The following is a 72,089-nucleotide window of genomic DNA, read 5'->3' on the forward strand; positions in this document are numbered from 1 at the left end:
TTTCTCTCTACCTCATAACTTCCCACTGTGTTATGTTTGAATTTAATTTTACTCTGCAAACACCGGGTATATTGACTTGTATTTTCATGTCTTTGAATTGCCAATCATTGCATCCTCATTGATATTCTGGAGCCAGATCATATTAATTTAACCTCATACCATATCATTACGTACTTTGAGGGTCCTCGGTCGCAGAAAGAGATACTCGATGTTTGAGCCTGACACAAAGTGGAGCCATGTGTTTTTTCTCAAACAGAAGTTTCATAGTTATTGAGTCACTTGTTAAAACATCCGGGTTAAACCAGCAAAGTCCATTTCTGATGATCACTCTAATCAAGGTTTCAAACTTGTGCAAGCAAGTAATCATCTGAAAAAGTTATGAAAAACATTCTGTATTCAACTGCCTTTTTTTTTTCCTTCTTCAACCCTCCCTTCAACGGCAGATATACTGAAGAATATCATGTTGATCGAAACCACTTCTTTATCTATTTCATAAAAACAAGACTTGCCAAATGAGAGATCTCTTAAAGTTTGTCACAAAGTTTTGCAATTATAGGGGCCTACCAAGAATTACTTGAGCATCGATTCGAGTTATTATGGACACAAGTTGTAAAGCAGTTTTCCATGCTTGAACTTTTGTGAAATAGTCATCCAAGATGAAGTTGTGTATTGTGTCAGAGTCTTTAGTGCCACCAGAATTTGAAGAGACACATTTTGAAAAACTTTGGAAGCTTTCTGCAAGTTTGAGTAGGATTTCAGTTGTATACAATTTGAGCTCATCGGAATTGGACTGTTTTCTTAATACATCTGTAAATTAAAAAATAAATAAATTTAATATCAAATGCAATAGTCATAGAAATTAAACAATATTTAGAGAAAAAAGTTTTGTTTTTTAAATCTGTTCATATTTCATAAATAGAACCCTGACCAGATTAAAAAAAAAAAAAAAAAAATATTGATCAGATTATCAATATTTAAGATGTCACTCCTATAAATAAATTCTAATCCTAACTAAATTTAAAAGGAAAAAAAAAAGGAAAAATTTTGACTTTGTGTTATTCAGACTATGGTTCTCATCTTGAGTGTTATTCTCGCGTTTCAGCCAATGTAACCTTCAATTTTCTCCAGGTGTATCTTGCCAAATTCAGGAATTCACAGTAGAATGCTCTTGTTCCGACAGCCATGACTGGGTAGAAGTCTTTGAGTAATTTGCATTGCAATTGTATTTTTAGTATCATTTGCACTGAGGATTTAACCTTCAACTTCCAGAAAGACGTAACTTAGAACTGAATTTATACCATAAAATAACTTGCGACTTTTTTTTTTAACCAAAAAAAAAACAAGTCCCACTGGTGCTGCATGTGAGATGACGCAAAAAAAAAAAAAAAAAAAAAAAAAGTGAAGAAATGATGAATGTGAGAAGTGTGAAGGGCCAATGGTGGCTTCACATTTTTGCCAAGTTTCAGAAAAATCTAATGGATAAGGCAAAAGGTATGGGGGCTTCCTAGTACTATACCTTAGCCAGAAAGATTCAATGTCATTTCCTACTCAAAAATGGCAAAGACTCTATCAGACTGTGTTGAGGACGTGTCTGTGACTGGCATGAATATAACCTACTCAGGCTGAAGTATGCGAAGGACTCGGCTATTGATTGAGGGCAAATGTACTCCTGAACTCATTTGGAGCTGACTCAACTCCACACTGCCAGGGTTGAATGCTGTTGCAGTTAAAACATAAACACAAATCATACTTTACTCATCTCATGAAAACATTTTATTAATGCATTTCTAATAAAAACTATACAAAATGTTGTTAGACAATAAAACAATGTATTTTTACATTTTTTAAAAAAATTTTTATAACTCTTGTTCACCCCAAACTAGGCATATTAACACTTGGATGTAAGCGGCTACTATTTTGAGAGCATGTCTACAGGAGACTATGTAAGGAGTTGAGCGAGGTGTCTGTTCACATTAGAATCAAACTTCTGCATGTTAGTACAGGCAGGAAAGCAGAAAACGGAGGGAATTACAAAGTATATACTACACTATACAACTGTACAAGTAGAAGAGTTTCTGGCATCTAGAGACTTCAACAGTAAAGGAGTTGAATTTTGCTGCTAGATGGGTATGTCAGGGGATATGTACATCGAGGAAGTATGTGCTATGAATTTGTAAGAATACATTCCATTCTAGTACTTGCACAGTGATGGGACAGGGGTTGGAGCTTGGTTGATAGTGCAAGACCTATTAGATTGGAGATTCTTTTTAGATCCTTTCTCGGAGGGAGAGACTAATGGTAGATGCACAAACCAAGATGTGGCAATAATACTCCATGCATGGGCAAATACCGGTTTTGTAGTGATACAGGATACTCTCAGGTGCGAGTAATCTAGCATAATAGAGGGAACCCAATTTCTTTGCAGCAACCTTGGTAATATCCTCAGTGTATTTGTTCTAATTTATGTTGCTTTAAATGTAATTAATCATATATATTATATTAATTTTCTGCAAGACTGTTACAAATCAGAGATGGTTGTGGCTAATCACAAAATAATCAGAAATCGAGATGAATTTCCCAACCTGAGGTTTACCAATTTCTTACCATGTGGGGTGGGGGTACATTACTACTAGAAATAAAAACCACCTTTAACCACTCTAATCTAAATTGTTATTTTACAACTGCATCTTCATTTATAGTCCCTACTTATTTGTCTCTCCATAAGAGCAGAACTAAGACACAAGGTTGGTTTTTAATGTGGCGGAAAAATTCAGCATAAAAATTGCTTCCGTTTAGAAGAATCACTCCTTCATCGATAGAGGATAGAAAAGATGAAGTGTAGTATCAGAAGAGATGCTACACTTTGCACCTAGCCCCCCAAAAAAAAACAAACAAGAAAAAATAACTCCAATCAGTTTCAATTGAAAAAGTCAAAATTAAGAGAAAGACACCAGTTTGTGAGGGGAAGGGGTGGAAGAAGACAGGAAATCATTTTTTGCTGAAGTAGAAATCATCTAATTCCTCCCATTGTTTCGAAACTTTAGCTTTTGCAGCAAAATTAATAACATTTTTAGTTTTCATAAATTGTCATAAAAGATAAAGTGAGAGAGAGGAGAAAAGAGAAAGAAAATATAACAAAAAAAATAAATAAATAATAAAGTCAGCCCATAGTAATTTGATAGGAAAAAAATGGATTCAATCAAATACCAATTTAACCAAAAATCCACTTTTTCTGTATTTAAAAATCAAGCAGAATTCTACTAGAAAGCAGAGAACTTGCATTTCATAATTAGTTGTGAGTTACCTTTCAGGCAAAAATACTCTCCAAATTGAGTGAAAATTTCTTTTTGAGAAGGAGATAATACCTTGAAACTTTAATCCCCCCCCAAACCTTTTTATCAAAATATGACACTATATTAAGTTAGTAAATAAAAATATTTAATTGAAAGTTATTAAATCCTTCAATAGTCATTTCATCATTTGACTCATGTGATTTCCTGTCAAATAATGTCTTCAATCCATTGCCTTAAAAAAAAAAAAAATAAAAAAATTTTTTTTTTAATCATCTTTTTACACATGCTATACACTATGCTTCAAGCAAATTACGTCTTTTTAATATTATGGTAATTGCATTGTTTTAATTCTATAATACTGGTCAATTATTTACTCCAACCTTCTTTCCTTTTTTAAAGTCATGTAAATTAAACATTCCACTTATTATGGTAAGTGTCTATACATAAGTAGTAGCGTTTGTGTGTCTGTGCATACAATACTACAGCTCACACCACTGGACTGAGCATGACTAAACCTGGCATGATGGTACATACTATTTTTCAAGGTCAAAGGTTAAGGTCATATTTGGTGCGGCTCTTCATAAACTTCCCCACCTAGGGATGGTTCACACCAAATTGAGGTATCTTTGATAAAAATGTTTGTGATACTAAACAAATGTTAACCATTGTGATTCTTTAAAAATTGTTTCAATTTTTATGTGCAACAATATAAGTATCAACGTTTATATAATCTATTTGCTTTAAAGTTCATAGTAAGATTTCAGTCACTTTAGGGGGTAGTTAAATTTTATACCCTTTAAGCAATAGTTACTCTTACAACATCCACTTACTGTAACGGTGCCCGTAAAACGGGTACCCAAGTGTATGGCAAAGTCCCGTGATAGTTTCTTATATTACATGTTAAAGATACTTATTAATTAGAATGTACTTAACACCAGTGTCATTAAAATTAGGACATTAATTACATCCGCAAAGGAGGTTATATTTTCGGTTGAATTTGCTTGTGCACAGCCTAGTGTTCACATTGCTTGATCAGTTGTCACTTAACTTGATCAAAATATCAGTCCATGTTTAACTTTGAACTGATTTAATTTTGAGCCATCTAGATCCCAAGTCGAGATTACAGTCACAGTGAGAGTCACACATTTGGTAATAAGTCTGATTCTGTTTATTGTAGAGACTCACTATTTGGCCCATATTGTAGCCAATGAAAAGTTTAGTCATAGTCTAAATTTTGACAATTTCAATTTTTTCGAAATTTAATGTTATTTGATAACAGGAACCACCATGTAAAATTTTAACTTGACCATGTAGTTATTGAGAAATAACTTAGGGGAAGGCCCATCTTTACATCGTCAAGTATACGTATGTAGTTCTCAATGTGATAGTTTTGGTTACACACAAAATCTTCATTACACTAAAATATATTTTAAATTGATTGTCGGTTATTACCTGCTTTGTTGATAAGATAATCTGCACATTTTTCTTCCGTTGTGCCTCGACCTGGCAGAACTTTACCATAACGTAAAGCACTGGACACTCTGTGAGAATTCAACCAGAATTCTTGTGCTAATAAATCAAGCCCAGTTTGTGTTGGATGATGAAGCACCAGGGTCTGAAAAAGAATTCATTAATCATCAACATATTCAAAATCTTGTCCAAGTCTCCATAATTTTATTGATAAAATTATGGGGAATGGCGAGGTGGGGGGGGGGAGTGGTGCCCTAAAAGTAATGCGATTAACTAGAAAAAAAAAACTCATAAAATAATCTGAAACCTGAAACCACATATTGCATACATTTTATTTTACTCATTAGGAGTTTTCTCATAGGTTGTTAGTGATTGCAATCTGCCCTACTGAAGAGCTGGCATTATCATACACAGCACAGCACTGATGAAAAAAGCTGAAATATCAAAGAAAAATCCTTGAGTGGAGAAACCAACTTTCATAATTAGATAATTCTGACCAATTACAGATAAACAGAAACAGAATAACACTGTATATAGGATGCAGATGTGTGATAGAGATCTCTGAAGGTCATATTTTACATCCTAAAGCACCAAATGTTACGGTAACAATATGAATTCTGATTGATTGCTCTGTTGTTTTCTGTCTATGCTGTGTTTAAAAAATCTACTGAACTTTGATTTTAATGCTATTTAGTTGGATATTTGGGTAAGTGGTTGATTCAGTTGGCAACCCTAAAATAAGAAAAATTCTCCATTAAATATTTATTGAAATACAATTGTTTAACAATAATTTTTCAAAACAAAAGTTTTGCATTTGTTGGAAAGAAAAGACAAGTCAGGGAATCTCACTGGTGCTATTTTTGGATTGAGGAACTTTAGTATTTTCTTTATGCTTCTGTTCTTTGGATGAGGTTGAATTTACTGTAATCAACTGATGTTACAACAGCAAGATATCAACTAGAAACCTGAAAGAATTGAAGAAACATAAAACTAAAGGAACTGAAACTACCAAAGTAGAGAAGAAGAAGAAGCAGATAACCCCTCTCTCCAAATATATGGTGGCACAGAAAATGGTTGTAAATGATTAGGGAGAATGAAAATACTAAGGAGGTGGCAGGCATCATCTAAATCTTCATTGAGAGGCATAGAGAGTACTTGAATTCAGGGAGGCTTATCGCTATGAACATGCATGAGTCTGTCCACTGCACAGGCTGTGATTAAACCACTTGTTGTGCCAGTTCAAAGTTATTGTTCAATTCAGTTAATGCTGCAACAAAGGAATTCTTCCTCCAAATAAAAACCACAACACCAGTTCAAAATAATTAACAGGGGCTTATATTTTTGGGAGGTGGCTACAAATGGTACTTGTCTTTTTGAACAACAGACTTTTGCCCAACCAAGCCCAACCCGATACCAACAGAAAATCTATTCCTAAGAGCCACTAAAAACCAACTAACTGTCTCAGCTGGAGAGCTGGCTCTAACTGCCTTCTCCTACACATATGTTGGAATATATATTACTTTTGACCCAACATCTTAGATTCTGTTTTTGTCATCACCATTTGACCACCCCAATGTCCACTAGAGATAACAACACAGTATCCACTCAAGAGGGCTTATTTGCAGATAATCTAGGACATTACTTTCTTCAAATAGGTTGCTCTATGAGCCCCCCCCCCCCGTTTAGTAAGGCATTTATTTATTTATCTATTTTTTTTTTACAGAGGAATCACCACTTATCAAGGCCCAGAGATCACTCGAGGATAAGGGTTAATGGGTATACATTAGTCAATGTGATTATAGTGTAGTAAACATAAGTAGTGGAAATTTTGTAAATTGGATTACTTAGGGGGCAGTTCATCAAGAACTTGTTTATGTTGGACTTGAAGACAATCAGATTGTAGTCAGCTGGAAAGCAGGCAATCGGAAGAGAGTTCCACAGGCGTGCAGTTCTAAGAAAGAAGCTTTCTTCATAGAATCTACATTTAACTTTAGGCACAGATAAAGGGTGTGGGAAATTATTGATAGTGATTTTGGCTAGACGAGTGTTTTTCGTGAAAGTTTGGTGAAGGTGAAGCTGAGCACTTGCCATGAAAATAACGATAAAGCAGAGACAGGCTCACAACGTCTCTTCTGTGGGAAAGAGGTTGCAGGGAAGTGAAAAGGGCATCCCCACTAAGCTACGAAGTCTATTTTGAACTCTATCAAGGCAGGATAAGCTACTTCTAGCAGCTCCTGCCCAGATGTGGCAACAGTACTCCATCTATTTTATTTCAAACAAACATTTCTTGGATGGCCTAACTCACAATCAGAGACATTTTCAGTTCCCTCTTTCTCCCTATTAAATATTACTCATTGGCAGCAAGTCTGCCAATCGCATACATGCCATGCTAAACATGCAACTACTTAGTGCATGTTTACATTGCTATTTAGTTTCAGAGAAAAACCAACAACTGTTATTCACAAGAAATTAATGATAAACGTTTGTTGTGAGAACGCAAAGGGATTTGCAATGATTACCGACAGAAACTGCTGGAAATTTGGGGAGACTTGTTTTTCCGACTCCAGAAAACACTGCTTTGTAAGTGGTCATATTATACAGCTTTTATTACTTACTCTGATAATTCTTAAAATCCAAGTATATTTTCTTTGTTAGATAATTGTTTACATTCTTGTCTAGAATTCCCCCTATATTAAAAGAACAAAAATAAAGAAAATTTGTAAGATGTATTTACCTGTCACAAAATGAAAATATCATATTCCAAAGATCATATGAATTGATCAAGTAGTTTTGTTTTTAAATAAGAAAATCAAATTTTATGAGTAACCGAGAAGCAATGGTACTTGCATTGGTATTTTGAAAATAATCTCAAAAACAAAGATCAACTTAATAGGGGCTTATATTTAATTCAAACTTGCAAGATTTTTTGCTGTAATGCCTACAAATCCCCATTAATCACTTAAAAAATGATTTTCTTTATAAAAATAAAATTACTTGATTACTTGATCAATTTACGTAATTTTGGAATATGACATTTTTATTTTATCACAGGTAATTACATCATACAGATTTTTCGTTACTTTTGTTTTTTTTTAATGTGGGGAGAGGATTCTGGACAAAAACCTTCTTTTTTTTTTAATACTATTCCTCCAGAGTTTATAGAATTAGGTTATTCAGAAGAATAAAAATGTCTTAAACAAAATTGAGTCTACCCAAAATTTTGAGACTCTAGACGTCCAAGCACTATATATATCTGGACATCCTGAACAAAGCAGAAGTTACTAATATTACAGCAAAGCGAAATATGAGGTGAAAAAAAAAAATGTTAACTCACCTGGACTTGGCATTGTGGTGCAGACAAGACAATATACAGATTTCTTGAGTGGTGATCTAGTGAAAGAACTTTGTCACTATTCAGATGTTCAAAAAACAATCCAGTTAAAATATTTTTCTGAAACCATAAGATTTAAAAAAAAAAGACATTGGATCAGCTTACATGAGAATATACAGCTTTAAGATTATTATTAAAAATGTAAATTTTGAAAAGCAAGGAAAAAAAATTAATTCCTGCAAATTTGTGCCATGTTTAGTAATGATTTTAATCTACAGGTGAAAAAAAATTGTGTCAGTTTAAAAAAAGATAGAAAAACGATGGACATTTCTCCTTACAGATGAAGAATCAGCTGAAAAAATTCTGATTTCTGACTCAAACTGAAACTTTTCTTAAAAAAACTTTTGTTCACCTGATATAAGGCAATATTGCCATTGAAGCTGAAGGGGTAGGGCCAGATTTATAAAGAGAGAGGAAGGATGGGGCAACCAGAGTTGGGAATTAGCCAGAGTTGGGAATTTGTTCCTATTACATTTGAATTTCTGAAAGTTGCTACAATCAGGGAAACAGAGAGCAGAGATGAATTTACAAAGGCTAGTGGTCCAAGGAATAATGCTATCAGAGTAGAAAGAAAATATTGCAGTAGGGATCTCTACCATAAGGATGAGAAGAGAGAGGATAGTAGCTAGTCAGGTGAGGTAGGGGTATTTTTGTTAAGGAGTAAGTTCATTGGAACATATGCCATGGAAGTACTTTTTTTTAATGAAAACCACTCCAGACAAAGTATGAAGCCACTTGATGTAAAGAGCTAAAACGAAAACAAAATCATACTACAAGGTCAAAAACTAGCCAACAATAAATGTGAGATGGATAGATTCCAACACAGAAAACCGCAATTATTCCCCTTTTGTCAGGAACATCACTCATGAATTGAAGACTAAAGGATGAAATAAAGGAAGCAATAGTTACGAGGCTGTTAAAAATAAAAATAAAATCCACTTTCTACTCTCTGTGGCAATGCGACAGGTACTGGAGTTTGGTAAATAGTGAAAAACATATTAGGTTATAAATTGCCTAATCAAGAGGAAAACATTAGCACTTGGTGTACCAGACCAGATGTAGCAACACTTCCCATTTCTGGTTGAATTGTTGGTCCAGTTCATCAAGAGGTGACAAATATTTAAAAAAGAAAAAAAAAAAAATTTGTAAGCGATAATAGTGGAGGATTAAATACAGGTTTCAGTATAAAATTCCCTGACAGTCATGTGGAAAAAAGACAAAGAGGTAGAGCAGATGATATATTATAGAGACATAAACTAGTTACTTAGAGCCAATCATTTTTTTATGACAGCAAATCATTTCTTGCTTTGCATCTGATTAGATGAGTTATTGGCTCAGAGATGACATGTCAATTTTTGGCAGCCATTTTTTGTTTTCTGTTAGGATGTCACATAATTTTGAAGCTTGCTGTGAGGTCACAGACTGATATTTGATCGTTATCATTAGAGTAGTTTGCGTGAAGAGGTTTGATGTTGCAAGAGGCAAAACCCTTAATTGTCACAGGTTCACATCACTGATAATATGAACATATTTTTTTTAGGTAACTTTTAATACAATTTGTAATAATTTAACAAAGAATAAGTTATGGTGAAATTTACAATAATTGTCTTAAAAGACATTAAATTAATAAATCACTTTTACTTTATTATGTGAGAAAGATTAATTTTTTAAAATTATTGGTTAAAAAATATTGAATTAAATGTGTTTCTAAGTTTTATTTAATGCCAACATTTTTCATTTTCTGCATCATTTAATACTGAAACAATATCTATTGTAAATGATTGATTATATATGACTAGACTTTTTAAGCCATTAAAAGCAAACAAAAGTTATGACCCATTGACTTAAAATGAGTGCTTGATACCAAATTAATGGCTGAATATGGTTAAATTTCTGTTCATTTTTGCATTAAATACTAATCCCTAACTATGCATCGAACAGATACCATAATACTTTATCCACTTCACTATATCATAAAATTTTAGCCAGATCTGCCTAGTAATTTTCCAAGAAAAGTGATATGGGCAGACAAACTGAAAGAAACATAATATTAATACAGATTAAGAAGAAAAACAAACAATAAAAATAAAGGTGTTTCAAAGATTGTTTAAAAGATTCATTAGGCTATGACTCCACAAGCAAGAAGTCGAGTGACAAAGCTAATAAAATCTTCATTTATTTTCCTGAACCACAAAATAGATGTTCTCTCCTCTATGAGGGATGGTTGATGGAAATATCCCAACATATTATTTAACATCAAAGTATACAAGTATATTGTAAAAAAAAACTGAAATAAAAATCCAAAAGGATTGTTAAACCCTTCTTTTTTTCGTTATTATTAATAAGTAGACTTTTTAGCCTGTTAAAAACAGGTAAAAGTTATCACCCGTTGACTTAGAATGAGTGCTTTATGCAAAATTGATAGTTCAATATATTTAAATTTGTGCTCATTTTGCATTAAATATTAATCTCTATTAATTCCTTCCTGCAAGTCAAATAGATATAATAGTTTGCCGTAACTTTTAACAAAAATCCATACAAAATTTCAGGCAGATCGGCTCAGTAGTTTTTGAGAAAAAGTGGAGCACATAAACAGACTAAAAGAAATATAATATAAATTAGCTGAACACAAGTCATTACTTTATCGATAGCCATATACAATGGTATTAGCACATAAAGAAACAAGAGAAATACAATAAGATTTTAACTCAGTATACTAAATTTCATAGTCCGTGACATTTTTTGTTCAGTGGTAATTTAATTTGCAAGAATAAAGTATAAATTGAGATAATGAAACACAGGGTAGAACATTAAATGTTGGGCAGAAATCACCAACCATAGCAATTTTAAATAAAATTAAATAGGAATGAACCAAAAGATAAAAGAAGTTTATTAGGTCAAAATAAAGTTCAGGAAACTGCTGACATTTTGCTACTTTTCATTTGCTGCTAAAATTCACTTTTTTTTTCTTTTAGGAACAAAAAAATGTATCAAATGTTTAATTATCATCTGAGATTAGAGTTTTTGGGTTACTAGATGTAGAACAGTTGAAATAGCAGGCTTAGTTCACAGATGGAAGCCAAAGAAAACATTGGAGAATGTGACAAGGATCAACTTGAGAGAAAGAGCTAAATAAAGATCTGGTCAGAATTCGGTCAGTTTGTTAGTTTTTAAAAGCTGTTTAACACATACCAGACTTCAAACTGGATATTATTATTATTATTGTTATTATTATTATTACATGTATATAGGGAGGAAGGCAAATACTATTGTAGATAGATATATAGATATTTACTTACCTGTGTAGCATCTGTAACATAAACAACAGGTTCAATTCTAACATTTTCATTCAAAGTGGCCAGTGCTTCAATTGCACTTTGTTCTGTATTCTCAAAGACCAAAATTCCATTACAACCCAAAATTTCCTGTAAGTCTTTGTCTACTTTACCACTGGCAACAAGTAAGGTTACCTTCAACTATATATATAAAAAACATTTAAACATTTATTAAAACAATATTTTATTAAGACACTAAAACAAATTTAAAAGAGCATAATTTTTCAATTGAAGTTGTCATTTGCTTGAAACTACGTCTGCATGCAACTATTAGAAAGTAGAAAACCATGATTGGTTTGTAACACTGGGATAGGTGTCAGTCGATAACCATCAGTCAGCCTTATACGAAATATCTCAAGATGCCAACCCATGCACAGAGGGGTAAAGCTTACACTTACATTTAGCAAGATCAATTGTTATAAGTGACGTTTCTGCTGAATCAAAATCTCTGTGATATATAAACTTTTCAAAATACCTCTATAGGTTGTTGGGATGATTAAGTTATGTTTTTTTTTTTGTATCACAGATTTTTGAAGTGGAACTAAATCAGTAGCAAACAAGGAGTCAACATGGAGGTATTAAAAGGTGTGAGGCTCTTATCACAATCTTATATGTATATATTTTAAAACAAAAATAGATGTCATTTTAGCATGCAACCATTTATTCGAGTTCAGTAGCTCAGACTCTGTCAAACAAAACATAACAAAGGGACCAGTCATTAGATTAAGACAGTGTTTTCTTGGACAAAAGCAGAGAGGAAATTTCCAGTTGCATCAATATCAAAGTTTTGTGGATCTTTAGTAGACACACCGTAGGCATAGAACAATGCATATGATCCTTCCACATGGACTATGTTTAGTGCTTTCACACAAAACTCATCATTGTCACTGTTTCCAACACCAACTTTTCTCTGAGCGTTAGTGCACATTCATTGAATGAGACGTATAATCCACTCATCCCCTCCAAGCTTCCTTGTTATCAACTAAATAACTTAGCAAAGTATACAGTCAAAGGCTTTTTGTTTTTTTAAGATCTACAAAAGTCATGTAAAGAGATTTATTGACTGCCAGGTGTTTCTCATGCACAACATAGATGGTATCAGTTGTACCTCTGCTTGATATGTCAAACTGAGAATCATCAATCGGCACCAAATAGACAAACTTTCCTCTTCAAAATTTTCATAATCTGTTCCACTATAATTACCCAGATCAAAAGCATCCTTTTTACCATTGTATAGATTGACAACAAAAGTTTTCCTAGTTAATGGGGACTTATTCATCATGGATTATCGCAGCAACCAGATCTTAAATCATGGAGATGCTGCTATGACCTGATTTGGTTACTGTGTTCATCCAGGAAGAGAATTTCATTTATAATAATATTCCTGGGACAAAAGTGTAGCATAACTTCCATCCTTCTCTTCCGCTTGCTCTAATTTTCTCATCCAACCACCTTTCTTTTTCGCCCAGTCCATTCCTCTCTCTGGACACACTCACAAACTCAAGTCGAGTCTTTGTGAAAAAAAAATTAGTTACTTCCCTTTACATAATCACATTAGAAGATGCATGCACATCTTGATAACATTAAATTATATAGATAGCTATTTAACCTTCAAATAATTAATCTTTTTTTTTTTTTTTAATTTTAGATATAATACATCTGTGGTTATGCCGGTTAAAAAATACCAACTTGTTGGGTGTTTGTTGTGTATTTTCCAAATTTTAGCTGGATAAACAGACATTTGACTTTTATATAATAGATTTATATATTTTTTTTAATTCTTCTTTAGAATATTTATATATATTTAAAATATAAAAGTTTCTTCATAAAATATAATAATTAAAATTAAAAAATATACCTGTTTCAGTATCCATTGAACTTGAGTGATCCACTTGTGCCTTGCTGACATGTTTCCAGAAATAAGATATTCCTCTTTTGTACATGTTTTTTCAACTTTGGCTAATTTTTGGTAGCCAACATGATGAGTATCGTGATACACTGAGGTCTTCACAAGCTGAAATAGAAAGAAAATTATTGAAGAACTTTTGAGATACGGATTGATAATTTGTATTATTTAGAATATTCAGACTACTATTCAAATCTTGGTTGTGATTTTCACAACCTTTCAGCTGATGTAACCTTCAACTTTCTTTGGGTGCATCTTTTTAAACTTAGGATCTTTATGTTGAACTCGGGAATCTATATATAGATTTTCAAACCAAACACTGTTTAATCCACAGGCTAGATTCTTCTCATTTCATCATTTGAAGAGTTGGGAAAATAACAACTTGGACTGCGAATAAAAGCAGTGTTTGTGCCTTCAGAGAGAAACAAATTAGATGTGCTAACACAAATAAACAAGGGCTAGTTGTGAAAGACAAGTTTCTAGTTTGCAATCTAGGAACTGGTTGAACCAGAAGAGTTGCATAGCATAAACAACACGGAAGTGGATAGAACATTTGGTGCAAAATGTTGATCTGCTTATACAACAGGAGGAAATTTAGAAGGTGATCAAGAATTTTGTTTGATGTCAATCAATCAATCAATCCTACTCCGAATATACATAATCCTAGAGAAATTGGGACTGTGAAAAATTGAACAAGATTAATTATCGATATAACACACTATTGTCAATGATTGACTGTGGACCTGGGAAACTGGCAATATGGATGGAGTTGCATCGTTGGCAGCTGCAGAAGAATTGGAGAAGGTGATGCTTGAACAAAGTCTAATAATGAAGGTGATAATAAACAATGACATCATTTTTCACCCAGAACTTCTCCAAAAGGCAAAAAAATGGAATAGTGGGGAGATATAATCAGACAGTGAAGGCAAGAGCTAAGAGAGGAGGGGTATTATCTGAAGAGGTCACATTCCAGTACAACATAATATCCAAGGTCAGACAGAGAGAGAGGGTACAGTGTTGCATTTATCAATTTCTAATTATGAATGGAGGCACCCAAGAATCAGCCAGAATCTAACAAGTAGAAGAGTGAAGCCACCAAATGCACAACATAATGAAAAAGAGGAGTAATTACTGGAGTGCAATCCCCTGACAACTTGAGTGTCAATCGGATGCCATGGTATATTTTAAATTTTAAGTTCATTATAAATGATGAAGATGTAAGCTCTGAATCAGAGGGCAATAGAAGTGAAAGCGATGGCAAGAATGCAGAGAAAACGTAATGTGCCAATCTAGACACAAGACTATGTGATGTGAAATTATTTTTGATGTTCATGGGAGCATGTGATTTAAAATTTGAAAAGGATGATTAAATGTTACCCACTGTAACAATAAAAAAGACAGTGAAGGATTACTAGCTTCAAAGCATGTGAACCATTTCCCACGTTGGGTACTCAAGCTTCAGTGGAAAAAGAACTTGTGTTGCAGTTAGATTTTTTAGGTGACATTAATTTGCAAAAGCAACTACTTTAAGAAGGACAAATTGAGAAAGACAAGGAGATGAATTTTTAGCAGATAAACTGAGATTTATTAGTGTTCATTGCGACATTGCTGCAGAGGAGTTTTTGTTAATTTTCTTACAGGATTACAGAATTAATTTTACCAGTTGTGGGATCAGTATTCTTCTTGTTAAATTTAAAAAAAAAACAAAAAAAAACAATTGACCTGAATTTATTATTCATAAATTTAGATATGTGGATTAACAGACATACTGATAGCAAAGTTAAAAATGTATAAATTGTGTTGCTGAAGATACTTCAAAACTAAAATTGCACAAAAATCATTTCTTAAATGAATACAGATGTAAAATTCTTTGTTTGATAAACTTTGTTTTGGACCAAAACTTTGACATAGTTTCAGATGAATGAACATTTTTAACAAAAACAAACAAGAGTTGTCTACCTTACAACTAACATTTTTTTTTTCTGTAAAAGTTGTGCAAACAAATAAAAAAAAATGATTTCAGTGTATTCACAACAAAAAAATATCTTGTTTCATTTCTGTAAATAGTGATCAATAATTTTTTATGATATCAGAAGATAGCACATATTATAATAGCAACAACAATAATAATAATAATAATAATAATAACCAAAAAAGATTAATCAAAAACTGAATTTCTTACTAAAACATTATGAGGAATCTTTTGCAATTTGGTAAAATCCCAAAAATGAAACTTTTTCTCTTCCACAGACAGTACAACACCAGGTGTAAAACGAGAACGTTCCATACACGGGCCTTGGATACAACATAGGTGTAGCATGTTCATATTTAATCTGAAAAACAAAATGACTGTATTTGGACATAAATGGAAAAAATATTTAGAAAATTTTTAATTTGCATATTTGATTCATCAATAATAGCAGAAGATGAGCATAGGATTAGAGTTATGTCAAAGTGAGGAGAGGATTATTATGATCATTTAAAGATCAGCAGCCATCATGCATTCAGCGCCACTTTGAATCGTTGAGGTATCTGCAGGCTGACCAGGGCTTTTGGGAATTTGCAATCAAAACCAAAAAAAAGGATTCTTCTAACTATTAATTAATATATTGATATCTTCTCCAGCACAGCTTCTATGCATTTCCACGAAACCCTCTCTGCAGAACCTGTGTGAAGAAGGAGTCATGCAGCACATTGTAGTTGTCACACCTCATTAAAGTTGGACTTGAGGTCGGCACACAACCACTTATACTCCAACGAGTGGCAGGCCCTCCAGTCATTATTTGTAGGACTTTGCACAGACACAATGAACCATCTGAATCTCCAGAGAGGTAACGGTGGCTAAATAATTAATGATGTAGAAACAAACTTTACACCCTCCACATTGCCAAATTCGTGTCAAGTTCATTCGACAGAAACACTTTCACTTAAAGATGACATCATTCACATCACCAGCCTCTTAACTCACTCTAAGTGATGGATATCCTGAAGGAGATGGGGGATAAAACGTTGACGCCATATTCCATAATAAGTTACACCAGAGTCACATACAGTGGGAGGAAGATGTCACCTATCACAGTAGCAGGAGTGGTAGATGAGAAAGAACACATCATATGTCCGATTTGCCACCTGAAAAAATTAGATAGTAGGAATAAAAGAGGAATCAGCCATAATGCTGAAGTCCTTGCATCATTTTGTCAAGAATCATTCGGCCAGGCTCAAAATCAAGTGGCATGTTGGGTGAAGAACCGATTGGAGGATGGTTGCATTCATTGACATTGAGAAACAAAACCCATAGGCTTAACCATCTTCAGACTAGACAGAGACATCAACAAAGATCTTCAAAATCACTGCTGAGAATAGTGATTTCGACATTGTTGGCAAAAAGAACTTTCTGGAAAATACTTTCCAGTACCCTAAATTACCAACATATTAGATCAACACTTACAATATGTAACTGCTCATGCAGAGGTACATAATTATTTTTATTATCTGAATTACTAACTTCTACACTCATTCAATTCTTAAAAAGCTTTAGATACAAAAACATATACTCTTTATCTTACATGCACCTGTTTTTCTATATTTTTTTGGAGCTATAAATCCACACATCTGTGATTTAGTCAAAGAAGAGTGGTTGAACGTGCATTCATTAGCTGAGATGGTTAGATATCTGATACCAATAATCACAATCAGAAATGACTTGATGTCCAGGTTTTGAATTTCGTGGTTGATGCACTCACAATGATGCATCATGCAATGACAAAACAGCTTATTATTATTATTATTATTATTAATATATTACTGCCCGGCATGGCTCAGTCGCAAAATATGCTTAAATATTATATTTTAATTTACGCAGATTTCTTATTATAAAGCAGATTCTTTATTATTTAATTCGAATTCATTGAAATGAGTATTATTTATTAATTCTTTATTTATTGCAGACTATTATCCTCATCTTTTCTTAGTTGTTTCACGATGTTCTGGCCAACTATTCTTCTGGCCTTCGTCAGGTGGTAACCGCGACGGATAGGAACTCTGAATCTACTGACTGCATTCATTGCAATTACTGCCTTCTGTAGTTGTTGTCTCACCACGTTTTGGCCAAGTGGTTTGTTGGTGCATGAAAATAGGATTAGATGGAAAATTTTCACATAAGATTAAATTTACATAAGAAATTGAAACATTCCATTAGAAGTAAGAGCAGAACAAGAGATACATGTACAGGAAGTTATGTCATGAGTGGAAGTCCAAAATGACATGTAGAAAGAAAAGTGTTTCTCTTTAACATATAAACTGATTGTGCTGAATCATAGGTTTTCTGAAGCTCTGGTTTTGATAAGCCTCGTACCTCCTGGAGGCAATGTAACCTTACAGTGCTGTAACTGAATGAAGGAATAAAACGTCAAGGGACATGAACTATTGTACAACACTGTTGTTGTAGTTGGATTCTTTTTTTTTTGTGCTTATAATTCCAGATGGGAGAGAAAGATGCAAGTTTAAATTGTCACATTAACATCCTCTGCCAATTTACTCTGCTACTTCAACTGTCCAACAACCTAAGAAATATGACAAGTTGATTCTGCAGACAAAATGAATGCACTGAGGATTAAAGAACATTATGTTACAATTTTTTTTTTTACTTACTTGAGAGCCACCACTTATCAAGGCCCAAAGTCTACTCGAGGATAAGAGTTACTGAATATAAGCTGGTAGTGTAGTAATTGTTAATGGTGTAAATTGGGTTTAATTTGATTATTTATGGAGACGGCTCAACAAGAACTTGTTTATATTGGATTTGAAGGCTAGCATGTTGTATTCAACCGGGAAGCAAGCCAGCAGAACAGTGCTTCACAAGCAGGCACTTTTGCAAAAGGAGCTTTGTTCATAGAATCTACGTTTAGATTTAGGCACAGATTAAGATTCAATTAAAGAATAATGCAGAGTTCTTCATAATCAAATAGAGCACATTCGGCTGTTGATAATGCTTAATATAAGCATTAAAATTTCACTTAATTGTGTTCTATTGAAAACATACTGAGTAAGAATTCTAACTGTTAACAAAACATTAAGTTTTCGATCTCAGCTGGAAGTAATTGCTTGTCTAATCACACTAAACAGCTGTGAACTACTATAACATCTAATGTTAAATAGTAAAGTGATGCTGAGCAATATAAAAGCTCTGATTTTTTTTTGTATGCTTATTCAACTCAAAACAAGGCATACTGCCACTGGGATATAAGGAGTTACTATTGCCTACAGGAACACTCTAAATAAGGAGTTGAGAAGAGAGATATCTGTTTGTAATACATTTAAATTTGTACATGCTAATACAGTCCAAAGTTTAGCAGGGCAGAAACTATTAGAGTAGAATGCTTTCTGGTATCTTGGAAACACTACAGTGAAGGGGTGGGATTTTGTTGCTTGTCAGATTAGTCAAGGGTATTCATATTGAGGGGACACAAGTGCTACAAGAGTTTGAACAACATCATAAGTTGGTGAGGAGGGTAAATAGTTGCCGTTGTCGGTGAGGAGCATCAAGCCATCTGAATATCATCACCGTATTCGAATTTAACATCCATTTTACAAGCTTACATGTGTTGGACAGTTTTTAGAAATTGACATCCAAACTCTTTATTCTTCTTTCTCTCGAATCAATCTTTAATACTTCTTCCTATGTTTTCCTTAGGTTTTCTCTGCCAACTTACTCTGCAACATCAACTGTTCTACAACCCAAGAACTCTCATCCATTCTTTTCATGTGGCCAAACCAACAAAGTTTCTTATTCTGCATACATCACCCTATACTAACCAAATTTAATTTTCCTCTGATGTCATCAGATCTAAGCTTGTCTTTAAGACTCACATTGCACATTTATTCTGTCATTAATATTCCATTTCTATCCATGCAACTCATGTTTTCAATTTTCACTGGCCTTGTTTCATTTTCGTACATTTTCTAATAAGGAGATGATAAGTAAAAGATCTTAAAGATGTATAAATCAATCAATTCACAACTTGATTAACCTAAAAACAAGTCTACTCTTTATTTTATCACTATGTTTTGTGTCATATATTTCTCAGTTTATGCATGAAGTACATATTATAAGCACATAAATAAAATACCTACCTGAAAGAATTATTTTGGGGATGTTTGACTCTATTTTGATATTTGATCGCTTTTATAAGATACTTTTCGACATATTCATTGGAACCATGGCAGAGTCCATGCACCAAAGATTCTAAACAAGGAAATGGTATTTCTTCCAAGACATCCGAATAACCAAATTCTTTAGTATGAAAATCTTCAGGTGGCATTTGACTATCAGGTGTTTGAACATTGCTTGATTTCTGTGTGTCGGTTTTAGGAATTGAAAAATTGTCTTTGATTATTCTTTCATTAATTGGTGGAATTGCACAACCATTTTCAAATTTAAGATCCGATAAATTTTTGCAAGATATTTTAGTGCAAGAACTTTTTGGATTAATCTGAAAATCAAGTTCTCTACGATGTTCAGCCAAAGAATCTGCAGTTTGACAAATCTTTGAGGTTTTGCATTGTGCAATCTGAATATCATTTCTTTGAGTCACCATCCCTGAAATACTAACAATGCATGGTTCGGAAATACTGCTATCTTCATGATCTTTCAAGTCAAAAGACTTATTTTCAAAAGACAAAGAACCAAGGTGCCGACTTGACCAAACGGTGTTGTTTAAAGCTTGCTTTTGGAACTGTTGACATTTTGAAGTCAGATATTCCAAGAAATTATCTTTGAGAATTTTTCCAGTTGGGTTGGTAGACGGGAACGAAGGTGAAGAATTTGAAGTTCTGGTTTCAGGATTTGCTTCAACGGATGATGTCTTGGAGATGTTTTCAAATCCACTGTCATCATTTATATCCAAATATTCAAAACACTCGTCAAATTCATCATCTGCAAACAATGAAGAACTTGATGTATCACGACATGTTGCCGTATTCAAGGCATTTTTGTCTTTGAAATGTTCAGAACTCTCATGAAAACATATTTTACTGTCATAAAAGTTAACATCAGTTGTTCTTTTGTGATCAGATGTAGACACAGATAATGTTTCTGGATTTGTTTCCATTTCATTCAAAAACCAAACAACATTATCTTCATCTTCCAGATGCAAATTCTCATTCTGTAAATTTGGCAGAATATTATTATCTGCTGAATCTTCTAAGATGAATGGCAGATATCCAGAATCAAGTTTTTCATCGCTTCCACATTGTATCACTTTGTTGTTATCCAGAAAATCATCTGTGGAAACTGCAAGATGGTCCAGGAAAGTAATGCAATCCCTGATACTTTCATTTAAAATGGGAAGAATTTTCGAGATAGGAATATCCTAGATATAAAAATAAAAATTAAAAAAAAACATAATATACAATCATCTATATTATAAAAAAAATTGCATATTTCATCACTTTACATACTTTAAAAAAAAGCAAAGATGATAATTTAATATCACTTAGGTAAAAATTTCTAACTTTACACATTTTAAAATGAATTGTTCCAAAATCAAATTATGTCATCTCATCAATTAAAACAGTGCAATTTTAAATAACTACATTTCAGAAAGGGACATTCGTTTTATTGATTTCTGACAATCATTTTTTTTATAAGAAGAAAGAGAATATTTGTTTTAAAAACAATTGCTATAATTTTAAATAAATATATTTGTTATATTAAGGAATATTTAGCTAACAAAAACAATTATTTTTACAGAAGAAGAGTTATTTTTTCTTAATAGTATTGTCTCTTAGAGACATTTATAGACAATGAGAATGATCCTGGTGAAGGACCCAAGGATAAAGTACCTCAAATAGTAAAAAATAATGATAGTAGTATTAAAGAAGAAGTGTCTATTCAACCCGGAACTAACATCTTGATTAGATTTAAACACAAAGCCACTGCTAAATTCTATCAAATGATGAAGGATAACATTGATTATCTATAATCAGAAATTAGTACCAAATTATAAATACATTTTTTTTTACTGGAAAAAAAAGGTAACTTTTTACTGTTACTAAAGAATTACCTTCTATAATTATGAGGTAAAATTATGACTCCTATGTAAAAAAAAAAAAAAAAAAAAAAAAGAAGCCTAATTTGGATTATATCCATTGCCTTAGTATACTTTTACTAAACTATGACAATATTTCTAAGTAACAATTATTAAAGTAAGTGAGCAATTTAAAGTAAATCTTTCTAACTACGAAAAGAGGATTCATAAACTAACAAATTAATTTAACTTTTTCAATCAATTAAATGACTTTAATTGAATTGCAAGAGGAAGTGTGTTGGAAATTTTCTGAATTGTGCTTGGTAATTTGTAGTGATGGGACGATTCCAATATTTTTACCAGTTCCAATACAATTACTGATTCCGATTCTTTATAAATCTCTAAATAATATAGAGTTGTTATTTTCCCAGATTTCCGTAAAAAAAACCCAAAAAACACACATATTAAATATATTTTTGTAAACATAAAATTACACTTCTGGAGGATGATCTATATATTTTAGCTTTACAAGTATTTTAAAATCAATAAATGTTTATTATTTTATCATTATTATCAGCAATGGAAGATTTTGCTTTAAACAAAATCAAATAAAAAAGACAATCATAGGAATCGTTTTGGCATCGGAAAATAGACACCAATTTTTCCGATTCCAAAACATCTAAATTTGTTGATTTTTCCGATTCTGATTCATCATCCTAACACGGTAATTTGCATATGCAACTTGATTGTAATTTATGCACATTTTACTTGAGAGTAATTATTTCAAATATAAAAGAGCTTTCAAGTGAAGGAATGAAGGAACTTTCATATACGAGAGGAAAATAATTTACCTCACCTCTACTGCTAAACAGACTTACTTAACCAAAGGAACATCTTCCAAAACAACTGTTTTTGGAAGCCCACACCAGAACTGATTAAGTACATGTTTGTTGGTCTGTCACTACCCTTTATCCGAAAGATTGTCTTCAAAACAAATCGTTGCCTTTACGGTATAAATCAGAGAGTAACCTTCAAACAATTTCTCACAGAACAAAGGAAGCAAGGAACAGATCAGACAATTCTGAAAAACACATGTGATAACATTTATAGAAAAGATTGAAACTAGCAACATCATGTCTGTGAGAAAGAGGTTGTAAAGAAGTAGAAACGGTGGAGCCAACCAAATTAGATACGTTTCTAAACCTTTGTATATGAATTTGGCATTTTAATGCTACTGTCAGCACAATAAACAGCTCAACATTATAAATAGAGATATCTTTATTTGATTTGAGAGACAGGATGTAGCAGCAATAATTGTGTAAGCTCCTTTTATGTGAATATCGAGGATAATAATATATTTGCATTAATTATCAAGGAAAATAATATACCTGTAATTTGAGACTGCAACAGAGGTTAGTCCATTGTCCAATAAGGTAAAGGAGAGTCTTGGTACCACACTTAAAGCTACTGTGATATTCCTCACAGCAAGTACGGATCAATTGGCTGATTGGATGCTAAATAAAAAGAGAAAAAGACTGCATCAGTAGATAATCCACAACCAGAAAATATAGATGAAATTATTAGGATCAATTAAGCTTTAACTAAAATTAATTTCTTTCAATCATTTTTTGTAGTTTTATTTTTCTTTACATGACACTGTATTAGTCTTCCTAACCCATCCTCTACTGGGGGAGGGATGAAGTTATTCAAAACACATCTAGGTACTTCTGCAGTTTAAATCTCATTTTTTTCAGGAGTCTCATTTAGCAATGCTTGATGGATGCCGAAAACTGACGCATTATACTAAGCAAATGGAAGTTAATACAAAAACAAACAAAAAAATAAAAGCAGAAACAACCTACCGGAATTCATAAAATTTACTGTTTTATTTATTTATTTTTTTATTGTCAACTACTTTTTTTTTTTTTTTTTTGTAATAAAAGTTTTGTTTCTTTGATTTAATGAACAAATATTTTTTTATTTATTTTTTTGTATAAAAAATTATTTTATTTTGAATTAATGAAAAAGTATTTGTTTCAAGTCTTTTGTCTCTATAATATATACAGCTATTCAAAATACTATGTTGTATTATTGATTTAAATAATAGTAACCCATTTTGATGGCAATATAGGAATAATGGAAAATCTTTTCTTCTGTTCTATTATTATTTTCATGGTAAGTGCTCGGCTGAGCTCCATTATATGGTTTTCCCTCTCCTGACTTATAAAACATTCACAATAAAAACTCATCTAGCTACAACAACTGTAGATAAATTTCCTTTCCTTTATAACTAAAACTAAATAAAACTTTTATGAGCAAAGTTTCTTTCCAAGAACTACCCATCTGCAAAACAATACCATAGTACTGTTTCTCAGCTAACTACAACATTATCATTTTTCAAATTCAATGTTAACAAATTTCTGTTGAGTCGTCCTCTTAAATAATCAAATTCTGAGCAGTTTCAACCATTGTCTCAAGGTATTGTCTCAGTCTAACTCATCATCATCATCATGCAGTCCGTAGGGAAGGGTTCTTGTAATTATTGAAGAAAACAAGTTTAGTCTTGGCAGCATTGAAGGTGACCATCCATTTTTGTCCCCATTCCACTACGGATTGTAGGTCATCCTCTAGTGTTCCTGCCATTTCTTTAGATATGTGTTTATTTGTTTTCCTGTCGTGTCTGTTATAGAGCATGGTGTCGTCAGCATACATACCCATCTCACAGACAATTTTGTCAGGGAGGTCATTTATGAATATTAAGAATAGCAGAGGTCCAAGGATAGACACCTGAGGCACTCCCGCATTTATATCATATTGTTTAGATGTACGACCGTCAAGGATCTAATTATGTTATGTATTCTTCCAGTCATGCCGTATGATCTGATTTTGTTGAGAAGGCCCTCATGTCATACCCTGTCAAAAGCCTTAGATATATCTAGAGCTACCGCTCTACCCTCCCCCGCTTTGTCCAGTGACTGGTATATATGTTCTGAGATTACAGTTAGGATGTCTGCTGTGGAACGGGCTTGCCTGCGCAGTTAGGTGTAGTATCTGTTGCACATCAGATAAACACCCTCTGAACTTTCAATGCTCATGTCCAGTGAAGCGAACCCACGACGACTGGCAGCAGAGGAGGCCACAGCTTCTGGCCAAAAGTAATCTCAGTGAGGTAGACAGTCACCCTATTGTGTCCACTACTACACCTTTTCTGTGTGTGTGTTTGGATTCTTAATCCAGCAGAGGGATGTGATGTGTCTAGTGTGTTAGATAAATTAGTGTTAAGTTCATGCTTGCATATGACTTTTCGTTTTCAGCTAACACTGCTGGCTAACCTCACGGTGAAAAGGGAGCAGCTATGCATAAGTCTTCCCTGCCAGTACATAGCCTCTCCATCATCAAGACTCCTACAGTGCCTCCACGTTGGCCACACACGGTAACTGGGTACCTTGCGGCCCCAGGCTAAACTTGTAGGAGATCTCAGAGTAGTAGGGGACCCTAGAGGTAGTGTGTTATAGCCCACCGATGTGTGGACACGCCCTGGCGCACTACCAACCCCTACCCCACTGTCTTGTGGGTGCCCTTGGAAAACTAGGGGAACGAACCCCAAAATCAAACACCACTGCCTTGTGGGCCTTATCACAGCAAAAGGCTAAGAGATGGGAACTGACTTCAAATCCTACTGCTGCCTTGCAGTTTTCCTTAAAAGGCAATGTCCAACTAACAAACTCCTTAACCCTTATCCTTGAGTTGCCTTTGATAAGTGATTAATTGTTAGTACGAAAAAAAAAGTAACATTAAGTAATTAAGCAATTCACTAAATAAAAGTAATTAAATTTGCCCTAATACAGATTGTATCTCTACTAATATACCAAAAGAATCTAAAGTTTTTCAAAAATGCAAAAAAGAAATGCGGCACAAGACTAAAAGTTTGGGTGCGTTGATGGTCGAGATTATCCATTTGCTCTAGTCTCTAAACGAGTTCCTTTCACCAAATAACCATATTTACTCTATAGGCCAACCTACTTAAAATAGTCACAGATGTTTTTATGATTTTACTTATAAAAAAAAGTATATACTTCTTATGAATGACAGGAAGTGTGGTACTTAAAAAGCACCTAAAAAAGATAAAGAAAGAGAAAATAACCAAACAAAATGTTAAGTGTGGAAGTTAGGAGGTCACTCTCACGCCTATCTAAGTATGACCTGTTCATGGTTTTCCAGATTGTTTTAAGAGCACAAAACAATCAAGTCAGCTTTTCTTATTGACTATTAAGTGAATATTTATTGAAATAAAAATAAAATGGTAAACTAAAATAAATTTTTTAAAATCTCATAAAAAATCTTTTTTTTACAGATATAACTATTTTCAATTATTTTACTCTGAGTCCTTGATCTAGTAATACAGGGTGCTCCAAAATTAATCATTTATTTTGAAATATAAATTAGCATCAAAATAGATAGTTAACTTTGGGACACCCTATATGTCTCCACCTATATCAAGGTCAAACAATTTTTCTCCAGGTAAAATTTTGCTAATAATCCAATAGTGGTATAAAATTAAAATATTTTATATTACAATTTATACATTTGTGTAATAACATACCTGTTGGAGCCCTTTCTCTTATTGTACATATGTAGTGTTATCATGGATAGCTTAGTAATAAGTAATAATAGTAATATATATCAGTAATAATACATATAGTAATAATATGTAGTAATAAACAGTGATATTTACATCTAGAAATACAGTAGGTATAAAGCTCCTAAAATTCATACTAGAATTGTTCACAAGAATCTGTGCTGCAGTGGTTAGAGTACTTGGAAGAATTCAATTACATTCTCTTGAAGGTTGAAGATTCAATCCTCAGAGTGGGCGACCAAAACATACAATTGCAAATTATTTATCCGATCATGGCTGACAGAACGAGAGTATGCTAAATAAAGAGTTCCGTTCAATATTCCATGCAGATTCTCGAGTACGACAGAAACATTCCCGAGCTTAACACGATACACCTGAAGAAGGTTAGATGACAGTAGTCCAAAGAATCAAAATAATACAGATAGCATAAGTTCAGAATATAAACATCATTGGAGGAAAGGATGGAGCAAGTGGTAGTGTGATTGCAAGAATTAAGAGTGGATTAAATTCAATAAACTTTTGCCATTATTAACCAGAAGAGCATTATTACTGTCGACTATGGGAAGAGTCTCTCAGATATGTGTATGCAGTGTGATGATATATGGAAATGAAACCTGACCAGTAGGTGAGGGTTGAGGACATATGTTCTATGAAGATACGGCATAATCATGTTGATATACCATATCACCAAAGTTAAGCAACATTGAGCCTGGTCAGTACCAGATGGGTAACCATTTGAGAATATCAGGTGATGTATGTAGCAGGACATTGACATCTCCCTACAAGAGCTGAAAAAACAATGTTGTCATCTCCCCTAATAGGGGATATACATGTGACTATGAACTGCTTGTGAATTTCATACTCCCATGAAACTTCGTCCTTCGGAGAAAGCCAGTTCAACTCAGGTAGGTTGAGTGTCGCTTCAGTACAGTACTATGAAGAGAAATGATCTTAAAATGATACTATGAACATGTGATGCAAGTTTTTCTGACAACATAGTTCTGGTGTGAAAGATTAAATCTGAACAATATAAGCAATATGTGAAAACAGAGTAAACTTTGATGATATTGAAAGAATGAATGGAAGTTTTTGGGTTAATTATTGGAGAAGAGTTTAGGTAGCAGGTTCAGTTCACAGAAAAAGGCTAAGGAAAATATGGGAGAAGTGATAAAAATACATTTGAGTGAAAGAGGATGAATAAAGATCTAGCCAGAGAGATCTCATAAAGACGGCCAATGCACGCTAGCATATAACACGGACATTGAACTGAATATAATGATGATAAAGAGAAAATAGACAAAGACAGTTGAATCTGCAGAGATGTTCAAACATTTATTTCTCACAAAGATTTGTTAAAGACAATGTAAGAATGATATAATACATGATACAACCGAAATAACATGTACTGCCAGGACAAACAGATTATAGAGAATGCATGCTAACTAGGAAACTACTTTGAAAATGAATTTTGCAATCTGTAAAAAAAAAAAAAAATATAGTTAATGGTCAAATATATGTAGAAGATAATTGGACGTCTGATGGTAAATGCATCAGAATCATGAAAACTATGTAAAAATATAAATCTAAGCTGGACATATATATATATATATATACAGACATACACGGAAGTTTTAAATGTCTCATAAAACATGACTAAACAAAATACACATGTTTTTATAAATATAATCAAAAATTGAATCCTATCTCATGTCGTCCACTCCTCCTATGGTCAAGGTGCATGAAATTAATGTTTCACAGGAATACAAAGAAATTATTAAATTTGAAAAAAAAAAAAAAGAAAAGACACTTTATTGAGATGTAGATATTGCTTTCTCTTCTGCCAGTGATGGAGGAGAGCATTCCGAGCTATGGATATTTGAAGCCTCTTGGTTCCTTAGTTTATCACTGATTTTAAGTCATTCTCTTCTTGCAGATTGCTCTGAGACTTCTAACCGACTGTTCACCTCTCTTTTAGCCATATGATGTCAGGTCTGCTCCTGGTACACAAAAGAATGAGCTGACATTAGAGTAGTTTAACTAACCTCGACTGAACACTATTTCTTGTTATCCTCAACAAAAATTATACTCAACCAATATTCAAGTTTAGCCTGCATCAACCTCAATGCCAAAAAAAAAAATAAATAAATAAAACTTAATTTTAATTTCGTACAATGCATGTGTGACTGGGAGACATTTTTTTTTTTTTACTTTATAATTGAAGAGTTCTTTCTCTTATTGCAAGTATAATTTAGGGAGGATAACTTAATTATGGTTCAAGGGAAATAGTTAAGTTATCCTCCCTAAATTATACTTGCAATAAGAGAAAGAACTCTTCAAAAAAAATCTACAAATCGATGTATTAAAACAATAATATGGTGCTCAGGAATACACAGGGGGTCTTCAGTCATTCTTAGACAATGCCTGAAGTGCCTGCTAAATATTAGCTAATTACTTAATAATAAAATATTAAAAAGCTCCAATTAAATTAAAAAGCTTTTTAAAAGAGGATACTAGTGCTACCAAATAAATCTGTTTGAAAATACCAGCTTCCTGACCTAAAATGCACCAAACATTGAGGTCATTGTTTTTTTTTTCTTTCCCTTTGCAAAACTTGATTATGCTCTGCCAAACCAAAACACAAAATCTTTCCTTTACAAAACAATCAAACCAAACATCATGAATAGATTTTTGAAGATATAAACAAAATTACTAGATTGCCATTAAATAAGACGAAAAGAATTGATATGCTGTGAAACAACAACCAAGAGACAATAATTAATTTGGAAATGTATATTTAGAGGCAATGAATATTCATTACTTACTTCAATATCCACGTTTTGTAGGAAAACTAAAATATCATGACACAGGATCGACTCATCACCATCATTAATTATCCACTTGTTGCTGAAATAAAAGAAAAGAAATTGCAAGTAAATTTTATATCTCTCTTGTACTTTTATATATATACACATATTTTATTTTAGATTTCATAGAAATGCAAAGGTTTCAACTCAATGGATACCAGAGGCTTAACACTTTTAACATGTCAATGTAAGCCATATCAAATAATATCGCTACGTTTCTTCTTATAATATTGAGAACTTTTATATTCAGTACATATTACTGACCAAATTTATCGCAAACAACAAACAAAACCTCATCTTCAAAATTTAACAGTTTTAAAGACCAAAAACAAGTGCAGAATTTTTTCTAATTGATAAACATATTTATTTATCAAAATTAAATTCGATATTTCAATTCATAACAGACTCTTCAACAAGTTTTTTTTCTTTTCTTTATTTTACGTACAATGATAGCGGTGGTGGTGCCTGGCATGTTTTCTTTCAGATGTTATCGAAGGGTAGTGTTCAAATGTCCAATACAGTAGAGAACGCTGGTCTAGCATGTATTTATGAAGTAATAAAAAAGTCTACTGTTTAAAACACTGTTGATATGGAATGCAAAATTCAAAATTTAATGGTTTTAAAGATCAAAATCAAATGCAGAATTTTTTTAATAAATAAACATTTATTTATTAAAATCAGTCCAGTGTATATTTGTTTTTTTTATTACTTAGCTAACGGAGGTAGGGATGTAGAAAAAAATTCTTATTACTTTACAGAAAAGAATTATTGAAACATTGTGGTAATTATTTCTATTTATATAAAGTTAGATATGTGCATATGTTATATATATATATATATATATATATATATATATATATATATATATGTGGTACTCATGCACTTATTTATCCATGCTGAAATAACATTATTTAAAAAGCCATTCTTAACATGGAGAAGGGAGGGTGTTTTGTACCTATTCTGTATTTTAATCTTACAATTGAATAAAAAAAAAACATCATAAAACTTTAATTAAACTTGGAAATACGATTTTAAAAAATAGCGCGGATCAGTAAGTGCATTAGGACCATATATATATAATGAGAAAAAAGTGAACCATAATCGAATGTTAAACAATAATACATAAATCGATTAATAAAAAAAAAAAAAAAAAAAAAATTACGGAGTGTAATACAACCCGAGAAAAAAGTGAACATTATTCAGAATGTTATAAAATAAATAAGTCAATTAAAAAAAAAAGAAAAATCACAAAATGCAAAAAGAACGAAACCCAAAGCGCTTTTCGTACAGACAGACTTTTTCAAGGGTATACGTCTGTAAAGAGAAATAGAAATTTTTTATCTTTTTTTTTGTAGAATTATTGTAATAATAAAAAAAAAACCTTAGATGGAATGTGTTCTGAAATTTATAAACAATATTACTTGACTGCGAGATAGGCAAGATGTCCTTATGAAAAGAGGGAAAAGCGCGCTGTGTAAAGAAAGCAATTCCGAGGGTTAAAGCACCAAAATTCGAAGTGACAAGAGAGGAAATCTTGTCTCCAATACGTTGGCCTTCAGGTCCAATCAAAGGTAACTTGAGGTATACTGGAAATCTAGATGGACCATATTTGGGTTGCTCAGAAAAGGATTCTATTTTCTTGTTTATAATTTTGTTAATTAATGGAGGTGGATATCCATTCATAACGAAAATTTGTTTAATATTATCAATTTCTGAATCGATACAAGAAGGAAAGCAAATGGCAAGTGCCCGATGGGTTAAATTTCTAATAATATTAAGCTTCCTAGTTGTTGGTGCAAAAGAATCCCAACTGAGGTACAGACCAGTAAATGTAGGTTTTCTATAAATGGACGTGACAAAGGAAGACCAACATTTCATAACTAAAACATCCAAAAAAGGAAGGGAGTTGCCTTTTTTTACCTCCATCGTAAATGAGATGGAAGGGTGCAAATCATTTAATAATTTAAAGAAAGACACAGCTTCGTCATGCGTAGCGAAACAAGAAAAAGTCAATGTAACGCATGTAAAAGGTCGGTCTTGGGCACTTATTGAACAGCAACTGTTCCAAGAAACCGACAAAAATGTTGGCTAGAGTTGATTATATATATATATATATATATATATATATATATAGGACTCACTTCCAAACTAATCAACCAATCATTATGAATTCTGGAAAACATCTAAGCATAAAGGTGGGAGTTATGTTGGCTATATTTAGTTTAATTTAGTTTTATGAAACAGAGGAGAGCAAGGAGAGAATGGAAGTTCTTCATGAAAATTCAGATACCTCAGGTTTTTTGTAAAATTTTAACATCAATTAATAAATATTCCCCAATTTTCAGTTTCTTTGGGGTATTTTAAAAGAATGTTTAGGAAGTATAGATTAGGAAAAATCTTCAATTTGAAGGTTCAAATATCTTAGATTTGCATTAAATTTGAATTGTAGTCATTTGATACCACTCAAGCAAGATTCTCTGAAATCCAACTTCTTAAGAACCCTTAAGGTTAAGCCTTACATTCGACATTTTCTAAAATCAAAATCTTGTACTAAATATTGATCAGGAGTGGAATAAGGATTGTAGCATGGTTTAATATTATATCTTGATTTTAATCTTTGTAGGAGGGCATAAATTGGTTTAATATCGTTTTTTTTTTTTTTTTTTTTTTTTTTTTTTCAAGAAATAAAATTTAACCGCCCCAGTCCAGTTATTCTTGTAGTATAGTTAACAAGAAAAAAAGGGATAAAAAGAAAAGAAATAGACAACAAATATCTTGACAAATGCAATAAAATTTAGTTTTCTACATACCTGTATTATTTTTATATGTGCTTACAGATATTATAGTAAGTACGTATTTGTTAGTGTTACTTTTACTTAACTATGTATTTGTTAGCGTTAACTTAACTTAATATGGCCACTAACTTGGTTGTGAATTACAGGCTAAAGGATACTAAAAAAGCTTACCCTAATCTGATTGACAACCATTCTGGGACTTTGGTTTATGGTTCCTCTAACCTGCTTTTTTTTTTTTGTATGATTGTAATTATGACAAAATAAAAATATCTCATTCCAAATTATGTTCATTGATTAAGCAGTTTTATTTTTAAATAAGAAAATTAAACTTTGAGTAACTGAAGAGAGATAGTCTTGCTTGCCATTTTGAAACAATCTCAAGAAACAAAAAGAGATAATTCAACAATAATTCGAACTTGTGAAATTTATGTTGTAACACCTACCCATCAATCACTTAAAAATGATTTTATTAGGTCGGTGCAAAAATGTTGTTTCTTGATGTTCAACTTCATGTCAAAAAACATTATTTTTGCACCAACCTAATATTTATTAAAAAGAAAACTACTTGATAAATTTACGTCATTTTTGGAATATGATATTTTCATTTTGTCATTAGTACGTACATCAGAGTTTTTCTTTATTTTTTAATAAAGAAGAAATTCTGGATAAGAACCAATTTTTTTTACTATCTTTTAAACCTGAAATTTATGACCAAATAGGCAGCCATATTGGAAGCCATATAGACTTGGCTAAGTAAAAGTAATGATAAATGCATAGACAATAAATCTTACAATCAGTAAACACACATGAAAATTACACAACTATTCATTGTATTCGCTCCTTTTTTTTTTTTCGTTAACTATAATCGTTTTATACTTATATATGACACAAACACATGATAAAAGACTTAATGTTTTTTGTATGTAGAACATTTTAAGGATAGAATTTAAGTAAATTTATAAATATTCTTTCTACTGTTCTAATTTTAAAGGAGGAAGTACTTAATGTGCTTACCAGATACAGAAATAAATTGCAGATAACAAATCGGTAAGGGGCTATAGAATAAGAAAGCACAGAACTAAGAATCAAGGCTCTATGGACAAATTTATCTTTAGTTGACCTTTGGCAACTAAATATTTTCGTCTACTAGCCAAATAGAAAAGTTACTAGCCAAACCCATATGATTTTTGGAATATATCTTCTTAATGTATGTACACCATAAAGATTTTTATGTATTTTTAAATAAATAATTTTATGTTAAGACTTAAAGATATAAACATTCAAATTTCTTCAGATGTTTATTTTTAAACAGCCTTCGTTTAAAAAAAAAAAAAAAAAAGAGTATATTGTTCTATTAAACTTTTAATGTTTAAATAATAGGGTCAGTTGAGGGTAAGAGTTAAAGCATTTATCAGAGATTGAATCAATACCATGAGGATTAAAAAAGCTGAGTGAAAGGAACATAATTTGACTATCTAAGATGATGGCTCAACAAGTATTTGCTAATATTGGAATCAAAGGTGGCCATGTTGTAGTCAGTTGGGAAGCTATATTTTGTTTTACAGACAGAAAGTTTTAGGAAAGAAACTTTTTTCATGGAACTTTCATTTGGTTTTAAGAAAGAAAGGAAAGTTCCTTGTTGTGGTTGTAGTCAGACGAGTTCTTGCTGTGGATGTTTTATAGAGATCAAAGCTCTATCAAACACTTACCATGAACATAATGATAGAAAAGAGAAAGGCTAGTAACATCTCTTCTGAGATAAGGGAACTGCAGGGAAAAGAAGAGATCATCCTCCACTAGATTGCAAAGTTGATTTTGTATTTTGTTAAGGCAGAAAAGAGTTCTCTGAAAGGCACCTCCCAAGAGATGACAGCAGTACTCCATCTTAGAACATATCTGGCTCTTATACAAACATGTCTACATAACGAACACAGCTTGTTTTAGAAGAAAAAAAAAAGCATAAAAAACTTCCTTCACACCACAGAGAAAAAAAAAAGCATAAAAAACTTCCTTCACACCACAGAGAACCATGACCATATATATATATATATATATATATATATATGAATGGAAATGTATAAAAAAAGAATACGAAAATTAGAAAAGCTTATAAATTTTCTTTATTCGTTTTCAATTGATGACGTGCAGGAATACAAAATAATATTATGAAAAAAAATCAAAAAACTTTTTTTACAGGTACATAATTTTCAACCGATCCTTCAGTCCTCATCGGTGCATACATACACGTTGATATTGTAGGAGATGCCCTTTTCTCTTCCCTGCCACCTCTATCTCACAGAAGAGATGTTGCGAGTTTGTCTCTGATGTATCGTTATTTTCATGGCAAGTGCTCGATTGAGCTCCAATCTATGGTCCCCCCTCGCCAAACTTTCACAAGAAACACTCGTCTAGCTGAAAACACTATCAATAATTCCCCCCACTCTTTATCTGTGCCTAAACCTAAACGTAGATTTCATGAACAAAGGTTCTTTCTTAGAACTGCACGCCTGTGGAATTGTTTTCCGTTTTCCTGCTTTCCGACTGACTACAATATGGCTCTCTTCAAGTCTAATGTAAACAAGTTCTTGATGAGCCGTTCCATATAAGTTAACAAATTTACCGAATTTCCATTACTAATGATTACTATATTGTCCAATTTCTACTGTACACTCTTTAACTCTTATCCTCGAGTGGCCTCTGGGTCTTGATAATGTGATGCCTGTGTAAAAAAAAAAAAAAAAAAAAAATTGGGAAAAGTCTCCTTTTTAATTTAATAACAGTTGCTGTACAGGTTAGTAAAAATAACAGCGCACGGTCAGTTGGGATTTAACAATACTTTCAGGGTTTTTATTTTCCTCCTCCAATATACATACATAATACTTCCAACCTATCCTTTATAGGGGAGAGAGCAGCTATCCCAAACTCTTTCTCTCTTGCAATTTAGAAAAAAAAAAAAGAGAGAAAGATTTGAGCAACTTATCTACCACATATCACTAGTAACTTCCTGTTCAATGCCATATTCTGACATGTAGACCTAATTCTAAACTTTTCACTTCTAATGGAATTTTCAATTTTTCTGCTTACTTCAACCTTATGCAGAAAAATACTGTTTTTGGCATTATTTTTACACATCTGTCTCTAATCTTGCTACATGTGTTGCGTGTTAATAACGCAGTTAATGCAGTACTAGCTTGAACCAACTTACTTGTGTTTAAGTGCAGAGAGGTCAAAAGGTTATTACTGACAGGCTTCAGACTTCTTAACTTCGATTGACAGGTGCATTACACCTGCATGCTAGCAGGGGTCACGAGGCAGTTCAGAGCAAGTTGTATTGACGGATATTGCCATCCCACACCACACCTTAATATAAATAAAGGATGCACATGCGTTTCTATTTAGTCAGAGAGTTCTTTAGTCAGACTAGAATCAGAGTAAGTCAGAACAAGAGAGTCTTGCAGCTAAGATGCGGAAACAAAAAAGAAGAAAGATTTGAATCGATTCTATCCCTTGAGCTTTTTTTTTTATTCATATATGTTAACTAGCAGGGGTACCTGGCATTGCCCGAGCCATAAAAAAAAAAAAAAAAGAAAATGAACTTGCATTTGATTACACTTGCTAAATGATTTTTGTTTTAATTTAATTATTTTTATTGTGCAATAATTTATATCAGTTTGCAAAAAAAAAATCCCCTGATGTTAACTCACTGCTATGAATTTGGAATAGAGGCATGTGTGTGAGAAAAAAAAAAGTTTTAGAAATATTTGTGATTTACGTAAGTAATATTCCTCCCAGAATGAGGATAAAGGCCATCTACGAATAACAATATACAAGTCGTGTTTTAGGAACATGCATGATTTGATTTCCAGATTGGAGGCAACCGACTGAGAAAAGGAGAAAAGGTAAGTGTCTTAAGATCTCCTTATAGACTGTATGTGACACACACACACAATATCACACACACACACACACACACACACACACCCATGATTGTATAAACACATGTGCACACACAAATACAGTTGATCAATGGCCATGTCATAGTTATATAGACTCACATACACAAAATATACACCTGGTACGCAACAGTTTTCACATTTTTTTTTTTTTTTGCACTTATTCAAAACAAACAATCTAAAGAGTTTAATAAAAAAAAAAGTGATATGTGATGAAAACAAAACTATGGAGTCGATAACTGAAACACTAAACTCTTACTCTTCAAATTTTAAATGCTCCAACTTCTAAAGCAATGAATTTGCTCTGACTCCACAACTCGAGATACGAATACACTATACAATGAAAGGATTAAATACTTATACAGTATTTTTAAACAAGTGTACATCCTAAAATAATGAAGAAAAGATTATTATGCTTCATTAGTGTTTACACTAATATTCATATAAACTATGCCTGAATCAGTGGAAGTTAAAAAAAATTAAATTTCAAACTGGAAAGTTATAAAAATGAAAGAAAAAAGTATCACTCTGTATAGAAAGAAGAAAGAAAAAATAGAAAAGAAATGTATCATTACGGAAATAGAGTTAAGGATTTCTTTTCAAATTCATTTAAGGGGGAATATCTGACTTGCTATTTGCTCTCTCTTTTTCTCTAAACATTTAAAATGATTTTGTCAGACAAATTTTTATTTTTTTATTCTTTGATTCGTCGACTTTTGTGTGATAGCACAGATATATATTTATTTAACAAATATACAAAATACACATTGGTCTTTATTATTATTATTTATACAAATAAATACACATTGGTCTTTATTATTGAGTGGAGGGGGTAATTTGTGTATATATTTTTTTACAGCAAGATTTGAAAAATTACCCACTGTAACAAGCTGTTGTGACTGTAAACATTAAATCTAGATAAATTCATCCCCATAGCTGGAGATTCTGCATTCTCATTAATATAAAGATCTGATATTTTTTTATAAAAATGTATATTTCACTTACTTGAAAGGACTTCCGAGCATAGAAGAAACAGAATTTGCTGAAAAATGAAACAAAAAAAAAAAATTAACACCATATTTGATAATGGTTAATGACATCTTGGATGTACCAAGTTCAAATCCAGTTTGTTCCACATAAACTACCTGGAAAGGAGATAAATATTTTGTTCTGTTGTTTTCATTACATGTTTTAACCTGAAGCGATAATTAAGCATAATTTCCTATTAATACATAAAACAATTTGCCTACTCTTCAAAACAAAAATCTTTTGTAAATAATTTTATATTTTTAGAGTGATGAAAAGCTTGTTGTATTGTCATTATGTAGTAGAGTTTTAGTGTCTGTCTATTCCACTGACCTTGCTTGATAAGAAAAGGGTCACCAGGTTTTGGTTAGAAAAGATAATCTTCTCTATAATTTAAAATCAATTTATTCAACAGATTCATCAATAAAAAAAATATCTATATAAAGAAGAAATTTAAGTTTGTAGAAGGCAAAACAATAAAAAGATGTAATAGATAGACTCAAACTGACACAACTCACGATATAATGGTGGAACCAGCTATGCAGTTTTACTTTTATTGATTCGATTCATGTGTATACGTATAACCATATATATATATATATATATATATATATATATACACACACACACACACAATATTTTACATGCAGGATGTTCATACTTGCATCAGGTGGTCAGGTGGTGTGTCCGTGATGCTACGATATTAATAAATTATGCATTTGAAACAGATAACTTTCACTTTCTACGAACATGCTCCATCTACAATAAAACCTGCCATGCACGTTTGAAAGTTGAACATATGCCTGACGAAGGGAAGACATCCTGAAATATAGCATCATGAACACACTACCTGATGCAAGTAAGAACATTTTACATGTAAAATATTGTAAAAAAAAAAAAAAAAAAAAAAAAAAAAAAAAAAAAAAGCATGCGTATATGTTATGGTTGATGAATTGGATCAATGAAAGTGAAACTGTATAGCTGGTTCCATCATTATATCTTAAGTTGCATTAGTTTGAGCCTATCCGTCAAGTAACTTGTAATCCACTGTGTCTGTGGACAACATACCATGCAAGCATATAGGGTTACATTATCACCTCTAGCAAGGATTGGACCTTTGAAACACTGTCACTTAGAACATGGACTCATGGCACAATGAATGAAAATATTGATTATCAATCAGTTCTAAATGATAGTTTTCTCAGATTGAGGGTTCAATCCTTATTACAACGATAATAACTAAGAATAACAAAATAATTAACATTTCTGCTCAATCATGGGTGATGAAACAAGAACAATTTACCCCTGTAAATTAAATAAACGGTTCAGTTTGAAATTCTGTATAAGATCCATAGTTTGAAACTAAATGCAGCTAAAGAAGGTCAGATGCTATATCTGCCAAAATGCTGCAAAAATAACAATCAGGATGAGAAAAGTAATCTGAATAATTCAAAATGTAAATTGTGGCATTTTATAAATTGTTTATTCATTAATATTTAAAAAAAAAAAAGGAGATTATAATTGGTGCTTATGTACTTACCATGCTATTTTTTAAATAGTAATTTCAAGTTTTACAATATCATTTTTTTTTTTTTAAATTCTTAGGTAAAAGTACAGAATCGTTACAAAACACCATCCCATGTTAAGAAAAATTTTCAAAATAATGACGTTATAATTTCAGCATGGTAACATAAGTGCATAAGTACCAATTAAGTACAATGAAGTATCTTACCGGATTAAAAAAAAAAAAAAATGTGTAAATTTTTACATTAGGTCCACCTCCACAATTTTTGTTTATAATGATGACTTTTATAGGTGTTAGACTATGCTAAATAAGAAAATCTCATTTAAATTTTGCAGAAACAAGTAGTCTTCGAGATATAAAGACCTATATTATACATTGTAATTCACTAACCACCATGTTTATACGCGCACAATAAATAAATCAAGGTAAATTTTTATATTAAGTCCAACTCAGCGTTCACATTCGAAAGCCGTTCTTAACATGAGAAGGTTGGGGCGTTTATTCTGAAAGCCATTCTTACCATGAAATTACTTAAGGAAGTGAAAAAAGTCGTAATTGTTTTGTTTTACACGCATGCACATTACTAATTCCTCAGTTGTGAAAAAAAATGGTTCACTGTAAAATTTAAATGAAATTTTCTTATTCAGCATAGTTGAAAACCTAGAAAAGTAATTTTAAAGAAAATTGTGGAAGTCTCCTGTGCGTCATGAGTAAGTTGCTGGAATCTGTGTTAAATAGAGAAGTAATCAATCATCTCAGCAAAAATAACCTTCTTAGTGACATGCAATATGGTTTCCGTTCTGCTAGATCTACAGCAGATGTGCTTACAGTTATATCTCATAGGATTAGCGAATCTCTCAACGGAGGCAACCTTTCTAGGGCAATTGATCTTGACATACCAAAAGCCTTTGATAGAGTATGTCAAAGGTTTACTTCACAAGATTTCCAGCTATGGTATAACTGGAAATGTCTTTTCAATTATTAAATTATTTCTCTCTGATAGGTTCATAAAAGTAGTGGTTGATGGGCAGAAATCAGAAGCTCACAGTATTAATGCTGGAGTCTCTCAGAGGTCCATCCTGGGCCCAACTCTCTTCCTGATCTACATTAATGATCTTCCAAATCACATCCTTACATCATTCGTAGACATTTATGCTGATGACACTACCATCTATGGTAGCACATCTAAGACTATAAATGCCCAAGTTCTCTCTGATTCTCCTCTGATCTTGAGCATGTGGTACAATGGGGAAAGAGGTGGCTGGTTACTTTTAATGCATCTAAAACCAAGCTTTTATCTTTACATCATCAATGCTCTGATCCCCATCTGGCATCAGTTGAAATGAATGGCTCTCGTCTTGGGGAGACCTCATGTTTTGACAAGCTTATGGGCTTGACCTTTACTCCTGATCTAAAATGGAACATACATTAAATCTGTTGCCAAGGCCGCTGGAAAAATGGTGGGATCCTTCTATCGATCCAGTAGATATCTCACTGCTGATGCAATTCTCTACCTATATAAGAGCCAGATACGTCTAAGGATAGAGTACTGTTACTACATCTGGGCAGCAGCTGCTAGAAAGGACTTATCTTGCCTTGATAGAGTTCAAAATAGACTTGGTAGCCTAGTAGGGGATTACCTTTTCTTTTCCCTGCAACCTCTATCTCACAGAAGAGATGTTGCGAGTTTGCTTTATCGTTATTTTCATGGCAAGTGCTCGATTGAGCTCCAATCTATGGTCCCCCCCTCGCCAAACTTTCACAAGAAACACTCGTTTAGCTGAAAATACTATCAATAATTCCCCTCACTCTTTATCTGTGCCTAAACCTAAACGTAGATTCCAGGAACAAAGCTTCTTTCTTAGAACTGCACGCCTGTGGAACTGTCTTCCATTTTCCTGCTTTCCAGCTGACTACAATATGGTTGTCTTCAAGTCTAACGTAAACAAGTTCTTGATGAGGCGTTCCACTTAAGTTAACAAATTTACTGAATTTCCATTACTAACGATTGGATACTGTCCAATTTTACTACTGTACACTCTTTAACCCTTATCCTCGAGTGGCCTCTGGGCGTTGATAAGTGGTGATGCCCATGTAGAAAAAAAAAGAAAAAAAAAGAAGGTGGACCTAATGTAAAAAAAATACTAAAAATGTAAACAGGCAGACATTTAAGCATACAACTGCAAGACCAAAATGAATTTAATAGCTGTCTACCCCCCCCGCGAAATAATCGCATTCTTTACATACTCCACCCTCAAAATAACAAAATAAATAGCTTTCATGGTTAAAATCCTAAACAACAATAAATTCGAACAGAAACGTACCAGTTTTATTATGGTCGTTTCATTTTATGACAGTACTAATTGACATGCGAAGGCTCAGGCATTTCAGATTTGTTCCGGAAATCAGAAAACTTCGGACCGATATGGATTCCCAACTATAGAAGTACACATTTTGGGGTTTGTATTACTGTACACATAGATTCGAAAAAGTTGTCAAAAAACAAATATATAACAAATAAATGTTATCAAAGGCAAGATAAGTTACTTTTCTACCTAACTGGATAAGTTTTTAGTGTTTGTATTTAATGTAACATGTTTATTTAGCTCGAAAAACATACAGTGTTTACCGATGTATTGGAAAATTAAAAATAGCGCCCGACTCTCTCTTTGACACGGTAAGTTTGCGAAAAGGAGTTAAAAATTTAAAAAAAAATAGACAAAATACTGTTAAAAACCCACCGAATATATGTCAGCCTATGTCACGGTAACATGTATTGAGCGAGTTTCCAGTTAGGTAGAAAAGTAACTTATCTTGCCTTTGATAACATTTATTGATACTTGTACAGTTTAGTCAAGACATTAAAAAACGAAAATATCGAAAAAAGTTTAAATTGTATGTATTCGTTATGGAATGAAGTTCTCCGAAAAAAAAAATTTCACTTAATTTCATCAAGTAGTTTTTTTTGTTTGTTTGTTTTTTTTTTTTTACAGTGGAAAAACACGTTTTTATGAGAGCGCGTTGAAGGCAGCCATCTTGGATTTAAAAAAAAATTGTTTGAATTTTAGAAATGCCAAAGGGAGATAACTCCAGTTAAAGCGCTGACACCCCTTCCCTTCCTAAAGATCGAACATTTTGCTCAGTATCATAAATTGTTTTTCGCTTAAAAAAAAACAAAAAAAAAAAAAAAAAAAACTACTTGATGAAATTAAGTGAATTTTTTTTTTCGGAGAACTTCGTTCCATAACGGATATATACAATTTAAACTTTTTTCGATATTTTCATTCTTTTAATGTCTTGACTAAACTGTACAAGTACCCATTTATTTATATATATTATTCCTTAATTGGAATTTTTTATTTTTGAGATGAGCATTATATGTTAATTTTATTTTATAAAGATGAGCATTATGTTAATTTTATTTTATAAAGATTAAAAAAAAACAATTTTATTTTATAAAGATTAAAAAAAAGAACAACTAATAAAGATGAGACTAATAGTCCGAAATAAAATAAAATTACCCATTTATTTGTTATATATTTGTTTTTTGACAAGTTTTTCGAATCTATGTTTACAGTACATTAACCTCCACATTTTGTAATAGTTTATTTTGGTATTTTTTTTATTTTTTTATTTTTACGATCTGCAGTCTGCACCAGCGTAGTATAAACATTCCCATCTTAAGAACGGCTTTCGAGGTGGGGGAGTGTTAATTCCGAAAGCCGTTCTTAACATTGAGAGATTGGGGGTGTTTATACTACGATGGGGCAGGTCGTAAAAAGATACCTTTGTTTGTTAATTTATTTTGCTAGTAAGTCCTGTGCGTTCTTTGGGTGGGTCTGGGTCGGAATGGTATATTTTTTTGTACGTACGAAAGTTTTTCGGAGTATTTACACGCAACTCACTGTCTAAAAAGTAGAACTTTTAGAGGGCGATTTAAATTTTACAAACTGACCTTTTAATGCAATTAATTCAAAATCAAAAATAAATAAATTTAGGTTAAGAAAAAAAAAACATTATTTATCCTTTTAATACTACTACTAGTAATAATAAATAAATACCAAGATATTTCTATTTCTATCCAGAAAAAAATACGATAATATAAAAATATCACGAAGATATTTAAAAACAAAACAAACAAAAAATGAACGAAAAAAAAGTTTAATTTGAAACAGGGAATTTAAACTTACGAGAAATTTACTGTTAAAAAAGTGTTGCTTAATAATTTAATTTTACTTACTCGAGAATAAAGTAAGAGGAAAGAAAGAAACAAAACAAAAACTTAAAGCATACGACATGGTATTCTTACCCAAAGCAGTAGCTATGTCACCAGCAGATGGTGTACAAACTTGCTCTAGTTGAAGCATTTTGAAAAGGAAACACTAATTTAAGCGGCAACCATATTGTAAACAACTTAAGTTACTAGGCGACTTTCGGTAATTTCCGGATTAAATCGGATTTTTCCGGAAATATGCAGGTGGTAAAATTTTTTCATTTTTTTTTTTCCTCATTTTAGTTTGTCGTTCGCACCCACTACTACAATTTATCCACTTTGATTTTATTTGAAAATTAGTGCGAAACCTTTGTCAAAAATTATCCAAAAAAATAAAAATTAAAAATGCTTCACTAGTGTTCACACAAGATTTGTGACTAAAATATTCATATAAAATCATACAATTGCATAAGTAATTTTTTTTTTACTCACGTTCACCCATAACAAGGCATACCGCCATTTGAACGTAAGGGGCTACTATTTGGGACTATGCCTAGTAAAGATTAACAAGATGTTGGTTTACGTTACTTTTAAACTTCAACTTATCAATACAGCCAGGGAGGCAGGTAACAGGAAGGGAATTCCAAAATCTAGCTGTTCGAAGGAAAAAACTATTAGATTAGAAAGCTTTCTGGCATTCAACAGCGGAGGGGAGGGGTGTTGCGTCTGTTGCGGGGCTGGTCGTCCGGGGACAATCGACCCAACAACCAACAAGGTAGACACAGGCAAAAAGTAAACAGCAAAAAGACAAAGAAAAATGACAGACACAGGTTGCTTGGTTAAAGACGAGTGTTCACCTTTTATTTGCAAAGGAAACGAAAAATCGTATGACCTGGATGCTGGTCGCACGTCACTGGAAGCTAAGGTCTGGAGATCTGGAACAGGTACTCTAGACGTAGCGTAGTTCAGGATCGCTCACTGGGTCTTGAACAATCGGCTGGATGTCAAGGCGATCCGGAACGGACAGTGGAAACTGAAAATGAGGTGGTCAATGTTAAGGAACGGACGACACTGAGAACGGAGGGGTCAGTGTTAAGGAATGGATGACACTGAGAACGGAGGGGTCAGTGTTAAGGAACGGACGACACTGAGAATGGAGGGTCAGTATTAAGAAGTGGACGGTTGGTAGAGAGCTAGGTGCTAGCGAGGTTGCAGGCTGGAGGAGCGAGTTGCAGGAAAGCTGCGGGAGGAAGCTGGAGGTACCAAGGGTTGGAAAGCTGCAGGAGTGAGCCGGAGGTGCTGGAGCGAGCTGGGAGGCACCAAGGGCTGGAAAGCTGCAGAAGTGAGCTGGAGGCGCTGGGAGCACTGGAGACTGGAAGTGAAGTTCGTTGCTGGTGGGTCTCAGGAGGCAAGTGCGGTTTGAACTGCTGCAATCCTTTGGCGCTGGTGGATTCGGTCGACGTGACTGGTAGCGTCAGTCGTTACTCCCCGGACAAGTCGCCCTTTATTTATCATGAAAATTATAATACATTTTTAGGGGTATACAACAAGTACGGGGTAGGTGTTATATAATAAAAGATGGTACAACTTTATGATTAGGCATGAAGCCCTAAAGGAATGGGGGGGGGGATTGTCGGGGGTCGTCCACTGATCTATTCCCTAAAACTAGTTGCAATCACCACAATACCGCATTCACTCTATGAACTTAAGCTATTTAAAATCTACCCAGATGAGATGGAAATGACATATTTACAATGCTAATATATATATGTAAACGTATATATATATATAAGGGATTTTTTTTTTTAGATATATATACAAAAATTGGGTGATGTGTATGAAATATGAAATGATGAACTTGTGATGTGTATGATATATGAGGATGAAGGGGGGAGGGGGGAAATGATGGCCTTAAAACACTCCAAAATAAAGAAAAATAACAATAATACAAAATAAAGAAACCAAATAAAATGCTAATGATGATGTGTTAGCAGGAATCCTCCCTTCCTAATCTAATTCCGAAATGCTTCCTGTTTTCCGGTTCACCACCGAAAACAAGGGAATCATTTCCTAAGTGGGAGTGGGCAGTCTACGGACAAAACAAATGGGTGGGGTTTGTGGGGATGTTCGGTGACCTCCAAGATGTGTACTGTCGGGATGGACAGGGTCCAAAATAAATTATTGGGTGTGGGCTTCTTGGAGGTATTCTAACACCTGAAAAGATAAATAATGGGGCCCTGAGATTCATTCATACCAACTAGCTAAGGGACTGATCCACCATGATGGGATTTTTTCTTTTTTGTTCTTAGTCGTCGTGTGCCATGCCTAGGCAGAGAACATGTACTCGAGCCTGTTTCGCGTGAACACGCACAAATTAGTGGTGTGTATCCACCTACGGCTAAATACCGAGCGGGATAGCCTCCTTCTATCACATCTGATTTTGATCTTAAGTTGGTGTTTAAAATATGAAATCAGATAGTAATGAGAGGTTGGATCCCCCCCCTCGCCCTATCTCTATGCGTGATGTCCACACAACTAGTCTAGCTACGCCTAAGATCGCTAGAAACACCATTCGTTCCTCCCTAGGCCACAGCGGATCTGCGTTGTAGACTACAGATGCCAAATTCAGGCACGTCACCTGGTCGGGAACAATGGGAGCCGTGACCTCGCTGACATACGCCCAGTATTCTCGTAGCTTAGAGCACTCAAAAAAAGCGTGTTCGAGGACAATTTGGATTGATCTCGCCTGCCATTAAGGACAAGCGCGTTCCTAACCAGTCGCCAGGTCAGGGAAAACTCGAAGTTGTTGAGGTAACCTCGGCCTGGCGCCCAATTCCACAGAGAGCGCACCTCCCCGTCCGACAGCTTCAGCCGCTCCCCCAGTGGGTCCGACGCAGTCCCCTCCACTAACTCCCTGTAAAAGGCCCTTCTCGGCCGGGCAAGGTCACTGGACCCCAGCAACACTCTGAGCGCCTCTCGGCATTCGTCGTAGAACTGTGGCTGCTTTCTCGGCTTGCGTCTACTTTCAACTGAGTGATCGGGGATGAGGTCGGGAAAAGCTCTACCGACAACAGGGCCCCACGCAGATTCCTCTACCAGAGTTCTACTCAGGAATGCCAGCCTCTCGGCACGCTTGTGGCTCATCAAATCTGGCATCCCCAAGCCCCCATCAATCGGATATTGAGTACAGACCTGTCTACAGACGAGCGGCTGCCTCCCATTCCACAAAAGGGAAAAGAGCAAACAGGTCAAAGCTGCAAGACGGTTCATAGACAGGGGAAGTACAACCAGCTTGTAAAGGAAGAGCGGAAAGACGTATGTAGCACATGCCTCCGCTCTACCTTTGAGGGACAACCCCCTCCGAAGCCAAGTCCTCATTGACGCTCCGACCTCTGCCTATACCTCAGGCCAGTTTTTGTCGAGGTGGAGGCCCGGTCCGAACCAAACTCCAAGTATGCGAACCGGGCCATCTGTTCAGCCAAAAGAGCTCGGAAGTGCTAAAGAGCCCTGCCAGGCAGCCAACCTCAGGCTGACAGACTTGCTAAGATTGACAACTGCTCCTGTGACTTGTTCGTACCGCTTGAGTGCCTTAATCACCGCGAATATGTCATGATGGCTCGACACGCACACGGTGACATCATCGGCAAACGCGGATACCCTGGCCCACGCTCCGCCAAGCAGTTCAATACCGCATAGGGCCAGTCCAGTCTCCCCAGTCCTCAGCTTGCGCAGAAAAGGTTCTAATGCAAGGACATATAACAGGGGATACAACGGGCACCCCTGGCGCACTGACCGGGAAACAGTGAACGGCGTTGACCGCACCCCGTTTACCTGCACAACTGACGTCGGCCAGGCATACAGAATGGAGATCCATCTGCGGAAGTCAGGCCCAAAACCGTCAGCCTCCAACACATATCCCAAGAAGCGATGGTCCACTCTGTCGAACGTCTTGGACTGATTCAAATCGATCAGCGCGGCTTCGGTGTCGTCTTCTATGATCGTGAGAATCAAGTGCAGATTATTTTGAATCGATCTCCCCTTCACAGCATAATTCTGATCCGGTTCGACCAAGTCGGTGATAACGACCTGCAAACGATTCGCAAGAACTCTGACCAAAATTTTGACATCCGCATTTAAGAGCGTGATGAGCCTATAGTCATCTAGCCCCCCCCCTGACACACCCATCCTTCTTCTGAAGAAGCGTGAACACTCCCTTGGTAACCTGACTCGGGATGGATCCCGTGGTTAAACACGTTCGTCAGAATGGGAACGAATATGTGCGACAGCCTCAAGTACAATTCGCTGACTTGACCAAAATGAGTTGTATTCATTTGGCCAGTGTAATGTTAGTGAGGTCACTCCCAATGAAACAAACAAACGACTCTGATTAATTCTAGAACGAAATTTATGCAATCAAAAGTAGATTGTGAGTTTGTTGATTCCATTTAAATTAATTTCGTCTAAAGGGTAAAAAGTCAATCGCCTGTTTTATTGGTGTTTCGTTGATATATGTTCATGCGTTTCACTCGTGCTTAGTCAAACGTGTCACTCATGTTTGGCCGAACGTTTCACTCGTGTTTAGTCGGAAAGGGATGGAGTGGGGGGGGGGGAAATAAAGAAGAAAAAATGAAGGCGGTGATTTTGAAACCACAATAGGGGTGAGATTTTGTTGGTAAACAGGTTTGTCGGGGTTATGTATGTCGAGGGGGCACAAGTGCAACGAGTTCATCAGAGCACATACCATTAAAATATTTGTAAAACACGCACAGAGATGCAACATTGCAGTGATGGGACAGTTTAGTTGACAACGTCGAACCTGTTAGATCGAAAACTTTTTTGGACCCTATCTAAGAGAGAGAGACTAGTAGTAGATGCACCAGCCCATATGTGGCAACAATACTGAGGTTGAACTTAAGATGATAGTTCAGGACCTATTAAAAAAAAAAAGTTCTCATTTTTCTACTCAAAATAAGAAACAATCTTACTTGTAAATAATGCTGAAAAAGAAAGGTACATTGCAAAAATATAAAATCGTCTTCTTTAGTTTTTCTGCAAATGTCTTCTTCCTTTCAGTTTTCCCCTTTGAGAGATCGCCCTTTTAATCTTCTGGGACCTTCTAGTCCTAATGTTTTTTAAAAAAAATTTTCTTGAAATAAAAAGGGTCCGTCTTCGAAGGGTAGTTCAAATAATTTCACTTTTGGTATAGCCTTTTGCTATGTAATTAAAGGTCAGAAATAAATAATTTCCATTGATAGGGTCTTTTGTGCCCTTTAATTAACAGAGAGTGAAGCAAAATATGTGTAGCAGTCAACACTCACTACATACAAGCAGGAATTACTTCTCACAACCTCGAGATTTGAAACCCATTTCCTCCTGTCTTGTCCAATCACAAACCAGATCTCAATCACATGACCAAGTATATAAAAGGCGAAATCATGAATCTTTAATCCTTTTTTATCCTGACCCTGCCTGGGAGCAGATTTTGCCTGGGGCTGTGGCCCCAGGCAGGACGTGAGTACAAAGATCTAGTTATGGCTCTCTTCAAACTACCATTTATTTCCACGTGCGGTACCCACACAAACTTTATTTATCATTCTACAGGACTACTCTCATCGATACAACTCATACTCATGCACGCCAACACATTAGTACACTGAAGACTTTATCCTTTATTTCTCATTTGCCCCGGCGACTACTAGCTATAAACACGTGCACGCACAAACACTGAACTGTTCTCTTCTTCAACCAGCCGTCATGATATTAAATATATCTTTAAACACATTATACACTTTTCTCTTTCTTTCAATGAACTCTCTTACTCATACGTTTCTCTCATCTACCAAAGCTACCAACGAAAATGAAAAATAAAGTTTGTTTATTAATATAAAATGAAACTACATTTCGTCGTTCTCTCATTTCTATATATGTTGAAATTGTTTCTCATCATTATTAAAAAAAAAAAAACTTGTAAAAGTTCTCATGAAAGATGAGAGAATTTCTTTTCCTTCTTCTCTATTCCAGAATATGGGAGACAGCTGAGAAGCTTCTAGTTCTCTTCTTCTGGCCAGTCCAGTCGAAGATATTTACGTCCGTTTCATATAGGTGGGGTTTAAGCAATTACCACTCTGCACGATTGGGAAGAAATTCAGGAACTGATGAGAATGGTCAAGGGAACCTTCTTCCTCAAACACCCCTCCTTCACATCTCCTCCCCCACCTACAGTTAACTACTATACTCTCAGTTATGCCAATAAGGGGGCAAGAGGAGGGATGAGTCACAGCCAAGCCATAGCAAGTAATAAGTACAGACTAGTCACTAGCCATACGGGCGAAAAGGCCAACACTCCATCACTGTCTTTACACAGTTTAATGGTTGAAAGGGTTAAAAAATAAAATTCTTAAAGATAAAATGAAAACAGGGTGTGGAGGAAATAAATAAAGTTAAAAGAGGCCTTGGTTAAAATAAAGATGAAAAAATTTTATTTCACAGAGAATTTCCCAAGGGAAGGTACAACAGGTTGCAATTTTTCCCCCTTTGTGAGCATCTAAGGACGACAAGGAACAAAAGCAACAGTTTACTTGCTGTTTTCATAAAAGCAAAATAAACTGCTTTGCAATTTACAAATGGTCGTTTCAATAAACGACTATAGAATTATAAAGAAAAATAACATGAATGATTAGTCTCAAATATTAGAATCAGCAAAATAAATACAATGGAAAGTATTCACAAGTTGAAAATGGAATAAACGGTCATTTGCCAGTTTAATGGCTCCTAATTACTTTGAAAATAAAATTTGTTTCCTTCCTAAACGCCCACACAGATACTGCATAAATAAAGTTGTCAAGAAGAATTCATCTTGTCGTGAACCTGTGTTACTGTGTTACTTCTTACAGGGTAATTCTTCATGGAAATCCACATTCCGTCTCTAAGCCGGCTAGATTTGAGAAAGAAGATTCTTGTGCTTGAATTTGTGATGTCAGTCTAAAGGAGTTGGCAATCCTTTATAATTCAGATTTGTATGGAAATTAATAGTACAAAACTAAATTCAATTAAAGTGTAAAATACAACAAATATGAAGTATGAAGAAGAATACAAATATGATACAAAGCTGGTCTCCTTTAAGAATTCTGGGCAGGAGCTGCCAAAAACAGCCTATCATGCCTTGACAGAGTACAAAATAGACTTCGTGGTTTAGTGGGGGATGCCCTTTTCTCTACCCTGCAACCCCTCTCCCACAGAAGAGACGTTGCGAGCCTATCTTTGTTTTATCGTTATTTTCATGGCAGGTACTCGTCAGAACTCCAATCCCTGGTCCCCCCTCGCCAATCTTTCACGAAAAACACCCGTCTAGCTGAATCCACTGTGAAAAATTTCCCCCACTTTGTATCTGTGCCTAAATCAAAACGCGGATTTCATGAACAAAGCTTCTTTCTTAGAACTGCACACCTGTGGAACTCTGTTCCGTCTGCCTGCTTCCCTCCGGACTACAACTTGGATGTCTTCAAGTCTAATGTTAACAAATTCCTAATGAACCGCCCCCCTAATTAAACACTTCATCAAATCTCCTTACTAACGTAATTTACTTGCAATAACCCTTATCCCTGAGTGGCTTCCGGGCCTTGATAAGTGGTGAACACTGTGTAAAAAAAAAAAAAAAAGAATTACAAGAAGTCTTCCTAACCACCAATGTCCATGACAAATAACACCTTATCTGAGAATTCTTCCTTCAAACTCCTCGACTTAACATACATAGGCAATATGAACTGGAACAAATACATTGAGGACATTGCGAAATGCTAGAAAACTATTCGCCCTTGCATGGAGTATTGTTGCCACATCTGGGCTGGTGCATCTACTGCTAGTCTCTCCCTTTTAGATAGGGTCCAAAGAAGAGTCTTCAATCTTTGTCAACTAAGCTCCAACCCCTGTCCAATCGCTGCAATGTTGCATCACTGTGCCTGTTTTACAAGTATTTTAATGAAATGTGCTCTAATGGACTCATTGCACTTGTGCCCCCTCGATGTACTTATGCCCAACAAACCCACTTAGCAATAAAGTCACATCACTGTTGAGGTCTGTAAATACCAGAAAGCTTTCTCCTCTAATAGTGTCTTCTCTCAAACAGCTTAACTTTGGAATTCCCTGCCTGCTTCCCTGACTGTACTGATATGCAAAAGTTTAAATATAACCAACACCTTTTGGGCTATTTTGGTAACACACTTGTTTTCTGATTCTGTCTCATTTGTAAGACAATCTTGTCCAAAATGTTTGACCAGTTTTGTGATGGAGGTTGTTCTGCTAGCTCTTGTTTCATGATATTATTGCACCATTTTGAGGTTTGGATTTTGGCAGCTCATCAGATATTGCCCAGTGCTTACAATTTTTTTCATGTCCTGGTTTCATATGGGTTGGCAGTAATCTATCAAATACTGTTTTCAGCTTTCTTACAAACATTGGTTCTGCAAGCATCATGGCCGATTGAATATTGCTATTTGGGATCATACTATACAGTTGCAAAAATTACTGAATGGCTTTTTCGGTAAATGTACGCTTCTCTTTCTTAAGCGCTCTTGTCTGATCATTGTTACTTGCTGATATATCCTGCGGTGGGTGGCCATAATAAAAGGATATTCAAGAAAGGTATTCCACAAGGAAAATAAATGGATAAAGAGTTCTGAAGTTAATAAAGAAATAGAGAAGTTTATTGAGAATATTTACAGAGACAGCATGTTACGTTTTAAGTGTTCCCGCCCAGGGAAGGCTCTCACAACCGGTGACTGGTGATAACGTTCTTTTGATAAAAAGTTCTGGCAGTGAATTGCTCATCTCGCCATAACACCTCCCCCAAGACAATTTCTCCCAAGAGAATTTGGCTTAATATCGTTTGCTTTTTGGCTTAAGGCTCAGCCAGTTAACTTTTCTTTTCACCCTTGTACTTTTTCTCCTCAATATTGTTTGAGTGGGTGGAGTTGGTGGAGAAGTTGGAACTCTCAAATCTGGAGTAAGTTCTGTTAAGGGTTCGGGAATATTAAAAGAATCATGCAAAACCTCTAGGGGCAGGTCATTTTCTTCTGCCTGTTTGTAGTCATCAGTGTGTCGAGGTCTTAGCTGATTTATATGCCGGAATTTATTACTTCTTACAGAATATAGCATGTGTCCGATTCTTTTCATGATAATCCCCTCCTCCCCAAAATTTTTTCCACTCCTGTAATTCAGGAAGAATATTCTGTTACCAGGTTTGTAAAACCTTGTTGGAAAATTTTCTTTTGTTGCTGTTACTCTGGCTGCACTTGGTAAAATTCTGTCAAATACAGATCTGATTTTCCGTGCAAACATCAGTTCGGCTGGTGACGAACTGGTATCAGTGTTTGGGTTCGGAGTTATCCTGTACACCGATAAAAATTGTTCAAGACTCTTTTCGTCAGTGTCCATGCCTTGGTTTTTCTTCAAAGCTCTTTTGAATGTATCGACGAACCTCTCTGCTAGGCCATTTGACCTTGGGTGGTAGATTGCGTTGTTAAATGTTCAATGGCTAGAGCTTTGCAAAATTCTTCAAATTCTTTGCTGGTAAATTGGGTGCCGTTGTCGCTGACAATAGTTTTAGGCACTCCAAAATGACTGAAGAGAACTCTTAGTGCATCTATTGTACTCATCGAAGTAGGGTGTTTGTATTTAAACACTTCTGGCCATTTTGTGAAACTGTCGACGACCACTAAGAAATAATGTCCATTTAAAGGACCTGCATAATCGATATGTAACCGAGTCCACGGTGTATCAGTCTTTGGCCACGGTTGTATCTGCACAGGTGATGCCTTTGCTGCTAGCTGACACCCTTGACACTCTCTTACGAGTTTTTCAATGTCCTGGTCCATCCTAGGCCAATACATATATCCACGCATTAAAGCTTTCATTCTCGACATGCCTGGATGACCACTATGAAATTCTTTTAAAATTCTTCTCTGAAGCGTAGTCGGTATGACGACTCTGTCTGCGTACATCAAGGTTTGAGCACAAATGGAAAATGGTAAAATTTTAGGGTCTTTCTTTGATTTTCCATTTAGTTGCACAAACTTTTTCATTTTCACAATATAATCATCCTTTTCTGCTGCCTTATTTATTTCGTCTAGAGTCACTGGTAACTCTCTGATTGTGTTGCACAGTAATCCAGAGAGTTCTTTTTCCTCTGTCAATGCAGCTTCCAAAGGTTCAGCACACTTTTGTCAATGTGTCTTCCAAAGGTTCAGCACACTTTTGGATGAGCCTGGACAGTCCATCTGCATGTCCGATATTTTTGGATGAAATATACTCCATTTTAAAGTTATTTAGTAGAATTATGCTCCATCGTAGGAGTCTGTTCGCAGTGTGCATAGGTATGCCTTTTTTAGAGCCAAAAATAGTCAATAAGGGTTTGTGGTCGGTTTGCAAAGTAAACATCCTTCCATGAATAAATCTATGGAATTTTTTAATGGCATAAATAATCGCCAAGCTTTCTTTTTCAATTTGAGAATAGTTTCTTTCAGCTGGCAAAAGTGATCTGGATGCATGGGCTATTTATTGGCTTTGTTGATCCATCTTCAAGTTTATGGAGAAGAACTGCTCCTACTCCGTAGTCACTTGCATCTGATGCAACAATCAATTCTTTCTGTAGATCAAAATGTGCTAGAGCTAAATCTGATTGCAGGCGTTTCTTAATATCTTCAAACGCATTTTGGCATTCTTTTGACCAAATCCACTTTTGTCCTTTTTTTAACAAATCATTCAATGGTGCTCTCAACTTATGCATGTTTGGAATATAAATAACATAATATTGAGCCAAACCCAAAAAAGATTGTAACTGGGCAACATTATTGGGTGCTGGCATCCTCTCGATTGCTTCTGTTCTCTGAGGATCCAGTCTTCTGCCTTGGCTGTCGATAATTTGACCAAGATATTTTATCTGTTTTAAAAAGAATTCACATTTTTCGGCACTTAACTTGAAACCAAATTCCTCAATTCTTTGGAAAACTGCTCTGATGTGTTCCTTATGTTCCTGTACATTTTTACTTTTGACAAGGATGTCATCCAAATATGCGATTGCAACATCTAAATCAGCAAGCATCGTATCCATTATTTGCTGAAATAGTGCTGGGGCCACTTTTAATCCAAAAGGAAGTCTTTTTAGTCGGAAAAGTCCTAGATGGGTATTGATACACAAATACTTAGAACATTCTTCACTGACTTTTACCTGAAGGTAAGCTTCCGATAAGTCGATTTTGGAGAAAATTCTACCTCCATTCAGCTTTGTAAAAATGTCTTCAGGAGATGGAAGTGGATAACTATGATCCATCAGATAGTCATTAAAACCTGTAGAAAAATCGGCACATACCTGAATCTTCTTATTTTTCTTTTTAACATACACAGTGGGGCTCGCCCACTCAGAATAGTAAACTTTTTCGACTACACCATTCTTCTGTAATCTTTTTAGTTCAATTTCAATATCTTCTTTGGAAGAAAAAGGCACATTTCTTTTTGGTATAAAAACAGGTTTCACATTCTGTTTTAATTCAAAATTTACTTCAGTTTTGGTGCACACTCCTAATCCCTCTGAAAAAACTTTGGGGAATTCACTTTTTAACACTGCCAGAAAATGGTCATTTTGTTTGGAATTTTTCTTTTCCAACGCTCTTACATTATTGCAAAATGAATTTATGGGTAGCTCCCATAAATCAAACAAAACAATCCAATCAATTTCAAAAAGGCAAGAATTTATTCCTGGAACAACTGAAAGGTTTGAGGAAAAAGTTTTCGATCCAAGAAAAACATTGCAATTAAATTCTCCCATGAATTTTAATCGCTCTCCGGAAACACCTTTTGCAATTTTTTGTGTTTTTCTCAGTTTTGGACCACCAATTCTCTTCCAGGTCACTTCGTTGATAATTGATATATCGCTACCTGTGTCTAAAAGTAGCTTCACTGAATGACCATTTATTTGTGTATGACCGAATTTCCGTTTCCCTCCTTGTTTTATTTCTTTTTTGGACAAGACCACATTTACTTTTGGCTTCCATTTCCGTCTTTTGTCTTGCTTAGTTCGGCAGTGGGATGCCCACTAGGCCACATTTGGTACAACGTTGGTCTTTATAAGGGCAGTTTTTTCTTAAGTGCGGACCCGCACAACTCCAACATTCAAAACTTTTCCCTTTGTCTTTTGGAAATGTCTTCTGTTTTACTACCTGGACTTGGGATGTGACTTTTCCCTTTATCCTCGTAGTGTCCCTTTTTACATTTATCAATTTTTTACATTCTTCTGTCACTTTTTGCAAGTTCATTTCCGGGTCTTGCTTCATGATTGATAATATCCTTGACCTTAAATCCTTGTCCTTCAGTGCTGTCAGTCCCTGGACAAATATGTAACACTTAAACATGTCCACTGATAAATCCTTTAATTTAAACAGTTCACACTGGGCGTTGACTTTGCCCGCATATGTGACAATGTCATCAGTTTCGTCTTTTGACATATTTAAACACCTATACCGTGTATGAAAAAGACTATCTCTTTCACCGAATATAACACACAAAATTTTCACCGTTTCAGAAAAAGAGATCTCTTCTGGTTTTTTAGGCAATATCAAATTCGTAAATTTAGTATTTTCTTCTGTGCCCATTTTTTGGAGTAATAGTGTTATTTTTTCCTCATCCAACCACTTCTCGCATCGTTTTGTAAATATCGTTTCAAACCTACGATAATAGGCTGGAAAAGTGTCACCTTTTTCTGGGTCATATTTAAACTATACCCTCAGCCGAAAAAAATCTGGATGCACCCTCCTTAGATTTTTCTGACAAAATCGTTTCACAAAATAAGCGATTATCCATCATTTGTTTTATTACAAGAGTTTCGAAACGTTCTTGTTGAATTAGCATTTGTTTTTGAAAATCCATTTGGGCTTTTTGTTGAGCGATTAAACTCTCAGTTAACGTTTTCGTCAATGTCACTATTTGTTCCGATGTCATTTTCTTTTTAAATGTATCAATAGCAAGTTAACGTATACCACAGAGAAAAAAAAATATTGTTCAAAAACAAGATGCTTATTTTCACAGAAAATTATCAACACATAGGAAAGTTCCGAAGAAAAAAATTCACCGTTAAAATAACACTTGACAAAATTTCAAGAGACTCTTTTTTCGTCTACTTCAGCAGACACACGTAAACTTCTTTTAAAAAACTTTCTTTATTAAATAAATACAGATTCCTCAGTATTGTTCATTTGTAGGTTTTTTATCGTATTAACCAAATACAAAAAACACGTCCGTTAATCGTTTTTTATTTTTTTATTTTTAGTTATAACGAGATGAAAAATATCTCTCATGAAGAAAGTCACAATTTACACACACACACACACACACACACACACACACACACACACACACACACACACGCGTTATAAAACGTCAATTCTTTGGGAGTTTAAAAAGAGAAAAACGGAGTTTAACTTGTCAATAATATAAAAATTATTTTTTACTTGCGTAAATTTGTGGCAGACACCAGTCTTTCGCTTTCTAAGAAGCTTTTTCTTCAATTAAAAGTGAACTTTGTGAACAACAATTTTCAGAATGTTCCCGGTTACCACATGTTTTTTTTTTTTTTTTTTTAGATGAACTTACAGTTCGTATCTCATCTTCGTTGCCAGTTGATATATCCTGCAGTGGGTGGCCGTAATAAAAATATTCAAGAAAGGTATTCCACAAGGAAAATAAATAGATAAAGAGGTTCTGAAGTTAATAAAGAAATAGAGAAGTTTATTGAGAATATTTATAGAGACAGCATGTTACGTTTTAAGTTTTCCCGCCCAGGGAAGGCTCTCACAACCGGTGACCGGTAATAACGTTCTTTCGATAAAAAGTTCCAGCGGTGAATTGCTCATCTCGCTATAACACTTGCATGATATGACGTGATCGTAATATGCTCCACTAAAAATGAAATGTTGCATCCCTCTGTCTGTTTACAAGTATTTTAACGGTAGATGTTCTTACGAACTACAAGCCCTTGTACTCCCTTGACATAAATACCTCCAACAAACCCGACAAGCAGCTAAATCCCACTCCTACACAGTAGAAATCTCTAGATACCAGAAAGCCTTCTATTCTAACAATTTCTTCCTTAGAACTGCTAGACTTTGAAATTCCCTTGCGGATTCCTGCTTCTCCAACTGTACTGACATGTAGAAGATCAAGTGTAATGTAAACAGAAATTTTACTGCTCAACTCCCTACATAGTACCTCTGCAATCATATCCCAGATAGTAGCTTCCTACATCAAAGTGGCACCGTGCCTTGTTTGGGGTGAAAATGTAATAAAAACAAAATATGTTAAAGTCAGTTAATGTTTTTAGTTTTGATGCGTATATGAATAATGCTGGAGCACTAAATGTTTTGGTTTCGATTCGAGCTGATGACATCCCGTTCATTCTTTTTTTAAACTTTTGAAATGACTACTATATATTGGGTAAATATAATAATCAATAGAGAATTAGCTCTATAATAATAAATATGAAATCTGCATAAATTACATATCATATTTAAGCATAGTTTATGACTGGACAATGCTGGGCGATATGCTAGTTAAATATATTATAGCAGAATATTAATAGACATTTTTAAAATTCCAAATAAGTACTAATGTTAAATATTACGGACGTTATGTCAGTAGCAATTGAGTTAGCTAACATGAATTTTGACAAAGGTCACATTAGTACATGATAATAACCCAGATCTGTAATACAGAATTGTTGTCGGAGTTGAATGAAAGATGTATAACAAAGAAGGGGACAACAGGAGAAGCGGGAGACAAAGTGTCACGTTTTTGAGTTGAAGTAAACTAAGGTTTTTGGATCAGTCTCCTTGTGGAAGCCATACAAACAAGACACGGCCAAGAATGTGTGTATTAATCTTTTGCAGACTGTTATCCTCATCTTCATAATTGCTGTTGTTTCAAGAAGGCCAGAGGATGAGTTGGTTGAAACGTGGTAAAACAACAACAACTATGAAGATGAGTACAACAATAGCAAAAGAATGAATACACAGATTATGAAGTTTCATCTCAAAGGATTAAAAAACAAAAAAATTAATACCAATTGGTACAGACCCGACAATGGAAGACCAGATAAGAACACAAAATTTGATTTATAAACCATAAAATCTAATCTGATCGCTCTTCACGACCCACGGCACAGTGGATAGAGGCATTGATTCTCTGGTTCCAGGTGAGCATTGTCTGGAGATAGTGGTTTCAATCTTACCTAAGCAGTTGGCCAAAATGTGGTGAGACAACAACTATGGAAGGCACTATTACTGGGGGTACAGTCAGTCACAAGACTCATCATTCCTATCCTGTCATGGTTAATCGCCGGAAGAAGGCCGGAGGATGAGTTGGCCGAAACGTGGTGAAAAAACAACAACTATGAAGACTAGGGCAAAGAATGAATACACAAATTATGAAGCCTCATCTTAAAGGATTAATATATATATATATATATATATATATATATATATATATATATATATATATATATATATATACGACGGTTCTAGGTTCAATCCTTGGCTTGGGAGAGATGCTAGTCTAGCGGCACTGATGAGTTGTGATACAACGAAACAGGACTGTATGTTGATGACTACAAATATATATATATATATATATATATATATATATATATATATATATATATATAGAGATAGATATTTATAGATAGATATATATATAGCTTAGTGCGTAAGAGGAAAAGAGAGAGTTCAATTCCACAAGAGGAGACTTATCTGGATAATGCCAAGCTCAACTATTATCATTGGAGCTTATACAATAGAACAACAGGAGTATAAAATGAAGTCACAAAACTATATATTGGTGGATATAGATCGGTTCATTTATTGAATAATGGAATACAAACGAAATTTGGGGGGTAGAAGGAACTCTTTATGCCAAGGCATTTCGAAGCATTAGGCATAAAGAGTCCCTTCTACCCCCCCCCCAATTTCGTTTGTATTCCATTATTTAATAAATGAACCAATCTATATCCACCAATATATAGTTTTGTGACCATTTCATAGTCCTGTTGTTCTATATATATATATATATATATATATATATATATATACAGCCGATGATGATAATCTCAATGAATGTTACTGATGTCGCTGTCTGTCTGCATCACTCATTTCAGCAAGTTAGAAAGTAAAGTTAAATAAACAAGTAGCTAACATTAGTCTCTCTCCACCCCCCCTCTCTCTTTCTGGGGTTCATTTTTTAAAAATAATTGTTGATGAAAACTCAGCGAACGTCTTCTTATGTCTTCCATGCATGAAAGGTTTTTTCGTCTTAGCTAAACAGACAAGATGATTGACAACCATTAGACAAAACAAACAGTTACAGAAATGATAATAAAATTTGATATTTTAGTTATATTTGAAAATCTCTTGTATAACAAAATTAATCCCATAATGCAATTTAGCATGTGTGCACAAGTCTATAAACTTCCAACCAGAAGTTAGCAGTCATTTATGCAAAATAGATAGTTTCACGCCTTTTTTTCATGGAAAATTTACATTAATAATCTTTTTAAAACTATGTTAAAAATACTCAAATTGCCAAAACAAAAACCATATTGAGAAATCTATAAACCAAGTTCAATAAGTGTGAAAATTATCTTTTTGTTAAGTATAATCTCGAGACCACTTGTAAGCTATGAAACTTTAGCACTATACTTTCACTATCAAAATGGAACAGCTATTAGAATTTTACCAATTATATGTGGCAACAAAGATATTGTGATGCCAGCAAGAAGAAAGAAACACAACACAGATTAAATTCGGTCTGTAATTGATGTTTCTTCCACCGACTGTTGTAGATTCTGTCTCGGACGAGTTCATGCCCTACTCGTTTTGCGATCCTTTGTGTCTGTCTGGAGCTGACTGGTAGTTTCAACGTTAAGCCTGGTGGTACTAGCTTAAGATCACGGCATCAGCATAGAAATATGAGGTGGTTAGTCATCCTTGCCAGTTGTTCATCAATTACAGACCAACATTTCAAACAAGCTTACCCCATTCCTGGAGAGTATATCTTGGACTGATGACAAAACCCACGTCCAAGAATACCTGGACATATCCTATGAGAAAGAATTTAAGGAGGTTAAGTCTCGCCAAATAAAGAAATTTGGAAATCCAAAAGCTAAGGATGTAAAACTCCAGATCCACTATTCACTAATAAGAGCGATTATCAACCAAAGTAAACGTCAGCTAACTCCCTCTGAGGAATCAGTGCTAAACAAAGGTCTCAACTTTGCCACAATCATCAAACGGATTCTATACTTAGATATGATAGTTCCAATAGAAAAGGCAGCCTTGACTAAACCCAGAGCACAAGGAAATGAACTAAAGTGGAAAGTGAGACAAGCACTTGAGAATTCAACGCCTTCAAAACCAAACCTCTCAAAGGAAGAAGTATTGGTTATGAAGTCCCTGTGTGGTGACAGTAATATCATAATACTACCAGCTGACAAAGGCAATGCTACAATGGTAATGGATAGAGCAGAATATATTCCAAGAAATTGGCAGATTTAATAGAATCTGGTGGCTACTGTAAAATGAAAAAGAATCCGACCTTGAAAACGGAAAGAAAGCTGTCACAGATCCTCAGTAAAAACAAGGATCTTATACCACCTGCAAAATACAAACAGCTAGTACAACATTACAGCAAGCTACCACACCTATATGGCCTCCCTAAGATTCACAAAGACGGTGTTCCATTAAGACCCATTGTCAGTGTCTGAGGTTCAGCATGCCATCCATTGAACCGATTCCTGGTAGATATAATCACCCCAATCATCGGCAAATCTCCATCATACGTCAAGAATTCAGCTCACTTCATGGGAATAATAAACAATGCTCCCATTCATTCCAACCAGATGGTGAGTCTAGATGTATGAGTCTGTTCACGAAAGTACCCACTGATGAGACTCTGACAGTGGTCCAGGATAAGCTGGTATCAGATGTGTCACTAAAAGAATGCACTTGCATCCCAATTGACAATATAATGTTGACCTGTGTAGAAACTACATACTTTGTGATGCGATCTGATATATATCGGCAGGAAGAAGGTCTGGCGATGGGATCACCATTGCCCCCGATACTGGCCAATGTATGCATGGAATACTTTGAGGAAATGGCATTAAGATCAACACCACTAAAGCCAACAATGAGGTTGCGATATGGAGATGATATATTCATATTCTGGCCTCATCAGGAAGATGTTCAAACGTTACTAGACCATGTGAACTCGATCCATCCAACTATTACAGTTCACAATGAAAAAAGAACATAGCAATAAATTATCGTTCCTAGCTGTATTGATAATCCGCAATAGTTAGGGGGTTTATGTCATCTGTATATCAAAAGCCAACTTTGACTGGACAGTACCTAAACTTCAACTCCCACCATCCATATAATGCAAAGAAAGGAATCGTCCATTGCTTACAACACCGAGCAAAAGCAATATGTAGTAACAGCAGTGCTTATCAAGAGGATATGGACAGTTTAAGAGAAACCCTCTAACAAAACAACTATCCAGAGAGCATGACATCAGCTCCAAGAAATCTGGACCAGACACAAAAGGATACCACTCAGAAACTCACCATAGTTTGTATACCATATATCAAGGGCTTCAACGAATATGTAATCCATATGACATCAGGACACTATTCAGGAGTGATTCAACTCTCTGGAAACAGCTTGTGAGAGTCAAGCTCCATACAGAAAAAATCATGACTAAGAATTGTGTATATGAAATCCCATGTAAATGTGAAAACTATACAAAAGTGAAATGTGTCGTCCACTGAAAGTATAGTTAGAAGAACATCGAAAAGCCTTAGTGTGTGGAGAGACCGAAAAGTCAGATATAGCTGACCATATCTGGAAGGAAAAGGGAAATCATCTACAATTATGGGACGAAGTAAAATTATAAACAGAGAGGAATGGTGGAGAGTAAGACGACTGAAAGAAGCAGTACATATGCTGGGGAATAACAAATTACTAAGTAGAATTTAATACGATATGGGAACCAGTAATTATAAACAATAATAATGTAATAAGTAAAAACATTAATATATATATATATATGTATATATATATATATATATATATATATATAGATAGATAGATAGATAGATAGATAGATAGACGTTAATATATAGTAACAATTAGTAATAAATAGTGATATTTACAACTAGAAATAAAAATAGGTCTAAGGCTCCTTAAATTCATACTAGAATTGTCCACAAGGACCAGTGATGCAGTGGTTAGAGTATTTAGAAAAATCAATTCTAAAAAGTGATATTCTCCTGAAGGTTCAATCCTCATCCAATCCAATACAATTGCGAATTACTTAGGACCTCTATCCAGTCATAGCTGATCAAACAAGAGCACGCTACCCCATGAAGTAAATAAGGGGTTCAGCTCAAAATTCCGTTCAAATCCCTGAGTTCGACAGAAACATTCCCGAGTTCAACAAGATACACCTGAAGAAGGTTGGAGGTTACATCGCCTGAAACGTTATGAAAATCCCACTCAAGATGAGAACAGAGAGGAATGGTGGAGAGTAAGACGACTAAAAGAAGCAGTACATATGCTGGGGAATAACAAATTACTAAGTAGAATTTAATACGATATGGGAACCAGTAATTATAAACAATAGTAATGTAATAAGTAAAAACATTAATATATATATATATATATATATATATATATATATATATAGATAGATAGATAGATAGATAGATAGATAGATATACGTTAATATATAGTAATAATTAGTAATAAATAGTGATATTTACAACTAGAAATAAAAATAGGTCTAAGGCTCCTTAAATTCATACTAGAATTGTCCAGGGGTTCAGCTCAAAATTCCGTTCAAATCCCTGAGTTCGACAGAAACATTCCCGAGTTCAACAAGATACACCTGAAGAAGGTTGGAGGTTACATCGCCTGAAACGTTATGAAAATCACACTCAAGATGAGAACAGTAGTCTGATGAATCCAAATAATATGAATAACCAATCCTCATCTCAAAAATTCAGAAAAGTAAAGTGTGTTGCAAATAGCTGGTATTTACTGAACTTATCTGTGACAATGCAGCCTTTTAACAGTTTTTATATTTCTCGTTTTCTGAGTTCGTTTTGGCTGGGTCATAGAAATAGAGAACCTTGTCTTCTGCACTACAGTTGTTGATTTAATACTCACACATGTCCTACTGTCTTGAAGATGGAGACAAAAACATGCACACTTGTTGTCTCAGAGGGCCACAGTCAAAAGACGAAGAAACTTTGGAAAACACCATGTGGGGTTCAGTGAAAATTCTAAAAAGGTAACCTGTGATTGGTTGTAATAATTTCAATGCAATAGTTAGAAACTATTGAACCCTATATATCATAACAAGTGGAACATGGTATCGAAATTAGACCTCAATCCTAGATTTTACAAGTATATAAGAAAATAGAAAGCAAAAATGTGCCTTCTTTTATTTACATCTTTGGAGTTTGTGAGATAAAAACTTTAATAAAGTGCTGTCAATGAGACGAAATGCGATTTTATTCATCCATTTCTATCTTTAAATCTTCCTCTAAAAGATACAATGTTGCCAATATGCCTGGTCCATTTTCATTCCCTTTTAGTTGAGAGCAACAGGTCCAATGTCCTGGTGAAGAGTGCACGTGACCTGTTCCTCTACATGATGAAATAAGACGTCAGAAATCAGACACGTGACCAGCAAACATATTTCTGTCAAACTGGAATATCTCAAGACAAATAGTCACCAGCTGTTAGCAAAGTAAGACATGTTTCTACAACTGAATTTGTCAATGATTGCAACAGAAGTCAATGATTGCCAAGTATTTAACACCTGTGAATGCTACAATTTTATTTTTGTTTTTTACCATTTATTTGTTCATCATCATCATCATAGCAACAAACGTTTGACAGGTTTTAGAAATAAACTTCCAAATTAACCTATCTCTGATCACATTTTTATTTATCCCTCCTTCTCTAAAATTCAACCTTATCACTTTCTTCCATCTTTTTCTTGGCCTTCTCCTGTCAATCGACCATACTACCTCAACAGTTCTACATCATTATCATCATCATCATCATCATTGGTTTACCGTTTTACATGCTGATATATGTTTACCATTTGTTTGTCATCATCATCATCATCATCATCATCATCATCATCATCATCATCATCATCATCATCATCATTTTTGCTTTAACATCCAACTTTTTATATGTTGGCATATGTTTGACAGCTTTTAGAAATTGACTTCCAAACTAACCTATTTCTGGCCAGGTCTTTATTTATTCCTCTTTCTCTCAAGTCCGTGCTTTTCACGTCATCCCATATTTTATTTGTTGTTCTTCTGCCAACTGACTCATTTTATCACTTCCTTCCATATTTTCCTTGGCTTTCTCTTGTGAACTGGACATATTATCTCAGCTGTTCTACATCTACTGACCTAAGAACTTTCTTCCATTTTTTTCAATGTAACTATACAAACAAAGTCTTCTGTTCTGCACACATCTTCCTATACTTCTCAGATTTAATCTTTTTCTGAGGTCATCTAAGCTTGCCTGTAAGACTCATATAACACATCAATCGTATCATTCTCACATCATTTCTCTCCATGCAAGGCATATCCTCAGCTGTCGCTCACTACGTACATCACTTCCATACATCATTATAATTTGCATACATGCCATTCTCACTCTTAACAATCTGCTGATTAGTAATGGCACATTCTCTTAACTTAATTAACTTCTAAATCTTATAATCATACCAGAATTAACTCATCCTGAGCTTGAATGGTATCACCAAGTTAACAAAATTCTGAGCAACCCCAATAGCCCCACCATCCAAATTTACTTTCTTCACACCTGAGTTCTCATTTGTCTCCATTCCCTTAGACTTCTTGCACACAGACTGGTTATCATCTCTCAGATGGATACCTGTAATTCCCACTGCACTTCTTGCATAACCAATGTTTATAGATACAAAAATAAATTGATTTGGATCTGACTCAATAAACTGAACTGGAAACTTCATTTTTTGGCTGAGGCCTTTGCAATTTGATGTAATTGGGTAGGTGGACCACTGAAATTGAAATGATAATCGCTATGTATTGTTGTACGTATGCAAATGAAAATGACCGGCCATTTTTCCAGGTTGTTGCTTAGCAGTGAGCCAGACCGACGCTGAGACCGTATTTCTGTTATGGAATTGTTCGTACTACTACTTCACACTTCACAGTGCATGCACAGGTGTACAGACGAACACACAACCATTACAGCATTTTTCTCTTTCTTTCTTTCTTATTTTTTGTTTGACAACATAACTTCTTAATGTTGTTCCGTTAATTTGAAAGACGTTTATTGATAAAATTGGACAATTTACTTTCTTAAATCAAAAATTCACAGACTGTAATACCTCGATTACAGTATAAATACAACTTAACATTTTTTTATATTTTAAAATAGTTCTTCCATTTTTTTAATTAATTTTAATTAACACTTTAAATAACATTTATTTATACAAATACAAATTCATTAACTTACCAAAATTGATTTTTTCTTTGACTAGCTAATCAAAACAAAACACTCCTCATAACAACAATAAAACCACATTGCTTATACAGTGCTTATGCATTTACGAACACTTATTTAAAATTCTCTCTTTTTCTCATTTAATCTTCTCATAAATTTTGATTGAGATTTTTTTTCAAAAATTTATATTTATACATATTTATTTTATCTTACACTTCATTTATTTTTCATATATCTTACTTTGTTTTATATAGAGAGAGATATAGAAGTTTACAAAACTGTATATTTCTATACAATTTCTATTAATCCCCATAATTCTTCAATGATGTATCGGGGGAATTTACATATATTGATTGCTTTTTTCCCTGGACATTTTTTTAAATAAATTTTTTAACATACGCACTACCTAAATATTGACTCGGTCAACCATTCTATCGGCAGAGTCTACAGCAAACTAAATAAACATCTACCGCAACCCTTTCTGACCACTTGCTTGGAGCATTCCATTTCGATTCCACACACACCCACAGAGTAATTTTCCAACAATGCCGCTCCTCTCTATTAACTGTGTTTATTCCTTCTTAAACTTTGCCAGCACCCAGTACAGAGTTCACTAACCTGAAGTCTTTTTTGTAACAAGATAAAAACAGTTACATGTATTTACAAGTAACCTCTTTGGGAAAGAAAAATTGAAACTGAATAAACAGAGTAAAAATGTTAATTTGGCAAAACCTAAAGTGCCCTTAAATGTATTCAGAAGTATTCGGTCCTTATAATTCTTTCGTCTTTATTTGCTTGCAAACTCTGCAAAATTAGATTCATTATGAGCAACCCTAAACAATTGTGTTGGCTGTGGAATAAAATTTTAGCAGTGCAACAGTAAATTATTTTTCTGTTTTTGAACGTCTATTGAACAAGCAACTGATCCTGAAGAAATTGCAAAACAGTCTACACACATATTTAGTGAAAATGCGATTCAGAGGTTTCTTAGATGTCGGTTTAACAAAACATAGGCTTCAACAACCAAGCACAAGTAATATGCCCGGCAACACAAGGTAAGGAATTTTTTGCCATAGTTGACTTATCACATAAATTCTTACAACAGATAGATAGTCGATGTTGATCCTGTGGTTTCTTTCGTATACAGTGAAAGAAATCATGGCTCCCAAAACCTTGTCAAAGTAGTTGGTTTTTGAGCTGGAAGAATAACTGCTAAGGAGACAAATCAGAGAAATTAGATTGTTGCTGGCACGTTGCATTCACTATGTGGAAGCTACATTGATCAGTAAGGTGTCAATATAAAAATAAAATTATTAAAATAATTTTAAGATTACAAAAAAAAAATATTGAATTTACCAAAGATACAGACTATAAGCATAAAAATGGCATGAAATCAACCCCCCGACCAAGGTCGGACAATACTGCTAGTCCATTATAAATATAACTTGCACATATTTCATTTATTTACCCAGTGAGATGTATAGATATCCCTTGTTATTAAATCATTCTTTTATATTCTATCTGGGCAATGCCTGGACATGGGTACTACTAGTTGTATATATTTCTGTACAGAGTGTTTGGTTAATGTTTCTCTTTCAGTGTATCAATCTATAAGTGTGTTTCTCTATACTATTATTATTTGTACTTACAGACCATCATCAAAGATTTCTCTCTGTCAACAACTTGTAGTGTTCCCTGGAGTCTAGGTGACAACAAGTCTTCCCACATTTCCAGTACTCTCCACCTCTTCTCATAACCTTTACAAATGAATTTGCATAATCGCAACAGCCATTTGCCATTGAAGTTTCACTGGCAATGATAATTGGCCTTCACTAGAATTTGGATGGTAATAAGTCTTCCTAAAGTTCTAATCCTTTTTGCTCTTATCCAATGGAGGTCTGGTTAGCACTTTCTCTCCTTGATCTGTCCATCTTCTTTGACCCTTCACGATTATTTGGTATGGTTCCAGTTGATGCCAACACTACATTTTTTAAGGGTGGGTGAGTGAGTGAGGGGTAACTTACAATTTCAGCTTTCTTGATTCCATGTGGTGTTCTTCTATCTTTTTATTTTACTTCTGTTGCAGTTTCTATATGTCTGGTTAGTGTTTGTAGCTCATGTGTATTAGTCTCCACATTCAAGGGGTTTCCTTAATATTTCACCTGTTTTTATTATTGTATCTTCTCAGCCATCCTCCTGATTCCAATCTCTTCCATTCTTATTTCAAAGTTTTTTTGTGATTGTTTCGAGTACTCCTACTATTATTGATGTTATCTTGACTTTCTTCATCTTCCATATCCCTTTCAGCTCTTTGGCCAGTTCCATGTATTTGCTTTGCTTATCCTTTTTCTTGATATTCACCCTGTGGCCTACTGGCAAATTTTCCCAAACAGTTCCAAACCTAGTGTCCGACCATGCTGCTTTAGTAGCAATGTGTCTTACACTTTCATCAGTCTCTTGCTATATTACCTTTGCCATTGCACATGTAGCAGATTATACTGGTACTGGCCCTTCTCTTGGACAGATTTTTTCTCTAGTCATTGTCAGTACCCTTGTTCTCACCACCAGGTTTCCCAAAGTCTAAATATTTGGCTCTTGTTGTAGTTCAATATAGGATTTTTGTTGGAAAAAAGCCTCCCTCAAACTTGGCTAATCTGACAAATTGCTTAATCTTATTCATGTAAGTGTCCATCTGCTCCATCACTGGCCCACCTAATTACAGTCAACTTCCCATATGCCATGAATGCATTATCAATGAACAACTATTTTTACTGAATTTTTATCTGCTCTATGTCCATTTGGTTGTTTTCATTCATTTCCAAGTAGAAGGTCAATGACTCTCCCTCCAGACACAATGGGAATAGGGTCACCACATCGTCCACCTTCTGAAATTTTACTACTAATCCCACTTTTTTCATCCATGTTCCTGTAGGAGTCATAAGTAAGGACTTATCATTTTTCTTGGAAAAATGTCCCTGTTATGCAATTTGGTCACACACTGACCAATCAGCTTGCACGGCGCATGCATTTCATCTGTCTCCTAGAAAACTACTTCAGCCTCTACGGGAATGATAGCCGGTCAGCAGAAAAATTTCTTAAAACAACCAAGAATGGACTCTTCCTATCTCTCCTGCCATCATCCTTTTGATTTCTGAGCTATCAACTCTCTTCACTTGAAAATAAGCTGCTCATTGACTTTCGGCTTTGCAAGAATTTCCTGATTTTTTTTCTCACATAGACACTGCCCAACTTTTTTAAACCTATATCAAACTGTATAGGTAATTGAATGAAACTTTTCATGGTTGTCATAATTTTTTCCCCTTTTATGCGATAGTTTTGTTACTTACAAATAATAATATAAGAGTTGGTCTTGACTACCGATTGATAAGAACCAACTCTTATACTATCATGTCTTTCTCACCAGTTAACAGTTTTATGATATCACTGCTTATCTAATTAGTGCAAGATTCCCTTTCTACTTTGTGTATTAACATTAGATATAACTCCATTGATGGAGACCACTAGACCAGCGAATCAAATGAACTGGAATAAAGGAAACAGGTAACAAATCAGACAATTTTGAAGAACACATGACATAACAGTATTTATAAAAAAGACTGAGACTAGCAACATCACATCTGTGAGAGAGAGAGAGAGAGAGAGAGAGAGAGAGAGAGAGAGAGAGAGAGAGAGGCGGGGTTGCAAAGAAGAAGAAAAGATGATGGAGCCAATCAAATTGCAAGTACGTTTCTGCACCTCATCAAGAACCCTTAAATGATTCACTAGCCCAAATATAACAACAATACTTCATACATAGCCTAATTGTAGATTCGTAGAGATAGAGTAGAGCCTCAGGTGTGAGAAAATGTTTAGAGCGATAGAGATGTAAGTCAGCTTTGTGAAGTTTGCTAGGGCTTTCTTCACTTGGATGGTCCATCTAATGTTAACTGTTGGTTCTTGGTCTTGTTCTGCAACAGCAATGTTAGTGGTATGAGAATTTCAGAGCAGTTGGGTAAGAATCGCCTGTAGTAGTTGATTATCCTTATAAATCGATGAACTTGTCGAACAGATGTGGGCTATGGAAAATTAGCGATGACGCTCACCTTTTCAGGTAGTGGTGATATCCCACCCTTGTCGATCGTGTGTCCGAGGAAGTTAACTTCTGATTGGCTGAAGATGCATTTTTCAACGTTTATTTTTAGGCTGTAATGAGATAATCTCTGAAAAGCTTGTTCCAGGTGCAGTTTATGCTCGTGAAGGCTTTTACTAGCAATCAGGACGTCATCTGTCTATACAAATATGAATGGCAATCTTCTGAAAACCTCATCTATTAAGCGTTGAAAAGTTTGACTAGCGTTTCAAAGTCCGAAGGGCATGTGGGTGAATTTGCAAAGTCCAAATGGTGTGGTCAAGGCTGTTTTGTCGTTATCCTCTTCTGCTACGGGGACTTGGTAGTATGCCTTCACTAGATCCAACTTTGAAAACGTTGTCGCATTCTGTAATCCAATCGCAAAATCGTGGATGTGAGGAATAGGGTAACTGTCCGGTGCAGTTTGTGCATTTAGTCTTCTGAAATCACCCCATGGGCGCCAGGATGTACTGTTTGACTTTTGCACTATGTGTAAGGGAGACGACCATGCGCTTTTTGAGGGTCTGATAATTCCCTGTTGTAGCATGTGCTGAAATTCTTCCTTCGCTATTCGGCATGTATCTGGTTTTAAACGTCTGAGGGTGGCATGGACTGGTTGTCCGGTCATTTTAATGTAGTGTTTAGCACTATGCTTGACCGTCCAACTGTCCATTTGCTCTGTCGCATTCCATGCTTCTACTTCTGCTGGTACTCCTTTGCCTGAATGGCTGAGACAACTGCGGATATTTTTGGAGTAATCGACGGATAGCTGGGTCCTCAAGTAAGGCTGAACTGATACCTGACTGGTACCGAGTAGTGACTTCTCTGACCACTAACTTCGTTTGGTTGTCTATTAGTGTATGGTTGGTCATGTCCACAGACAAGTTGAATTTCACCAGGAAATCCGTTCCTATTATGGGCGTTGTTACATTGGCTATGGTAAAAATCCATGTGAAAGTTTGCCTCAAGCCGATGTTGATAGTCAGTGATTTATCCCCGAATGTGGATATCTTGGTACCGTTGGCTGCTTGCAATTGAGAAGATTGGGTCGTAATCTTCTGACTGGTCAGTGGTGGGATTATGCTTACTTCGGCGCTAGTGTCTATTAGAAAATTATATCCGTGGGCATTGTCACGGATATAGAATAGACAACCTTTTACAGAGGGTCCAGCGACAGTCATCGTCTTTACTGGTTGGCATTCTCATTTCCCTGTTTCATTCTGTTACTGAAGGAACAAGGGTGGGTACAGTTTCACACGTTACTGCCGAATTTATTATGGTAGAAACAGTGTCCATTTGCTCTGTCGCATTCCATGCTTCTACTTCAGTTGGTACTCCTCTGCCTATAGGGCGACCTGTTGTGATGTGAGCACTGGCGATCTACTTTCAGTAAATTCTGTATTTGTTTGGACAGCTTCTCGACCATTGATTTTAGCTCGGCTAGCTCCTAATCTCTTCGTTGTGTAGGCTGTTGTTGTAGCAAGTTTACTTCGCATGCCCGGAGGTTCTTGTGAATCCAGTCTGCTATTTCCACCAGTTTGTCAGGCTCTGTTCCTTCTGCCGTTGGTGCGAGGATTTGTACTATTGATGCTGGTAGTTTATCCAGCCACAAACACCTCATTATATTCTCCGAAATCTTGTTATCTCCCAACAGGGTGCGCATGTGACGTAACAACTACAATGGAGTGCAGTCTCCAAGTTCGACCTGCATAAAGAGGTGTTGCGTAGCATTGACTCGTTGGATAAGCCAGTTCGTTTTAGGATTGCTTCCTTCAGCCAGTCGTAAGGGTTTTCTTCTGGTATAGTTTTGAGTAAAGCTATTACCTCCTCGACCATGTTGGTAGGTAATTTCTCGACCAGGTAAGTGTATTGTGTCCTTTGTAACGTTATCCGCTTCACATCAAATAAAGCTTGGATCTGGTGAACCAGGATTTGATGTTGGCTGGGTTAAATACCAGGATGTTTAGCGATAAGGTGGCTGGAGGTATATCTGAAAGTGATGAATCTATGCCTTTGTTTCCCTTTGATTTAATCCCGAAAATGGTTTGGAAGCCTTTAAATTGCCAGACTTTGTTCTTTGCATAGGCAAGTAGTCGATGTAGATGGTTGTCTGCAGTCCCGGTTTAAATGGGAGAATAATGTGATGTGGAACTCTTTAAACTGCAGCGAAGTGTGAGGTACACTCACTTGTGTGCTGCTTTGTGTTTGTAGGTTTTAGAAAGATGTAATTTCATAGCCTGGGACGAAATAAAGGAGAGATGGGTAAATTGTCCTCAGCCAGGGCAGACATGTTTTCTCTCTTACAGCCGTGTGCAATAACCGCCAATTTGTATGTTTCAAAAGGATGTACATGTTTTATCTCATGAATGGGTGTCATGAATTTGTAGGGGAAAAGAAATTTAAGAGAAATTAAATTCCTCTGCCCCAAACAAAATAATAATAAAAAAAAAGAAATAAAACACAATGACACTTCCTTCTCGTTTAAAATATGCCGCATTTATTTTTCAACAAAATAACAAGATGAACAAGCAATGTCCGATGGATATGAGTTCTTGTGAAATCATTGAGGTTAGAATATTCAAATTAGGTGAAAATCCCTTGTGGAATTACTGATTAAAAGGTCATGTCAGATGAAAGTTCTTCATTAAATAATAAGATCGGAAGGTGAAAGTCTTTTGTGAAAATAATGTCTTTATTTCAAGGATTTTGTTTTAATTGGCAAAGTTTCCCTTCTTCGAAAGTCTCGTGAGGAATGTAGTCCATTGTTAATAATTCTTATAGAAAATGTACAGAATGGGTGCGTGTGTGCATAAGTGTGGTTTTTTGGATGCCCGCGTGGCGTGCGTAATTATGGTTTCGACGGATTTGAAAACGACGATAAGATGAAAACAAGTGACATGTTCTCGT

At 34.7% G+C, this 72,089-nt stretch overlaps 1 protein-coding gene across 1 annotated transcript; it reads right to left on the reverse strand.

The window, feature by feature from the left end:
* Positions 1-405: 405 nt before the first annotated feature.
* Positions 406-42,661, reverse strand: LOC145277749 (uncharacterized). The gene is made up of 11 exons (XM_080129466.1): positions 42,534-42,661; positions 36,679-36,715; positions 28,884-28,965; positions 22,811-22,936; positions 19,528-20,765; positions 15,578-15,728; positions 13,348-13,503; positions 11,454-11,630; positions 8,098-8,214; positions 4,746-4,908; positions 406-807 (listed from the first exon to the last, which is right to left on the reverse strand). The coding sequence occupies exons 1-11, from the start codon at positions 42,589-42,591 to the stop codon at positions 551-553; spliced, it is 2,562 nt and encodes an 853-aa protein (XP_079985592.1). The 5' UTR covers positions 42,592-42,661; the 3' UTR covers positions 406-550.
* Between the last annotated feature and the right edge of the window lie 29,428 nt (positions 42,662-72,089).

This window comes from Euprymna scolopes, chromosome 6 (genome assembly GCF_053919585.1).
Source record: "Euprymna scolopes isolate OS-2025 chromosome 6, ASM5391958v1, whole genome shotgun sequence".
Taxonomy (NCBI): domain Eukaryota; kingdom Metazoa; phylum Mollusca; class Cephalopoda; order Sepiida; family Sepiolidae; genus Euprymna; species Euprymna scolopes.

Bases quoted from the DNA above. Each gene is read 5' to 3' on its own strand.
- LOC145277749 (XM_080129466.1), bottom strand. From the start codon at position 42,591: ATGCTTCAACTAGAGCAAGTTTGTACACCATCTGCTGGTGACATAGCT. The intron at 36,716-42,533 runs GTAAGAATACCA...TTCATTTTTCAG, and splicing joins TGACATAGCTACTGCTTTGG to CAAATTCTGTTTCTTCTATG. The intron at 8,215-11,453 runs GTAAGTAAATAT...TTATGGTTTCAG, and splicing joins ATGTTACAGATGCTACACAG to AAAAATATTTTAACTGGATT.